We start from the raw sequence: 71015 nt of genomic DNA on the forward strand, positions 1-71015 counted from the left end.
TTGTAGCCTCCGTCCCGGTTATTTCAGAGCAAACGTTCCCTTGAATCACCACCATGCCATTCATTCTTTCCAAAGTTAATATCGAGTTCGAGTGAAACGGCTCAGCCCCCTGGGCTGCAATCTTTACCTAGTGTGCAGTTGGCAGGTCCACGAGAGGGGCCAGCTTAAGCTGGAAAATCTCCTTAAAGTCGACGAAATCACATTTTCAGCATATTCCCTACATAGGTAGCATTCCTCTTTTTCAGCACCACATTCCTTTGGCAGGTGCTGATTAACTGTTGGAAATTATGAGAAAATGAGGGTTGGAATCCTTTCTCAGGAAGGGGTGTGTGGCTGGCTGGTTGGATACCCTAAACCAGAGCACACCACACTGTAACATTTTGTTGTAGACCCCACTTCTGCCTAGGAGTGGGGAGTCCAGATTGACTTCATCTTTACTGAGAGGCATGCTTGCTTCTTTTCTCCTGACAGGTCTCTGGGGCAAACAGACACAGAAAGCTTGTTTGGAAACCACCAGCCAAACTGCATCCTTGCTTGCTTATTTTGGAATAACCTTTTACTTCTATTCTGGTAGCTCCCTTGCCCAGCCACCTAGTTGCCATTTCAGGACCAGGACAGTACTGCAAGGCAGGGAGGCCAACAGTAGGTGGCGCCAGAGCCAAAAGGATTCTAGTTTTGTCCCCATCCTCCTCTCTCCTGGGGAGGGCGACACTGAGGCTGAGGAGGAGGAAGCTGACAGCCAGGGCCACCCCATGGACTGGATGGAAATAGGAAGGAAGGCAGGTGGAAGCAGGATGAGGGCAGGCGGAGGTTTGTGGGGCACTGCCCCATTTGCCACAATGGATCAGCTTCCTCTACTTCACTCTTTTGCTTAGCATAATCCTCAGGGTCATGTGCTACATATCTTTTCACTCGCTCCATCTCAGTTTGCAAATAATTTCAGGCTTGTCAGCCAGAGATGTTGACTTCCTGGCTCGGGCTGATAAATGTTTCATAACGCAGAAGGAGGCTGACGACGAGAGCCCTGAAATGCTGCCCGCAGCAACCATGAAATATTTAAGGGGGTATTTTTTTAAAAGCCAGAGTTGCATAAGGGGCCTTTGTAGGTCTGTATTGTTCTCTCTTTAAGAAACGCTACGGACACAGTGACTGGTGGCCAGTTTGTGGTTCTCTGTTCATCAGAGATAAGAGTGAAAGCGTTAGGTAATTTAATGATCTTATTCCCCTCCCCCTTCCCGGCAACAGACAGACAGACAGACAGACAGACAGACACACACACACACACACACACAAAATCTTTAGTGCAGGGAAACTGCCAAACTTTGGGGGCTTCTTCTAGCCAATCAGGGATCACCATGCATAATGAGATATTACTATGTCATCATGCAACTGGTCAGATTTGCCCATACAAATATTTCAAAAGTCTATTGGCTATTATATATATATAAACTGTTGGAGTTTATATATATATATATATGTTTTTTTACTCCTGACAAACAAAGCCATCCTGAGTAGAAGCTTATATGGGACCATCATGGAGTCATCAAGTCAACAGATTTAGAAAAGGAAGATCCAAAGCTATCTGGCTTGGAGAAGGAGGAGGAAGGAAGGAAAGCATGAGGACACATGACATGAGAAAGAATCAGCGAGGGAAGAATAGGGTGGAATCTAGACACATGTTGAAAACGTTGTTAAAATGCTTTTAAAAAATCGTTTTGAAAAATGCATTGAATTTGCTATAGCTCATCAGTGCCATCTAGTGACACAATTGCACACTGCACTTTACAACACATTCAAAATGTTTTATTTGCAGCTGTGTAGCTGAGTACTCTGTTGCCTTTCTGACTATCACCCTCCACTGGTTCAGGTAGCTCATGTTTTTGTTGTTTTCCTCCCAACAGATGCGTCTACTGCCTTACGTAGAAATCGGAAAAGGAATCCCAAGGCAATCATGGAACACAACACAAGCCTAGTTGTGAATTCAAGGCATGCAGCTCTACAGCAGAAAGCAAGATCCTTCCTTTGACGTCACAGCAGCTGCTAATTTCGCAACGGTGGCATTAGAGAGGTCGTGCTGAAAACCTGATTTTCATATATCCAGATGCCTTTGAAAACGATCCACTCGTCCTTTCTCTCTTCCCCCTCTTCTCTTGCTATTCAGTATGTACCCTTCTCCCATCTTTCCCCTAAAACTCGATGAATATATATTTGGATTAAATCATCCAGTTGTTGTTGTTTTGCGTTCATGTCGGCATCAGGAAAATTATACAGTCCTTTGTTTTCCTTATTAGAAATGGCATGTTCTGCAGGGGTCAAAAATGCATCGCTCAGCATCCTAGAAAACCATGAGCTGGAAAAGTGAATAATTCAACCCTCGGCAATTTTTGAGCAATCTCCTTGTTGTTGTTTTTAAGGGCTGAGCAAATTGTTCACTCAGGAAACTGCTCCAGTTGAATCAAGAGGCTTCAGAGAGTGAAAAGTAGTAGTAGTAGTAGTAGTAGTAGTAGTAGTAGTAGTAGTAGTTTATTAAATTTGTATCACACACACACCACTTTCCTTGTTCATATACTGGTCACAGCTCTGGTTTCTGATCCATACACTATAATGACCTTCTTGAAACAACCCCAGCCAATCAGGGGATTGTGCCCATTGATCCAGGTTGGCTCTCGTGTGCTATTGGCTAGAAACAAATTTAAAATTAAATTTGTTGCCACGTCAGCCAAAATGGTTCTTACATAAGCTCTCTGGTGGCTTTAGGGTCTCGTCCCACTAAGGAATCACAGGTAGCTGCTGCTATGTCAGCCGTGTAATGAGTTCGTCTTGCATCATTTACTTACACACACTTAGTTTGTGGCTAAGCCCAGTGGGAGGAAGCAAATTCCATGCTGAACAGATAAGCAGCAGTAAGAAGAATTCTCCCTTACCTTTGTGCTGCTTTTCTCTAGGCCCACAAATCTTTATCTTCTTCTTCATGTAGAATCATAGAATCCTAGAGTTGGAAGAGACCACAAGGGCCATCCAGTCCAACCCCCTGCCAAGCAGGAAACACCATCAAAGCATTCCTGACAGATGGCTGTCAAGCCTCCGCTTAAATACCTCCAAATAAGGAGACTCCATCACACTCCTTGGCAGCAAATTTCACTTGAAGGAGGGCTGCCTCTCAGTTTTTTTAAATCAACTTGTTATTGAGTTTTATAAGCAGGGATAATAGGCGTAAGAAATGATACAAATAAATAGACCAAGTCTTCTCATGCCATTTGTACATCACAAAAACAGCATAATAAATTTGCAATAATATATGCAATGTATGGTTCGTTGTTAGTGGTCAATGTACACAGTCTTGGTTCATGTTTAAATAAAAACAATAACCATAGCAAAGAGAAAACGGGATAGAACAGAGTTAACAGATGACATTCAACCCGAGTGTGTTGCCCATCCCCGGTTTGTCGCCAGTACCTATTTCTGGAAAGCCAAGATCTGGCGAAATGGCAGCAGTACCAAGTTCTGCAGAGTCCCCAGCCTTGCAGAATCCCTCAGAATGTTGCCATTGATCTATGATGGCTATGTGTCAGGGACTGGACTGAGGAGGAATGGTAGGGACCGCCGCCCCCTCTTCCTGAACCTTCCTGAGGAGAGGCTTTATAGCAGTGGTTTGCAGAAGGTCATAGAGGCTGCAGAAGGAAGAAGCTGGGAAATATTGGGAGAGGAGCAGCAGGAAGAAGAAGAAGCACTGGGGGAGAGACAGCTGACAGACTCAGTGTCCTTAGAAAGTATTCCTGACCTCCCCACCCCCAGGACCAGGCGAGCACTGGGAGTAGTAGAACAATAAGCTCAGAGGCAGAAGGCACACATCAGCGTGCGCAGGGATGACGTACAGTAGGAGAGACGGAGGGGGTGGGACTTTACTCGGAGCAACGCCATTATCTGAGGCACTGCTTTCTCTGTGAATATTGAATAAAATAGCTTGCTAAGAGTTTCTTGTTTCTTCCATTACTGGCAGCCTGCCATGAGGCAGGGGGGTCAGATTCCCTGAAGCCTGACACCATGTTCCCCCTTCGCTGTCAGAGGCAGCACACCTCTGAATGCCAATAGCCAGGAATCGCAAGCGGGGAGAGTTCTGCTGCACTCGGGTCCTGCTGGTGGACTTTTTATAATGGTTATCTGGTCAGTCAATGTGAGAACAGAACACTGGATCGGGCGGTCCACTGAGCTGGTTCACCCGGGTTCTTCTTAGGCTCTTATGAATAACATTGAGGGATGGCTGTTGCTTTAATGTCCTGCCAGCGGACTTCCTGGAGCCATCTGATTGGCTACTGTGAGAATAGGATGCTGGACCAGATGAGCTGGTCCAGCATCCAACTGGGCTGATCCAACTGGGCTCTTCTTAGGATCTTATAACATGGAGTTTGGTCCTAAGATCCTCCAGCCAAACACATCTTGCTTAACTGCAGGCAGTGGGCCCCCAATATCAGATCAGAGAAGCACTTTTTATCCATTTGCTTTAAAACGTTTGCTGCATTTTACTGTGTGCTTTGAAGAAGCTCTGTAAATGCCTTCGATATATATATATAGTTAATGCCCTACATCTTGCTCAAATAGCCATTTTACTACCTGTGTTCTCTCAAATGCCCAGATATACAGCCTTGGTCCAGCCGGCATCTCTCTGCTAACATCAAACATGTGTGCCTGGCGTACTGCAGAGGTCTGGTTAGGAAAATATATAGCCAAGACTGAACGCCCATTTGACTTCATGAAGGTCACTGGACATTAATGTTGCAATCAGACACTTCTGGGATATTTATGAACCCTGCACTAACTTCTCCCTCCTTTGCTTTTTTCACGTTTTTGCACTTCGTTTTGAACCCGTAAGTTGCAGTTGATCTGAGGTTTGCACATCTCAGCAGCAGAACCCTGGATATGATACGCCGCATTGCATGCAAATGCGCCCCATTAATCTTTGGTGACGGAGCTCAAGAAAACGATAAAGCAGAAGGCGAACTCGCTTTCGGCTACAGGCAGAGCGCAGGGGGGTGTTGCGGCATTTCTTCGACGAACCCTTCCCCAGCCAGGAGTTAACTTCCAAAACAAGTCTTTGCACGTGCTCTGAGAAAGCCCCAACCTCTGGGAGTGCGGATTTGGTTTGGTCTCTGAAACTGCATAAGTCACTTTGAAAATACTTTTGGAGAAATCTACGATGAGGCCAAGTGAGGCAGAAGCAGCAGATGCCACAACACTGATTGGTCCCATCTGCTGCCTTGTAGTTTGTTAAGGGTGCTGAGAGTTATTAGCAGACTCCCCCCTATTCCCCTACAATATTCAGAGTCCATCTCTTTCCCCAAGGAACTTTGGGAACTGCATATCTACCAGTCCTAATTAATAACCTCACTGCCGTACTTTGGACCGGCTGGAGTTTCCGAACTGTTTGTAAAGCAGCCCAATGAATAACACACTGCGGTAATCCATCAGGAGGTTTTTCTAAAGCAGAGCTAACCGTAGTAAGACGTATCTTGCCATCTTGTTGAGAGATAAGCTGCAGTAGTGGTAGTACTCTTCTTCTGTTACATCAGGGTTGGGGAAGCTTTTTCATCTTCCCTTCTGGGCCATCTACTGGGGCCACCTGCCAGTGGCCAGAGGCCAAAGTGGCCAGGGCAATGATGTAAATATCACCTTTTGCACAGTAGGCTAAATTTGCACGCATGCAGACACCTCTCTATCCTCCATCCAGGTGAGCAAAATTATCAGAGTTCACCTCAGACATCTCATGGAAGGGTGTGGAGCAGGGACTGTGGTGGCCTCGCCTGGAGAAAGGGGATGTTCTGGAGAAAGTTGAAGGCCACGTAGAGAGGATTAGAGGGGCACATTGTGCAAAAAAGTCTGACATCATCCGATTCACTCCAAAACGGCACCAAACACCCAGAAAAGCCCCCATGCAATGGTTGGCGGTGAAAACATTACTTTTCCCAGAGACAAAAAAAAAAAACAGCCCTCGGCGCCCTAACCCCTGAGGCCAGGATTTCGCCAAAATTCCAACATAGTCCAATTCACTCCAAAACGGCACCAAACACCCAGAAAAGGCCCACTGCAATGTTTGGCAGTGAAAACACTACGTTTCCCAGAGACAAGCATTACTGCAGTGCCACAGACAGGAGGCTAAGTGGTGGTGAATGTCCCACTGGTGGTAGTGGTGGTGTGGTGTGGCAGAGCAGGGTGGCACTTCCTGTATTGCCTCAAAATGGGACCTACCAGCCACGACTTCAGGATTCCAGAAGGAACAGCTGTCAGTTTGGAGGGAAGGAATGCAAGGACTCACAGGCCAGGTAGGGCTTGTTAGCTTTGGGAAGAGTTGCCTGAGCTGGAGCAGGCTCGGGGCAGGTGAGGATCACATGCCTCATCAAACCCAGAAGATAACAGGAAAGCTGTCCTGGCCAGGCCTGCAATAGAGATAGTCCGTGCCTGAGGTGTGACAGGAGGGTAGGTGCCACTATACCATATGGAACTGACCACCTGATGAAATGGCATCTTCAGGAGACCCTGTCTTGGTCTGGGATCAATTGGGCATATAAGGGAAGAGTTTACCTGTCAGGTATCCAGGTCCCAAGCTGTACAGGACTTTTGTACAGTGGGAAATGATTGCAGCCAAACCAACAATTCATGTTTTGCCAGATGGGCACGTGAAGGGGCTGAAGCTCGCAGAGCTTTCATGTAAATTATTTTAGAGAGAACTATGTGAGATCACTTCCTTTGTCTGCCTTGGCAGGAAGCTGTAACGTGCATACTTCCCTCCTTCCTTCCTGGGCAGCTTCCTCTTTCTTCATCATGCTTCCAAGCTGACCGCATGTGCATGTCCGAGCACTGCAAGTCAGACACCATTTTTGAACTTGCATTTTGTCCTTTTGTGATTGAGATAGTGGTTATAACCTGCCTTCATTTTGCTACTGCAATTGCTGCTAGATTATGTAAGTAAATACTACTTTTATTTCTTCACAAAACAATGTGTTGTTGATTGTTATTTCTAAGGGGGAGAAGAGGGGTAATACCAGGGAAAATCGAGTCTGCCTTAAAGCAACCTGGATTATTGTTTCTTGAAAGTTAAATCAACCTCGCCTTAGCTTCCAAGTTTAAGCTGCAAAGGAAGGCACTCTGCTGATCTCACTAATGCGAGCAAGGAAGGATAATAACTAAACACTATACTCTTTCCTAGTGCCTAAACCCATTCCTCCATGTACACCACTTATAACACCTTGAACTTGGCTTGGTAGTTCGTTCCAATTCTTCCAGCAGCAACTCCCAGTGAGCAGTTGAGAACCTGGGACCTTCTGCATTCCAAGCACATCCTCTTGCTGCGCTTTGGACTCAGCTTTTCAGCTTGACCCTTGCTTCGCATTTCCCCCCTTTGTATTTCAAAGCTCTGCTCAAATGGCTCAATCAGAGAGGCAATTGGCAGGAAAATCCTGGTTGTCATTTCCCAATCAGTTTAATGGGGGAATTGAATTTCCATGGTAACCAACAGTCCCCTGCCTCCAGCACAGCCAAGTAACCACCACCCCTTTGATATGACATATGAGAGGCCACATCTGGATCAATTAGACTTGATCCTTGAGATTTAGATTGGATTATGCTCAGGAATAGCCAAACCTGTCAAATTTGGTTTCTCATTTTGCTTTATTTTACAAAGCCCTGAGCAACTTAAGGTCCAAGGTATCTTAGGCACCAAACCCTTATCTCAGGCTTCCTTAAACTGCGGCCCTCCAGATGTTTTTGGCCTACAACTCCCATGAACTCTAGCTAGCAGGACCAGTGGTCAGGGATGATGGGAATTGTAGTCTCAAAACATCTGGAGGGCATAGTTTGAGAAGACCTTTCATTGCCTACAGACAGCCACCCAATCTTAAATAACTCCTTACCCAAGATAATACAACCACCAGACTTAACATGGACACTGGCACCAGAGCCTGCAATAAAACCAGATCCCAACTTTGCTGCCACAGGACAACACCATTACTGGCCCCAACAATATCAAACATACCATCTCAGGACTATTTAATTGCTCATCAAATGCCAACAGTGCCCTTCAGCTCTCTATATTGGAGAAACAGGCCAAACCCTACGCCAAAGGATAAATGGATATAAACCTGACATCAGGAATCACAAGACAGAGAAATCAGTAGGAGAACACTTCAATCTCCCTGGACATTCTATACAAGATCTCAAAGTATCTGTCTTATTACAAAAAAATTTCAGAAATAGACTGGAAAGAGAAGTTGCTGAATTGCAACTTATTACCAAACTTAAAACCATGGAGAGACCTGGTCTGAATAGAGACATTGGATTCTTATCTCATTATACATGATAAAGCTATTTTTAGCCACCTCACCCCTTGCTTTTCCTGTAAGACCAATTGCAGTCGTTAACAGTCGTCAACAGGTTTACCACACCTATCAGCCAATCACCCATTCCCACCACCCTTCTGAGTAATACCCCTCCCCACCCTCTCACTATACATAAGGGTCTGGTGACTTGTGTTTCAGTGTATCTGAAGAAGTGTGCGTGCGCACAAAAGCTCATACCAGTGACAAACTTAGTTGGTCTCTAAGGTGCTACTGGAAGGAATTTTTTTATTTTGTTTCGACTATGTCGGACCAACACGACTACCTACCTGTAACTAGAACACAGGAGTGTCATTGGTCACCCCCTGAGTTGCCAAGGCCCATCTGACAGCAACAAGAAACTGTGTCATTGTGTCATTGACCGTGTCATCGACCCAGTGAAATGCCCTGCCAATAAAAAATTCCGCTTCCACCTCTACCAGTGTTTCCCAAACTTGGGTCTCCAGGGGATTTTGGACCACAGTTCCCATCATCCCTAACCACTGGTCCTACTGCTGAAACCTTTCTGTGCTGGGGAGCTTATGCATACAATTAAGAAAGCTTCTTTCCATAATAGTTGGTTGGTGGTCTCTGATTTTCAACAGGACTGTAGCTCAGTTGCAGAGCACTGGCTCTGCATGCAAAAGGTCCCAGGTTCAAGCCCCAAAATCTCCAAGTAGGGCTGGGAATGTCCCCTCATTGAAAACCCTGGAGAGCTTCTGCCTGCCAGTGTAGACAGTACTGAGCTAGACAGGGCCATAGCCTGGCTCCATAGACGACAACTTTTCAATGCCGACATTGGCAGATTGCCAGCCCAGGGAATCAGAGGGCATGGAAAAGGCCAAGTCATCAAGGCATTTTAGCTACCTGATACGGGAAATGAAATCCAATTTTATTTCACCCCTGAAAGCCTCTCCTGCGCTGCAGGAAGGTTAATGGCAATTCCCCAGCAGTTTCATTTTTCCGTTAATGATATTAAAACCTCTCATCTGGGGAAAAAATAGAAAAAAAGGGCAAATTCAATCTTCGCCGACATTATTAACAAGGCTTGTTGCTGGGAAGAGGGCTTGTTTCTTCGCTATCGCTGATGGAAAAGCCACATCATTGATAGAAAAGCAATGTTATGTGTTTGGAGATTTGGGAGGAACATTGTTCTCTGGCATCCACATTTATAAAATGATGCCAAATGATGGAATGCAATCAGTAAATTCTGATTCTGAAGGTGATTTAGAGACACCTTCCTCTTGGGGGGGGGGTGTACATCAGAGGTCAGCAAACTTTTTCAGCAGGGGGCCGGTCCACTGTCCCTCAGACCTTGTGGGGGGCCGGACTATATTTTGGGAAAAAAATGAACGAATTCCTATGCCTCACAAATAACCCAGAGATGCATTTTAAATAAAATCACACATTCTACTCATGTAGAAACACCAAGCAGGCCCCACAAATAACCCAGAGATGCATTTTAAATAAAAGCACACATTCTACTCATGTAAAAACACGCTGATTCCCGGACCGTCCATAGGCCAGATTTAGAGGCTATTGGGCCAGATCCGGCCCCCGAGCCTTAGTTTGCCTACCCATGGTGTACATCTCTCTTTCTTTCTTTCTTTCTCTCTCTCTCCCCCCCCCCAATTTATAAACTTCTTAACACCATAGATTCTTAATGGCCTATAATCAGGGTAGATTGCTAGAGGGGAGCTGACATTTCCCTCAACCCAGGTTCGTCAAAATAATATCTGTGAGCATAATGGTGCCCGTGAAGTCTTGCCCTGGTGCCCACAAAGGGGGCTCACTGCCCGCTTGGTCATGAGCTGCATTGAAAACTGCATAATGCTGAAGGAGAAAATGGGGCAAGTGATGCTCTTCCCAACTTCCTGTTTCAGCTCTATGTGCTTTTCAGGGCTCAGAATAATTCTACTGGATCTGACTTTTACCCAGATTCCTTAAAAGGCGAAATGTGTGCGTGCACACATGCGCTTTCTAGTTTATATATATCCCTCAGAAGACAGGGGTTTGATCCTGAGGAGGTGAGAAAAGTGATCAGAGGGGCGGTCACACACTCATGGCCCTTGCTCCAAAATCCAAACGCGCCAATGAGCCTCGAAAAATTGTCAACCCTTCCTCTAGCCATGTCTGCATCCTCTTGCCTCCTCGGTTGTCCTGAATTTACTGGAAGGGAAGGAGAGAGATGAGAATAAGGGAAATCTATTGGGGCATAATATTCAGATGGCAGATTGGGAAAGGTTATGCAAAACAGACCTGAAATTTACGGCATGTTGTACGCTGAAAGAAAATTATATGCAAATGATGTACAGGTGGTATTTGACTCCTATTAAGCTAGCAAAAATTCATAGAACAAGTATGAATACCTGCTGGAAACGTAAAGAAAAAGAAGGTACCTTTTATCACATATGTAGTGGTCATGTAAAGTAATAAAGGCTTTCTGGGAAATGATATATCATGAACTGAAAAATATGTTTAAAGTAACTTGTAACTTGTTTAAAGTAACTTGTAAAAATAAACACCACCCAGAAGCCTTCTTATTAGGAATTGTAAGTAAGTACCGACATACCAAAAGAACAGAAAAGACTTTTTATGTATGCAATAAGAGCAGCACAGATGCTAATAGCCCAGAGATGGAAAGAAGAAAGGGTCCCTACCAGAGAGGAATGGCAAACTAAGCTGTTAGACTACACTGAAATGGCAAAACTGACCGGAAAGCTCAGGGACCAAGAAGACAAAAAAATTAAGAAAGAATGGGGGGGAAATGTAATTTACTTAGGAGACCACTGTAAGCAACTGAAAACATTAGCAGGATTTTAACAACACTTGTAATGTAACAAACACTATGGGCAATATGAATAGATATAAAATATAGACTATGATATAATACGCAGTTGAAAATGTTGACATTAGGACCCATGGAGGGAATGAGGGGGAAGTCTCGAGATTCAGAGAAATCTCTTTATGTGGATATGTATTTGGTTTTGTTATAAATTTATATTTGTAAAATCAAATTTAAAAAACGTGTTGTTGTTTTTTTTTTAAAAAAAGAGAATAATGGAAACCTATTAGTATAAAAATGATATTTAATATATAGGTAGAGATTGCAGGAACATCGGGTATCACATGGAAATCGTACAGGTAGAGCCCAGCACAACCACATATTTATACAGCAGGAGAAGGAGCTGGAAGAGTTACAGAGAACAGACAGCAAAGTTTCACACACCATTTCAAAGAAGGGGGTTGAGATTGTCGCTCCCCCTCCACCCCACTGTAAACGGGTTAAAGAACTGCACTTTAGCCAGAGGTTGTGCACATAATATGCATTTGTGGAAAGCGAGCGGATGAATCATAGAATACTGCGTGCACATTTGCTTCTGTTAAAAGATAGCATGAAGATAGAGGAGAAGCCTCCTGCCAAGCTGGGCCTACTTGGAGCAGGGTGTGGGGAACCTTTGGCCCTATGCCTGTGGCTGAACTACAATTCCCATCATCCACCTGGCCATTGGACACGCTTGCAGGCCTAATGTCTGTGTGAATGGATCATGCATCTAGAGGACGTGGCCTCATGGGTTCTGGGACAGGAGTTCCTCTGAAGACATCAACCAGGAAAGCATTTCCTCCAAGGAAGAGTGTTTGCAAAACCATGGCAGTTCACAGTTCATTGGAACTGGCTCTCTGCACTTTTGGGGGAAAGAACGTCGGTTTCACCACATCCTCACAGCTATTGTGCATTTTGTTGCTCATGAAGGCAGCTACGTTGAGACCAAGCATGCTTGGCAGTGGTGAAGACAAAGCATGTGGGAAATATAGTGGCTTTCTTTTCCCCCCAAAATGGCAGCTGGTAATTCCTGCTTGTATATTCTGGTTCTTCCCCAAACCTGAGACTCATATGACCTGTGTGGCAGTAGACGGGTTTGTTTAAACTAGGTGTGTCCCAGTTATGTATAAGCCATGTAGATGGGAGTGATACCTTCTCCAGAGAAGTTTAACAATCAGTTCCTCTTCCCAGGGAATTCTGGGAATTGTAGTCCTGCGAGGGAAATAGGAGGGCCTCTGAACGAATTTCAGCACCCTTAATAGAAAACAGCTCCCAGAACTCCTTGAAGGAAGCTGTTAATGTTTAAAGTGGTGTCATAGTGCTTTAAATGTCTGGTGTGAGTGTGGTATAACGTAGGTACTGTACATTGATTCTAATACTCTGAGCAGGACTTAATGGGGTACAACCCGAAGAATGGGATCGCAGCCTTGGTAATGATTCGAAATATGGAGGACTACCATTAAAGGGGGGGGGGGAGAGAGCTGCCAGGGTCCTGTCAGGTTGTCAGCCGAGGGGTGGCTGCTATGGGAGCAAAAGTCTGCTCTCTTGTGGGATCTCCAAAAGGCAGGGGGTTCAGAAGATAGCTGTCCTGTTCATCATAGCCAGAGGAGCACTAGAAATAATATTGCTTAGCACTGATAGAACTTAAATCAGAAATTGTGACAACAGCCCTGCAAGGCGGAACACTCTTGCTATATACCCTCCCATGTTCCTCAGATGACAATAGGGATGTTCTGTTCTACATCAGTATCACTGCCAGTTAGTTGTATTTATTGATTAGTACTTGACCAGGAGGAAATGATCAAGCAGTGATACCGATGTAGAATAGAATGTGGGTGTTTTCATCTGAGGAACGTTGGCGGGTATGTTGTTATCCTTGCATGGGGGGCTGAAGTGAAGGGAGGGGTAGCTACCCTAAGGTGAGAGTGGGGAACCTCAGGACCAAGGTCAGAATGTGGCCCTTTGGGCTTCTCTATCTGGCCCTTGATACACACTGCCATACCCACTGCACCAATTTTGCCTTGCATCCTCCTCAAATGTTCTTGTCTGGCCTGGAATGTGTCCTTGAATTCTGATTCTTGCTTCCCTGGGTGGAGGTGTGTGAAGGCCGCTTTCCAAAGGTAAAATTCGCATTTGTTGCTGCACCCACTCTGCCCACCCCAGGAGGTTGCCCGGCAGTACAGTAGCCCTCTGGCTGAAAATGTCCCCCACACTCACGTCCTTAAGATGAACCTCAGCGTTCATGGTGAAAGCAACATGCTCCATCTCACGGAAAGTTCCAGAATCAATGGGAGGCCCAGCGCCCCCTGGTGGAAGGAGAAGAAGCCATGGAAGTTTCCTCTAGATGGGTCTAGCCGTGGCCTGCTTCTTCATTGCGCCCTTATGGGGAAAATGAGATTTGGAGGACCGGAGAGAAGGGTGTGCTGGCAAGCAGACCAAGGAGCGGGAAGCGCTTAAACCCAGGCCTTGACATGGCTGCCCCACTCCTTGGCGCAGCCGCACAGCCCCCCATCTTCGCACCACCGCCACTTCACGCCCTTGTACACGGCCCGGGCCCAAGGCTGGAAGCACAGGAAGAGGCGGAGGCGCCTGACCAGGCCGCAGTAGATGGCCATAGCCACCACGATCAGCGGAGACATGATGACGAAGCCGAGGATGATCAGGGCGGAGGAGCTGTTGTCGTCCAGGATGGTCTTGCAGTAAGAGGCTGTGGAGTGGAGCACCTGCAAGGGGGTGGAGAGAGAGCGAGTCAAAAGCTGAGGCTGACATCGTGGGAAGGGGAAAGAATCGGGACCAGGGCAGTGTTATCCATGCCGCTTATGGAATCATAGGGTCGTAGAGTTGGAAATGTTATCAGAATTCTAAGGTCTCAAATATAAATTAATTGTTCATAAATGTACAAGGCGAACAGCAATCCTGAAGCCATTTTGACTCTCCCAAATTGACCTCAAATATTCCTCTGCAAGGAGAAAGGAAATGGGAAAGCCTCCCCATTGTCTTTTTCCTTGCAAATCCTGTCTTAAGGCTATATTTGTGTATGAATAGGGTGAGCCTGCGACCTGGATTCAGGAACTAAAGTGTTAACCATCACAAAAGGATGGCCAGGCTGCTCAGGTAATGCAATCAGTGACCATTATCGGGTATCCTGGCAGACAGGATTTCTGCTGGAGACTGCCTCCTTCTGTGATGTAGGTATGATGTTTTGGGGGGTGGTCTTGGGCTACAGGGTAGGCAATTCAAAAGTCTATATAAGGGGCTTGCGCACCATTGTTTAGGGTTCTCTTCCCTCCTGTGTGTGGTGAGTGGGGACCCTGTTGCAACAGTTCTTTGAATAAAGATCAGGCTTACTAGCCGCTTTGCTTCTCAATATTCTCTGGTTGGCCTCTGTTATATTCTCCTACTGATAGGGAACCCACTTAAGGACTCTATATGGGCTTCAGAATACCCCATAAGGGAAAAGGAGCAGTTTTTTCTTATAAGAGAAGGTACCCTGAGGGTCATCTAGTCCAACCCCCTGCAATGCAGGAATACGCAGCTTTGCCTTACGGGGATTGAACCCGCAACTTTGGCGTTCACAGCACCACGTTCTAACCACCTTCACTGTACTTGCTCTTTGGCGCCTGCTAGAAACATTCCTGTTTAGACAAGCCTTCCCAGCTGCTTATCAAGTTATGCTAATTTTAATCTGTTTTAGTATTTTAACTTTTGAAGCGCGGCTGTAACTTTCATTGATTTTACTGATTTGTTTTTTGTAGAGGTTGGTTGGTTGGTTTTTTGTTTTTTGCAATCAAGCAGTGTATAAATTATACAAAATGAACAAGTAAATCATTACCACAACAAATAATGTGTGCTCCACTTCTGCAACTTGCTATTGGCCACATTCACACCATACATTTAAAGCGGGGGGTGGGTAGCACTTCCAACAGCCTTGGCTGTTCTGGGTTTGTTGCTTAAGACCTGAGAGGACCAGGGTTCAAATCCAGTGTGGCATAAAAGTTAGAGTGACAGGCTATGACCTGGGAAAGACCAGGGTTCGAATCCCCACTAAGCCATGAAATTCATCGGGTGACCTTGGGCCATCTCTTAGTCTAGCCTACCTCACAGGGTTGTTGTGAGGATGAAATGAGGAGGAGGAGGAGAACCGCATACACCACCTTGAGCTCCTTGGAAGAAAAATGTCGTCTATAAATATAATAAACAAGCAAACAAACAAACAAATCCCCCACGCAACCATGAGGAAATAGGGAAGAGGAGAATTATAAACTCCTACCTGGAGATGCCAGGGATTGAACCTGGGGCCTTCTGCATGCAAAGCAGATGCTCTTCCCCTGAGCAGATAATAGTCACTCTAATAGCCACCACTGTGCTCACCGAAAATTAATTTTCAGCTGTTAATTTTCGCCATTTGCAAAGCATTCATTTCACTCAGTTCTGCCCACTCCTTTCACTGCTTCTCTACACCCTGATGTCAAAAAGGTGGTGTTATTTGTGTCTGACGCCCTCTCTAGGTTAATTAATACTGAACAGATACTGTTAGAGCCAGAGGGGAGGAAAAGAAATGAAGTTTGATGTTGGAGGGGAAGGATGAGACTCAACCGATGAGCAAGGGTGAGGGGCAATCTGAGTGGGATGACGCTCCTTCTTCCCTCTGTGCCAACCACATCCCTCTCTTTTGCCAATGAAAAGGCAGCTTCAAGAGGTAGCATTTATACCCGGCCAAGCAGGAAATTAGAAATTAAACAAGCTTGCAACAAACTGCAGCTCCAGCTCAAAGCTGATGCTCTACACAGTACTGTGGAACCAGGGGTGCTTCTGAATATCATTTGCTGGGATCTCCAAGTGTGCTTGTGGTCTTCCCATTGAGGCATCTGGTTGGCTACAATGAACCCAGGATGCTGAACTCAATGGGCCTTTGGCAAGAATTTCTGAGGTTCCCATGATCCTAGCAAACACATGAAATTACCTTTGGCCATGTCCAATCATCAATCTGTTTAGCCGGGAACTGGCAGTGGCTCTCCAAGGATTCAAGCACAAGACATTCCCAGCTGTACTGAAGAACCAGTGTGATCTCATGGTTAGCGTGCCGGATTAAAATTTGGGAGTCGTGGGTTCATCCTACCCACTCCAACCAGGAATCTTGCTGGGTGGCAGAGAGAGAATCAGAATCAGAAACCAAAGAGGAGGGAGGCCAAGAGACAGAGATGAATCAGGCTGGTGAAGATGCCAGGGCGTTTCCCCCTCCTGCTGTGACCAGTTCCCCTCCCACCCCCACCCACCCCAGTATCCCAGGACTAGAAGAGGTTTGAAGAGGGCAGAGGAGAGACAGGAGTCTCAGATTGCTTTTGGAGGGTACCTGGGAGAGGAGGGGATTTAGGCAGCTGTCTTCAGCCTTCATAACTGCCTCCTTGAGGCAAGACCTACCAATAAGAGTTAACCTTATTTACTCCGTGTGATTTATTGCTGGCTGGCTCCATCACAATGTTCCAATGAGGGAGAACCTCTAGAATAGGTGGAAATCAGGTCCAGTTAGGAGCATGGCCCGGGCAGGGACTCTCAAGGGCCAGGCAGAGGGCCACATTTGACCTCACCCCCAGACCTGAGGTTCACCACCCCTGCCTTAATGCTCCAGGATCCTACCCCACAAGCCCGTCATCATGGAGTCGGGTTTCTCAGCATGACAAGCATTCCTCGTTCAAAAAGAAAACCAGGAGGGGGAAATAAGTGAGGTTATATGAGCCATTGTTCCCCAAGGCTTATCCATCGACTTCCATCTCATAAAGGGAAATGAAATGACAAAATGAAACTGCCTACAGATTGAGTTCCCATGTGCCCGCTCTGCCTCTTCTTTTTTTTCCCTCAACAACCCCCTGTTGTATATTCAATCTCCAGCCTGCCAGCCTGCCCTGATAAATTGCCGAGAGAAGCTAGCAGTCATCAGATTAAAGGTTTAATTATCCATTATGTCTGCCTGGCCTGGTGACAGCTCCTCAAGCTCTTGCCCAGGGAACAGGCCGCGGGAGATTCAGGTGACAGCTCTCACCTGGATGGCTTCCCAGTTCTGCTCAAGGGGACTTGGGGGTTTCCTCAAAAGGGTTTGAGAATTGGCCAGCACAATGGCATTAAAGTCTCTATGCGTCATAGTTCAGTAATAGAACACCTACATTGCATGCAGAAGGTCTTGGGTTCAATCCTGGGCATCTCCAGGTAGGGCTGGGGAATATCCCTCTCTGAAACCCTGGAGAGCTGCAGTCAGTCAGTGTAGGCCAGGCATGGCCAAACTTGACCCTCCAGATGTTTTGGGACTACAGTTCTCATCATCCCTGACCACTGGTCCTGTTAGCCAAGGATGATGGGATTTGTAGTCCCAAAACATCTGGAGGGCCAGGTTTGGCCATGCCTAGTGTAGGCAATACTGAGTCTGCAAACAGCTGCCCCCTCCTCTTCAAAAGTAGAGTGTGGGTATCTAACTGTTGGAGATGCAATAGGGATAATGCTTCTCTAAAACCTATGTTTTTTCATTGTCCTATATTGAAAGATTTTTGGCAGAAGGTAACTGAAACCATCAACAGAACTGTACGGAACAACCTTACATTTACATAGCAAAATATCCTCTTGAATTATATACCCAGCACATGGAACCTTACAAAAGGACAATACGAGTGGACTCTCCGTGCCTTGACCACAGCAAAAAGACTGACACTGATAAAGTGGAAAAATAAAAATGCGGCTCCCTTCTACGATTGGATTGAAAACTTATACAAACTCGCAAACTATGAACAACTTGCATATAAACGCAGACTTGCCATGGACAAATTCAATGATATTTGGAATCCATTCTTACAAATACTGTTAACAGGTTAAGATCTGGTACAGTAACAACCTTGTAAAATATACATCCCCTGCTGTGATTTTACCTGCTGTAAAACTATCCAAACCTCCCGTTTGGAGTTTGAGTTTCCAAGTAGTAACAGTTTGAGTTTCCAAGGGGAAAGGCAGGATACCCCGCAAGGTCAGGGCAGTGAGGAGGACACGGCAGTGAGAAGGAGTTGGGTGTATTTAACCTGGAGAAGAGATGGCTGAGAGATGATACAATCACTATCTGCAAATATCTGAAGGGCTGAAGATGGAGCAAGATTGGTCTGCTGCTCTAGAGGGCAGGACCCCAACCAACAGATTCAAATGACAAGAAAGGAGATTCTGATTAAACATTAGAAAGAACTTTCTGGTGGGAAGAGCTGTTTGATAGTGGAATGGTCTAGGTCGGAAGGTGGTGGACTCTCCTTCATTGGAGGTATTTAAACAGAGGCTGGATGGCCACCTGTCAGGGATTGTTTAGCTGTTATTCCTGTATTGCAGGGGTTGGACTAAATCAGGCTTCCCAACCTGCGGCCCTCCAGGTGTTTTGGCCTACAACTCCCATGACCCCTAGCTAACAGGACCAGTGGTCTGGGATGATGGGAATTGTAGTCCAAAACATCTGGAGGGCCAAAGGTTGGGGTTGCCTGCACTAAATGACCCTTGGGGTCCCTTCCAACCCTAAAATTCTATGATTCCACCATCCCTAGGGATAATGGAGAATCCCAACAGAAACAGAGAGCCAGTGTGGTATAATTGAGTGCTGCTGGAAGAAGACTTGGGAGACCAGGGTTTGAATCCTCACTCATCAATGCAGCTCACTTGGTGACTTTGGCTATGTGCGCCACCTTGAGCTCCCTGGAAAAAAATATGGGCTGTAAATCCAATAAGTAAATAAACATCTGATTTTCACTTATTCATTCCATGTCTGCACCAGAAATCAATCCAGCAAATACAATCAGTGACCACTGTTATTGTTCGTTCCAGTATGCAAATACGTAGTACATAATTGATTGCACTCCCCCTCGCTGCCCATTTGCACTGTGTTTCCTTTGCAACGAGATGAATGGGGTGGAATAATGTAAAGGCTACGTAATTAATCACGTGGCTTTGCTGCAGCCAACAATGAAGTGAATAGTCGACTTTTTGGCAGAAGGCGGATTGCAGTGGAATGGAAACACTGCTCCATGTCACGAATGGAAAAGGATGCCTTCCTCCAACTACCGATACCACCCCTCTATACATTGCCTTCTGCTGCTTGCTAATTGAAAGGTTTGATGCCCTGCCCATCAGAGCCTATCCGCCTTTTGTCTTGCCTGCCCTCTTGTTCCGTGGCCAGTGTGCCTACGCTTCGCCTTCAGCTGCAAATCACGCAGGGCAAAGAAACAGATGCCGGCTTTATGAGCAGCGCTTTATGACTCAGCCTGAAATTAAAACTGTCTGAGTCCAAACAAGGCTGCTTGCTGCTGCTGCTGTTTCTTTTGTCACCCAAGAGGCCGGTGAGAAATGGAAATTCTTGTCTTGTCCCAAAACAAATGAAAAAGGGCTGTAATATTTGTCCTCCTGCAGGAGAGGTTGCCGAATGGGCTCGCATTGATTTGAAAGGCGTCCGCAGCGCCAGGATATTGGATGTTGCAAGGCAGGGGGGGAAATTCCGGAAAGGGCAGCTGAAAAGGATCAAGGAGATGGCGCAACCCCCTGATGCAGAAAGGTTGCAGCGTTTGTGCCTTTTCAGCTTAGAGAGAAGGAAATGAAAATGACTTAATGGAGCAATTTCTCAAACTTTCTCCCTTTTTTGGAGTCCCTGCCCATAAGAACGCAAGCAGAGCCTGCTGGATCAGGCCAATGGCCCATGTAGTCCAGCATCCTGTTCTGACAGCAGTTCTCACAGAATCCATCAATGCAGTGTTTAAAGTTCTCTTGCTGATGCCACGACGTCTAATGAGAACTATTTTCCATTGCGTGTTTGAGAAACGGACGCCGAGGCCATTCATCCTGGCAAGAGGTTTCGTCAATAGCTATGAGCTGCCCTTGCTAGAAAAGGGAAAGGATGAAAGTCATCAGCCAAAAGGGAGCCCTTTTCAAAAAGCCAAGTGGTGATGACTGTTTTCCCCCTTGTTAGCTGAGCCAGGCTGGATCAAAGAAGAAAAAAAGCCAAACTGAAATGCGAAAGGGTAAGCTAGCATCCTTAAGGGTAGACAGCCAGGACCCGCTTCAGAAGATCTCCCCTTGAGACTCTGAATGGTGCATCAAAGCTAGTCTTGATTGATAGGTAGGAGCAGCAGGGCAAGCTCCTTGAAAGTCTGCCCCCAGCTGGTGAGAAGGGGCAGCACTTCAGAGACACTTTACTAATGAGGCAAATTCATAACCAGTGGCAGATGTGGCCCAAATGCCTATTTCGCATCGTGTTTCCTCGTGTTTCTGCTGCTTCTTTCCTCAGCTAACCTGCGTCAACAGTTTCTTGGTGGCTCTGGTCAATTCCTCTGTTACTTGATTTTATTCAGGGGTGCTGTCAGAGGGTCGTCGTGGCTACTCTAGAGTAACTCCGCTTTTGAGTCCAGTTTGTCCTTAAAGACTTTTATTGCGCAAGATATTTACAGTGTAGAGGGCATATAAAGGGCCCCATTACCTTCAGTAGCTGAGGGCCTCATCAAACCTAAATCCGGCCCTGGTGTGTGTGTGTGTGTGTGTGTGTGTGTGTGTGTACATAACTAGATTAGATAGATCAGGCACCCCCAAACTTCGGCCCTCCAGATGTTTTGGCCTACAATTCCCATGATCCCTAGCTAACAGAACCAGTGGTCGGGGAAGATGGGGGTTGTAGTCCAAAACATCTGGAGGGCCGAAGTTTGGGGGTGCCTGGCTTAAAACATCCCGAATCAGAAGCCGGCAATGGCGTACATCTGTTCCTACGTCAGCAAAGTAGTCGGGGCACCCCAAAACGCCACCCCCTTGACCTGCGTCGCGGCGCTCTCCTTAACTCTTGTGCCAGAAGGAGCGATGCCCTCTCCGTTTCCTCCCTGAGCGGTCAGTGACAGGGCTCTCCAGCATCCCTGAGCTCCTGCCTGCATCTCTCTGCCCCCCCGAGCTTTCCCATAGTTCCTCACTCTGATTTCTCTCTCCCTCCGAGTCTCTTCCTCCCCCTCTGGCTGCTTCAGACCCACTGCTGCTCTCTGTGCTTGGCGATTTGGACGTCAGGATGATGGGGGCTGGCTCCCTTTAGGGAGCGAGTCACCCTTACAGGTGCCAACTGCAATAAAATATTTGGGGGGGGGGGGCACATAATAGATCACAAGATGGGATGAGAGTGTGGCAGCACTGGGAGATTTTTCCTGACGTCTCCTGAGGAGACTCCTGTTGAGAAACATCCCAGCTGCTAAGCCCTGCACAAACTGTGAGCTTCTCTAGCCATCCGGGGTGGTGGGGGGTTGAGGCATGACTTGGTTAGAGAGGTTGCTGGGGGGGGGGCAGCAGGCAAGATATAAGACCCTAATAAGAGCTCTATCTAGTCCAGCAATGTGTTCTCACAGTAACCAAGCAGATTAATTAATTTGTTTGCTTGCTCGTTGCATTTATATCCCACCTTTTTCTCCAAGGAGTTCAATGTGGGGTACATGCTTCCCCCCTCCCCGCCCTCCTCATTTAATCCCCACGATAACCCTGCTGCGAGGTAGGTTAGGCTGAGAGGCTTGCCTCAGGTCATCCAGTGAGTGGGGATTCGAACCCTGTGCTCACAAGTCCTGCTTTCTCATTCTAACCACTATGCCACATTGGCTCTCATTGGCTCTCAGTGTAAATTTCCATTTGCATACCAGACTGGTTTCCACACTCTGCTCACAAACGCCTTCTCTGTTGTCTGTCCTGGCAAGCAAGAGGCACTGTGGGGGGTTTAAAGGCACATTCCAGTCAGGCCAAAACACTCGAGGAGGGTACGAAACAAGAGCCAGTGAGGGGTGAGGCCAGGGGACAGTTCTGAGGTCACCCCGAAGGCACAACAGGCGTGCTTTGTGTGGGGCTGTCATAGAATTATAGAATTCTGGGGTTGGAAGGGATCTTGAGCATCCTCTGGTCCAACCTCCTGCAATGCAGGAGTCTCAGCTAAAGCATCCAAGACAGATGGCCATGCAAATAGTGCAGGATGCAGAGGCCGCACTGGTCCCAGGAGCAGGCTACTGGTGGCATATTACTTCTCTGCTGGTCATCACTTTGGGCAGGTTCAAGGTTCTTGTGTTAATCACCTGGGCCCAAGGGGTGCCTCGATGGCCACCTGATTCCTTATTCTCCACCTCGGTCATTGAGATCCCCTGGCTCCCCACACTCCTGAGGTTCAGTCAGCCTTTACTGGCGTTGAAGGCAATGCCCTGTGGAACTCCCTGCCAGTTGAAGCTGGGCAAGAATGATCTTTGCCTTATCTTTTTGCTTCTCTCGGAAAACTGTGTTACTCAAGCAGGACTTTGAAATGTGATTTCCGCTTTTCCCCCAACCAGTTTTCAATTGATTTAAATATATATATATATATCTTGTAATTTTGCACATTCTATGCGGTCTTGCAGTATTTTTCATGAACAGCATGGTCTATAAATATCTAAATAATGAAATGAAATGAAAAGGGTCTGGAAAGGGGCCCAGAAGAAAAGAACAGATGAGGAGAAAAGGCGGCCTTGCAGGCATCTTGACTGATTCCTTTTCAGGGCTGCCTACTTTAGCCATTAGTCCAGCGAAAGGATCTGCTCATCAGGCAGAGCCTATTGCAGGGAGAGAGGAAAGCTTTCTCCTTCTTCGCCACCCTCTGCTTTGAAAATGGCAAAGGAAAAAAAAAGAAAGAAAAGCCCAAAAGCACATCGAGAGAACATTATTTAGTGGACAAAAGCCAAGGTTTGAATAACCCTTTTCGAGCAGGGTGGTCTGTTAGAGAGAGAATCAGGCAGGCTTTGAGAGCGGAGCTGCTAAATGGAGGGGGGGCTTTGGTTGACGTCCATCCCCCCCCCTTGCTAAAGTGGTTGGTGGCTTTTTAATAAAATAAAAAGGAGAAGGAAAACTCAGCAGCAGGCAAGCCTAAAGAAAAGAAAAGAATTATCCAGCAGTTCCCAAACATTTGTGGGCCACTGTCCCCTTGGCTCCATAAACTCATCTCCAGCCAATGCCCCCTACCCAATAAAAAGGGATTGTTCAGAATAACAGTTTAAATGACCAACTAAGGAGCTACCGGTAGGAGACAAGGGACAAGGAAGAATGAGCAAAGAGAGCCAGTGTGGTGTAGTGGTTAAGAGCGGTAGTCTTGTAATCTGGTGAACCGGGTTCGTATCTCCGTTCCTCCACATGCAGCTGCTGGGTGACCTTGGGCTAGTCACACTTCTTTGAAGTCTCTCAGCCCCACCCACCTCACAGAGTGTTTGTTGTGGGGGAGGAAGGGGAAGGAGAATGTTAGGCGCTTTGAGACGCCTTAGGGTAGTGATAAATCAGGATATCAAATCCAAACTCTTCTTCTTCTTCAAAGGGGAAAACCGTGATTTGGAGCTTGGGGGGCAAATCCAGAAATCAGGACCAAACAGTAGATCTAAAGGACGCAGCAGAGCTAGGAAGACTACTCAGTCTAAACACATGGCCTTTAATGGTCCTTTCCGAGGTGCGATCACTGTCTGAAACCCTGCAGAGTTTCTATCAGTCGGTATAGACCAGGCACGTCCAACAGGTAGATCGTGATTTACCGGTAGATCACTGGATGTCTGTGGTAGATCACTGCTAGATCACTGGCACCCAAAAAAAGCTCACCCCAAATTTTCCTCCTCCCTAAAAAAAGCTGAACAACTATGACCTGAAGCCCTAAACAAAAATGGGTCTCCCTCCCTCCTAAAAGAAGTTTGACCTAAACCCCCCAAAACAGGGCTTCCCTTCCTTAAAAAAACTCAACAGTTTTGACCTGAACCCCCCAAAAGGGGGTAGATCACTCCCACAGTCTCTTGGGAGTTGGCCACCCCTGGTATAGACAATACTGAGCTACTTGGACCCCCAGGTCTGACTACAAAGGCAGCTTCCTATTTCCCCCAAACATCATGCCACTTCTCCGGGAAGTTCCTCCAGCCCCCCTGAACATTTCTCTACACCTTTCTGGCTGCTTAACATTAGGCTTCTGGGATGTGCTGAGATGGTGGATGGGGAGATCTCCTGCATGACAGGTAATTAGGACCTATAAAATCTTGGAGAGCTTCCTTGTTCCTTGGAACACTGGCAGTAAACAACCCCAACAAGGTAGGCGGTCTTGCTCCTCTGTGGCTGAGAAAATGTCAGCGCTAACAAATATCCGGAAGGAGGAAGCTAAAAAAAATAAAATAAAATTGTGGGGGGGGGGAGTGAGGGACGGACAGACCGTACAGATTGAAACAGCATTGAGCTATTCCCTTACTCTTTTGAGTGAAGAGAGAGGGAGCTGTGTTTAGAAGAGCTAATTGTGTTTGAAGGGAGGCATGGCTTGTTGTTGTTCTTTCCAGGGCCGGCTTGTCGTAGACCCCCGGTGGCGCAGGGCACCATGGTGCCGGCCCGCCAGGAGGGCGCCGCGAGCTGCGCCCGCCCGCTGGCCGGCCGGTCCACCGGTCCGCTGCGAGCGGCGCCCACCTGCTCACCGCGCTGGGAAACGGGGCGGGAGGGCGCCGGAGAGATCGCACTGTGCCTGCCCGCCCGCCCGCCGCGCAGCAGCACCGCGCCCACCCGCCCACTGCGCCGGGAAACGGGGCGGAAGGGCACCGGAGAGATCCGGCGCACCATGGCGACAGGGGTGCTGAAGACGGCGCTGGTTCTTTCTACCCACTTTTCCTGCAGGTCAAAGAGGCGCAACAGGTTCTTGAAGCAGCTCTGAAACACCTGACCAACCTGTTCAGCCAAAGGCAAAAGTATGAAAGTTCTGCAGGGAAGGGGCAAGGGAAATTAAACTGGCCATCATCAACATACCTCTCTTTCTCTCTCAAGACATAAATAGATTAGGTAGGTAGGTAGGTAGGTAGGTAGATGGAAAGCTAGATTGATAGCAGACCCTCCAAGTGTCCCTATTTTCCAGGGATGTCCCTGATTTAGAGAAGACGTCCCGGTTTCTGATCTGATGCCAGAATGTCCCGCTTTTCCTTGTTGTTGTTTAGTCGTTTAGTTGTGTCCGGCTCTTTGTGACCCCATAGACCAGAGCACACCACCACTCCTGTCTTCCACTGCCTCCCGCAGTTTGGTCAAACTCATGTTCGTAGCTTCGAGAACACTGTCCAACCATCTCGTCCTCTGTCGTCCCCTTCTCCTTGTGTCCCCAATCTTTCCCAACACCAGGGTCTTTTCCAGAGAGTCTTTTCTTCTCATGAGGTGGCCAAAGTATTGAAGCCTCAGCTTCAGGATCTGTCCTTCCAGTGAGCACTCAGGGCTGATTTCCTTAAGAATGGGTAGGTGTGATCTTCTTGCAGTCCATGGGACTCTCAAGAGTCATCTCCAGCACCATAATTCAAAAGCTTTTCCTTAGGACGTCTCTATTTTCAATGGAGAAATGTTGGAGGGTATGGAGTTATCTGATCCCTGAGCCATCTGAAGGCAATCCTGTATGGGAATTTATGTTTCTATCTATTTTGGAAGCTGCCCAGAGTGGCTGGGGCAACCCAGTACGGTGTGTGGGGTACTCAAGGGTACTCAGTACTGGTAAGGTAAAGGGTAAAGGGACCCCTGACCATTAGGTCCAGTCGTGACCGACTCTGGGGTTGCGCGCTCATCTCGCATTATTGGCCGAGGGAGCCGGCGTATAGCTTCCAGGTCATGTGGCCAGCATGACAAAGCCGCTTCTGGCAAACCAGAGCAGCACACGGAAACGCCGTTTACCTTCCCGCTGTAGCGGTTCCTATTTATCTACTTGCATTTTGACGTGCTTTCGAACTGCTAGGTTGGCAGGAGCTGGGACCAAGCAACGGGAGCACAATTGGTTCCGGAAGTCTGTTCATAAACTGAAGCGTTCATAAACTGAAGCGAACTTTCCCATCGAAAGTAATGGAAAGTGAAAATCCGTTCCAGATGGGTCCGCGGCGTTCGTAAATCGAAAATTCATAAACCGAGGTGTTCATAAACCGAGGTTCCACTGTATCTGCACACACACACACACACACACACACACACACACACACACACACACACCAGGGCCGGATATAGGTTTGATGAGGTCCTAAGTTACTGAAGGTAATGGGGCCCTTCATATGTCCAGCTGTCCTTTGTCAACAACAAATTGTCACTGTTTTTTTGTGTTGAATATATGCTATACGGTAATTTATGGACCTAATAGGTATCTAAAGCCATTTGCCACTGTTGCTGTATGTAAGTTTTATTTTATTTGTTTTTTATCTTATATTTTGGAAATGTACATCCAGGTTTTTTTTCCTTTAATTTTTTTTTTGGGGGGTTGCCTAGTGGGGCCCTAAGTTATAGCTTGTTTAGCTTATACGTAAATCCAGCACTCTCTCTCTCACACACACACACACACACAGAGGTAGGAAACCAATATGGCTCCCAAGCTTCTCTGTTTGGCATTCAGGACTCTTCCACATCACACATCACATGGTTCAGTGGTAAAGCATCTGCTTCCCATGTGACAGGACCCAGTTCCATCCCTGGAACTCCAGACAGGCATGGGAATGTTCCCTGCTTGGAATCCTGGACACTACTGAGCTAGATACCATACCCTCCAACATTTCTCCAGTGAAAATAGGGGTGTCCTATTCTATTATTATTATTATACCCTGCCTAACTGACTGGGTTGCCGCAGCCATTCTGGGTGGCTTCCAACTTACATAAAAACCTAATGAAATTATACAGGGCTGCCTTCAGATGTCTCCTAAAGGTTGTATAGTTACTTATCTCCTTGGCTCGATGGAAATAGGAACGTCCTAAGGAAAAGTGGGACATTCCGGGATCAAATCAGAAACCGGGATGGCTTCTGTAAATCCAGGACTGTCCCTGGAAAATAGGAACACGGATGGTCTGAGATACTGCAGTATACGAAAGCTTCCTATGTTCCTATATCTTCAGGGAAAGGCCGTAGCTCAGTGGCAGAGCATCTCCTTTGCATGTAGAAGGTTGCAGGTTCAATCCCCGGCCTTTCCAGGGAGGGCTGAGAGTATCCCATATTTGAAGATGGCAATACTGAGCTAGATAGACCAACTCAGCATAAGGCAGGTTTTCATGTTCCAAAGGAACTGAATCAGGGAAATAGAGATCTCCCCACCCTTTGTAAACCCCGTGTATAATCAGAAATGGCTGGTTTGGTTATCGTAAGGAAATTTTCATTCACGCGGAAAACAAGCAACGCATGCAGCCACTTCTCCGCAGGGACTGATTGCCGCAAAACCCATCTCATTTGTTCATTTTATTAGCCAGCGACACTCTTGGATGCCCAATTGAGCAATCTGCCTCCTCCATGATGGCAAAGGCAAAGCCATCTCAAGGAAACGACCACAACCGTCTCCCAGGCGAGGGCTAGATCTGCAGCAGCAATCAATGCACAATTAATCTCCCGATCAACAAATTGCACTTTCGGCCCTGTAGGAGAGCCTGCTTTTCAAGCTATATGGGGCCACACAAACGGCTTTCCCTTAACCCTTGATCCCAGGGTTTGCTCACGAAACAAAACCGCACACTGAGGCCGTTGAAACACCTTCGTTCAGGCACTTTATTTAAGTTAGTGCCTCAAAGCTGCTTCGGTGCAGACGCTCTTAAATCAGTTCAAGAGTAACCAAAAAGATAAAAGGAGAAAGGAAGTCTTTAATCATTGAAGAGCTGCGGGCAGCTCCAGGGGCTTGAGAATTTGTGGGTGGGTGAGAGGCTGGAAAAGGATCCTGGTTTCGCCAGCACAGTCACTCTGCAAAGGGCACCTGAAGGAGGGGAAAGCTGGAACAGAGACCTCCCAGAGCCAGTGAAGGGCGTGGCTAATAATAATAATAATAATAATAATAATAATAATAATAATAAGTTTTTTGTACTCAGTCCACCTGACTGGGTGTCAGGCTTCAGGGAATCGGCTCCCCCCCCCCCTTGGCAGTAGATAAGCAGAACAAAGAGGAAGGAGTCTTCTTACCAGTTAGAAACTTTAATGATCACAGTGAGAGAACAAAGCATCTATTCCTTGGAATGAAGGTGCTCCCAATTAAGGGTTACACCCACTTCCTCCCTAGTCACCCACGTCACTACCCACTACCGTGTCTTGTAACCTGATCTCGCAACCACTGTGCTTTCTGTGCTGCCACCATATCTGCTCTTCTTGACCTTGGGCTGAGCAGATGAATACTTTCCAGAGACAGTGAATCTGTTAACCCTCTCTCTCCCAGTTCTTCTCCTCCTAGCTCTTCCCCGTCCAGTACTTCCCAGCTTCTGCCTTCTGAACTATGTCCCTCTGCAAACCACTGTTCCAAAACTATACTGTCCTCCTGCTCCTGGGAAGATTCAGGATCCCGATTAGGAGCAGGGGGAGGGGGAGGCACCCACCATTCCTCCTCAGTGCCACCCTCCTCAGCACGGTCCCTGACACTGGGTGGTGCGAGCCACTTTGGGCGGCTTCCAACAGAATATATACCAACACAACGGAGCATCACACATTAAAAGCTTCCCAATACAGGGCTGCCTTCAGGTGTCTATGGAAGGTCTTATAATATTTATCGCTTTGACATCGGAAGGGAGGGCGTTCTAGAGCTTGGGTGCCACTGCTGAGAAGGCCCTCTGCCTGGTTCCCTTAAACCTTGCTTCTTGCAGGGAGGGAACCGCCAGAAGGCCCTCGGAGCTGGACCTCAGTGTCTGGGCTGAATGATGGGGGCGGAGACACTCCTTCAGGTATAGATCAGGCCAAAGGCCCATCGAGTTCAGCACACTCTTCTTGCAGTGGCCAAGCAGATGCCTCCAGGAAGCCCACAAGCAGGCCCTGAGCACAACGGCAACTCTCCCCTCCTGCGGTTTCCAGCAACTGGAATTCCGAAGCGTTACTGCCTCCAACCATGGAGCAAGAGCATAGCCATCAACTCCCAACATCACGCTTGCTGGGTCAGACAAGAGTTGTAGTTCAACAATATCCCGAGGGCCAAAGTGTCCCTACTCCTGCTGCAGATTTAAGAAAAGCAAGCATGAAAGTCAGAGCCAGGAGATGTGGGGAGGAATACAAATTATTATGCTATACATCAAATTAAAAAAAAAGCCCACGAAAATAGCTTTGCAGTAATTACCAAACCTCTGTGACAATCTGGATAAATACAGTAACGTCTAGGCTGACAGGATCCTTCCCAGCGCTGATTACTCACCGCAGTTTTTTATTTTATTGTCACAATATTTCTCTCCATTTTCATGCCACCCTCAATTCCCTCCTCCTTTTTGCCAGCAGCTCTCCTGCTCTCCTGCTTTTGTCTGCGCTTGCCTGCACGCAGGCTGAAATCTCTTTAATTTCATTTTAATTAAGGCTGCTCCAAGCTAGATGCGGCCTCTGCAATTCGTCTATTCAATTAAACAGAGAAAGGAAGTGTGTGTGTGTGTGTGTGTGTGTGTGTGTGTGTGTGTGTGTGTGTGTAATATCCAACCACCAGCAGCAACCGCAGAAACAGAATCCACCCCATACCAGCAGATCCCAGAGCGCTGTGTGGGCTTCCTTCCCAGCCTCCGCTGGACAACCTGCAATTTATTCAAATTGACAAACTAATTTCGTTCTCATTAGGTATTCCGCACATGGGCTGTGCATGGATGCACACCTCTATGATTCTCCCGTTAAGGGGAGAGCTGAGAATATTTGGCTTCTTTTTTCCCTTCATCATTCTGCCTTGGGGCTGCTGAGGAGCTTGTGCTTGCCGACTCAAGTTTTGATAGTCCTCAGATTCCTCCCCCCCCCTTGTACAACAGTTGCGGGGGGAAGATCAGGCTTCCCTACAAATGTGGCCCTCCAGTTTTCTCTCTTTCTCTGGCCCTTGGCCCTCTCTTCTCTCTAGGCCTTCTGGCAGTTCCCTCACTGTGACCAGGCAGAGGGCCTTTTTCGTAGTGGCACCTGCCCTGTGGAACACCCTCCCACCAGATGTCAAGGAAATAAACAACTATCTGACTTTTAGAGGGCATCTGAAGGCAGCCCTGTTTAGGGAAGTTTTTTTATGTTTGATGTTTATCGTGTTTTTTATATTCTGTTGGGAGCTGCCCGGAGTGGCTGGGGAAACCCAGCCGGATGGGTGGGGTATAAAGAACCTATTATTACGGTATTATTATTATTATTATTATCATCATCATCATCATCATCATCATCTAGGAGGCTCTTCTCATGTTAAAGGATTCTGAAGAGTATTCAAGGATAAACGCCGTCCCCCAACACATGCATCCTAGACCATGACATGATAGAAGTTTATAAGATTATGCATGGCATGGAGAACATAGATTAAGGAAAGCTTTCCCCCCTAGAACTCATAGCCTCCCTAGAACTCCTAGAACGTTAGATTTCAGGGCAAACAGAAGAAAGGACTTTGTCACGTAGTGAGTAGTTGAGCTATGGAATTTGCTTCCCCCAGGAAGCAGTGAAGGGCCACCGACCTGGATGGCTTTAAAGGGGATTGGGCAACTTTAAAGCTATTATCAGTGGCTACTGGCCATTATGTAGGGACGCAGGAGGCGCTGTGGGTTAAACCACAGAGCCTAGGGCTTGCCGATCAGAAGGTCGGCGGTTCAAATCCCCATGACGGGGTGAGCTCCCATTACTAGGTTCCAGCTCCTGCCAACCTAGCAGTTCAAAAGCACATCAAAGTGCAAGTAGATAAATAGGTACTGCTACAGTAAGGGCGTTTCCGTGCGCTGCTCTGGTTCACCAGAAGCGGCTTTGTCATGCTGGCCACATGACCTGGAAGCTGTACGCCGGGTCCCTCGGCCAATAAAGCGAGATGAGCACCGCAACCCCAGAGTCGTCTATGACCCCCAGAGTCGTCTATGACTGAACCTTTACCTTTGCTGGCCATTATGGCTATTCTCTGCCTGCTCGGTTGGAGGCTTCTGAATACAAGATGCTGGAAACCTCAGGAGAGGAGAGGGCCCTTGTGTTTGGGTTCTGCTGGAGGGTTTCTCATCAGGACATCTGTTTGGCTACTGTGAGAACAGGATGCTGGATTAGATGGCCCATGGACCTGATCCAACAGGCTCTTGTGTGTCCATTAATTTGCAACTCTACTCTTTGTTTGATACAGCCCAGTGGGGATTTACTTCCAAATCAACATGCATAGGACAGCACTGAGTCGGTGTGTTTACTCATGCTTTCCTGAGCCCTGATGATTTCCGTGGCATTATTTGCCAATAAAAGGGGAATCCTGCTCAGCATAAGGACGGACCAATCTATACATTTCCGTTTCTCATTTTTCCAGCCTTAAATCAGTTGATCAGATTTTTGCATCAGTTTGCAATTAATAAAGCAAAAAGTCCCCGTGAAAGTTCACCTGCATTTAGTGGCTTTAAAACGAGAACTAAGCCATATTTTTGTGTGCATGCACACACCCTTCTTCAAAGCCAAGTTTCAGCTTCTCACACCCCATCTAAGCCAGAGCTTTGGTCCTGCCAAGTTTCTGTAACCTAATGAACTGCTAGAACAGAAGAGTGTGGAGCCACAGAATGAGAAATGTCAAAACCACATCCTGCAAAAGGTGAGTGCATGCCGGCAAATTGGCGCTGTCCATTGCTAGCTGGTGCTGAAAACTTGAAGCGGTATTGGCTTTTTTCCAGAGCTCTGACTTCGACCATGAAAGCTACTTCATACCGGTAAACCCATTGGCTTCCAATGGAGACTGGCCCCTTAGTATGGTTAACTGGTCCACCAACCTCAGTCTGTCCTCAGCCAGCCCGCATTTGCTCGCCTTCTTACTTGCATCCAGACCAAAAGGATGGTGTTTGACCTCCTGAGTTTCAATGTTGCCTTGAGCAGCAGAACTAGAATGAGTTGCCTCTGCATATTAGTGGCTCTGACTCAGCCAATCATTGACTCTGGCTCCACCCACTGTTTGGGCTCCCTGCATTCTGCCCTGCCAGCCCACAATGGGCCCCAGCCAATGCTTCCTATATTATTTATTATTATCGTTATTTATTAAATTCATATATGGCCCTTCGTCCAAAAATCACAGGGCGGTTTACAGCATAAACATACAAAATGACACATATAATGATATGTTAACACAATGAAATTCAACACACTGGAAACCAAGCCATATTAGGAAGGGTTGAAGGAGTTGGTTATGTTTAGTCTGGAGAGGAGAAGACTGAGGTGATGTGATAGTCATCTTCAAGTATCTAAAGGGCTGCAAAATGGAGTATGGAGCAAGCTTGTTTTCTACTGCTTCGGGGGTAGGACCCGAACCAATGGATTTCAAATAACAGGAAAGGAGATTCCGACTAAATATTAGGAAGAACTTTCTGATAGCAAGAGCTGTCTTCCGAGCTATCCCATCCCAGTGGAATGGGATAGCTTGGAAGGTGAGGGACTCTCCTTCTTTGAAGGGACATTTTGAAGCAGAGGTTGGATGGCCCCATTCCCTTCTAGAAGATTTCCAAGGGCCGCATGGCAGTGGTGGGCAGGGCTAGGGGCAAAAGTGGGCAGAGGCACAAATGTAACTTTTATCTTTGCCATTTCAGCACAAACCAACACACACCTCTTTAGCCTCCATCCAGGCAAGCAGGAGGCTTTATCAGAGTCCAGCCTGGCAGGGCTGCTAGGGTATGTGGCTTGGGGAGTGTTCCAGGGGCCAGCTGGAGAGGCCTGGAGGGCCACACTTGACCCCCAGGCCTGAAGTTCCTCGTTCCTGTTTTAAGAAGCACTGCCTCCGAGCATGTTTTAGGCAAGGGAGGAGGCCACTGCCATCAACACTGCCTTCTCCATGATCGATACGCCTCTATGGTGTCTCCCGTTACCCAACATGTTCTTCCTAAACTAAAGCAGCGTCATGCTAAACTGAAAGCACCGAAAAAATGTTTTACAGAAGATATTTTTTTATAAAAGACCCACCATAACCTGTCAATAGGGACCCAGGTGGCGCTGTGGGCTAAACCACTGAGCCTAGGGCTTGCTGATCAGAAGGTCGGTGGTTCGAATCCCTGTGACGGGGTGAGCTCCCATTGCTTGGTCCCAGCTCCTGCCAACCTAGCAGTTCAAAAGCACATCAACATGCAAGTAGATAAATAGGAACCGCTATAGCGGGAAGGTAAACAGTGTTTCCATGTGCTGCTCTGGTTTGCCAGAAGCAGCTTTGTCATGCTGGCCACATGACCTGGAAGCTATACGCCGGCTCCCTCGGCCAATAATGATGAGCCAATAATGATGAGCGCGCCAATAATGATGAGCGCGCAACCCCAGAGTCGGTCACGACTGGACCTAATGGTCAGGGGTCCCTTTACCTTTTTAACCTGTCAATACAAGGAAAATGAAACCATTATTATTATTATTATTATTATTATTATTATTATTATTATTAGAATTTATATACCACCCTATACCCAGGGGCCTCTGAGCAGTTCACAGAATAAATTCAAGATATAAAACCACAAAATACCTAACAAAAATAAAAACAGCAACTCAATAGCCCCCCCCCCAAAAAAAAAACATTTGAAAGGGCATGGGATGTAAATCTGATCAACCAAAGGCCTGGTTAAAAAGAAACGTTTTTGCCTGGCGTCTAAAGGTGTATAATGAAGGCGCAAGGCGAACTTCTCTGGAGAGAGCATTCCACAGACGGGGAGCCACTGCAGAGAAGGTCCGTTCTCCTGTTGCCGCCCTCCAGACCTCTCGAGGAGGAGGCACATGAAGAAGGGCCTCAGAAGATGATCTCAGGGTCTGGGTAGGTTCATACAGAAAGAGGTGGGTGGTCCTTTCCCCCACCATTATGTTATTGGACTACAGCTCCCATCAGCTCTAGCCACTATAGCCAGTGAGTAGAGAGTGATGGGATTTGTAGTCCACGAACCTCTGGTGGGGCCAAGTTGCTGTTGGAACTCCCTGCCACTTTGGGGAGTAAGGTATGTGGCCTCCCACTGGAGCCTCTTTTGAATGCAAAGACTTGTCCTGGGGACACATGAAAGAATAACACATACTGTGGGGCACCTGGGAGTGTGCAGAGGGCACACCTTTTATCATTTAGTTATCACGTCCTGCCCGCCTCATCCATCCTTTTATAAATGTATGGGTAAAGTTAATGCAGGATTATACCACCCTAGGAAAAAATGCTTTGAGAACTTTATCAGCCATTCTAAGAACAGTTGGCCAAGGGTGGGAAATCTGTGCCTCTCAGATTTCAACTCCCATCAGCCCCAAATGGCAGAGCCCGTGGTATGGGATGATGGGAGTTGTAGTCCAGCTATAAAAGTAAAGGTAAAAGACCCCTGGGCGGTTAAGTCCAGACAAAGGCGACTGTGGTGTTGCAGTGCTCATCTTGCTTTCCAGGTCATGTGGCCAGCATGACAAAACCGCTTCTGGCGCAACAGAACACCATGACGGAAACCAGAGCGCATGGAAATGCCACTTACCTTCCCGCCACAGCAGTACCTATTTATCTACTTCCACTGGCATGCTTTCGAACTGCTAGGTTGGCAGGAGCTGGGACAGAGCAACAGGAGCTCACCCCGTCGCGGGGATTCGAACCGCCGATTTCCCAATCAGCAGACCCAAAAGGCTCAGTGGTTTAGACCACAGTTCCACCCGCATTCCTAGTCCAGCTATATGGGGCAGGGGAGCACCATGTTGCCTAACTCCCTGATGCAAGGTAAAGGGATTGGGCTTCCTAACCAGAAGCATCTGCAAGTCGCAGGTCACTTACCCGGGAATGGCACTGGAACCCAAAGTAGACCACCACGATGGTGGGCAGGAGCACAATGGCAAAGATGGCGGCCATCAAGAGGAAGTTCAAGAGGAAGGCCAAAGAGTTCATTGCTGCCACCAGGCATGTCCAGGCCCAGCAGCCACAGGTGCTACGGCGCTCCATGGGCAGCAGCTGATCATCCATGTTGTAAGGCGGAAGTCCCTTGATCATCCGCGATGTGTCAGACAGGCTGTCCATGTCATAGTCATCCATCTCCTGATCAGACATTTTTGAAAGGATCAAACAGTGCCCCCAGCCACTGAAAAATCTCTCTTTTCAAAAAATCCCCTGCTCTTTTCTGCCCTGGAACACCTTCGGAACAGAGAAAGTTGTTGCTAATGTAGGCTTCTCAAAAGAATCTGTGTAGGCTTCTTGGCAGGATCTGGCTGACCTCTGCTGGATTTGATGGGCTTTGGGTTTGGTCCAGCAATGCTGCACTTCGACGCAATTGGCCAACCCCAAGCATTAAATGGAACGGGGTGGAGAAGACCTACCAAGAGTCCTGGTGGACATTTCCAATGTCTGGTTGTCCCCCAGCCTCCTTCCCACAGAAGTTGATCTTTGCCCTGGGCTTTGTCCAGATCTTCTGTTCAAGCAGAGGTGCTCTAGCTGGAAGTTTGGGAAGAGAGGGAGAAGACACACATTTGAATGTGGGTTGTTGCAGGCATGCTTTCCGCTGGGATGTCTCGGTCTACAGGAGTCCCCGCACTGTTCTGTGACAACCCATGATGCTCAAATCACCTTCGACACAGCCTCTTCAGAAGGAGAGATCTAGCAGTCACCTTTGCAAGAATAAATCTTTGGACTTCAAATCATTCCTCCTCTCTCTTTCTCTCTCTTTTCTGCAGTTCCGAAAGGCAGAATTTCTCTCTGCAAAAGTTCTTTCCTTCTTTCCAAAATCCCCCGGAAACATCAGCAGACCAGATTCTTTGGTTTGTTCAAGGATCCCAGCGATGCACAGCAGTGATCACAGAAGGGCAGATCCTGAGTTTAATGGGAGGGTGTTGCATCTCCCTGCCTTTAGTCTACATCAGATGCTTCCTCACTGCTAGCCAGCTCCGATCGCTGTGCAGTGCTTCAGGGTTTGCAGGGAGTTTCATTGACTCTCTCGCTCTCCCCGACATCTAGCCAATCATTGGCAAGCGCTGCTCCTCAACCCCCCACTCCCCTCCCCAGTCAGCACCACTTACTAAACACAGTGCCATCAAACCAGGCCATTATGAACTCAAGTACACATATTGCAGAAAGAAAATAAATAGATCAGCATTTCGTTTTCATTTCACTTTTAATTTGTACACTGCCTTTCCATGTTGCTATACGCAAGGCAGCGAACAAGCCACAAAATCTGCAAACAAAGGTCACACATCTGATAACAATCCAATCCAAAGCAAATAAGTCACATGACTTTAAAATAAACACACATCAAATAAAGTAACATTCAACAATTCATTTCGAATGTAATAGTGCACAAGAACATTAATTCTCAAAATACCAGCAAATAAGAAACAGAAATTCACTCTTGGTGATTACAACAAATCATTACTAGACTGTAATTAAAAAAAAATAACAACCAAGTCACAAGACCTAAAAGACCGCAGTGCATAAAAGATCATGTAAAAAGATTGAGCTGAGCAACCAAGTCACACAGCTTATAAAATTACAAAGTGCACTTGCATAACTGGTCAGTTATGTTTGCCTTAACATCAGCTTGCATTAACAGTAAGAATAATCCAAGAATCCAAATTTAAACTATTATTATTACTACTATTACTACTATTAGAATTTATTTGCTGCCTTTCATGTCAAGAAGAAATATCACAGCAGTTCACAAACAAACAAAAGCCAGCTAACAAGGGTAAAATCAGTTCTGAAAATACAGCTACCCGTAAATAAAACATCTAGTAAAATAACTACCGTTACTTTACAACTTCCATAATTAAAACATGTCCATTAAAAAACATGTCATTAAAACAGTGTAACAGTTAACAAACAAAGCAGGAGACAGAATAGTGGAATGGTTGAGCTGGGAGGGACCCAAATCTAGTTCAACTCCCTGCAATGCAGGAATCACAGCTAAAGATTCAAGCCAGGAGATAAGGAGATAAGCAGGTGTGTCTTTAAGGGCTGGTGGGATGCCAATACTGATGAGGCTTTTTGCATTTTAGCTGGCAGGGCATTCCACAGCAATGGTGCCACCAATGAAAGAGCCCGCCTCTCTGTTACCGGTCATCATCAGGCTGTGGCAAAACAAAGTGGGTGCCAGCTGGGTGTCCAATAGATATCCAAACGAAATTGATTGTAAGATAGAATTGAGTGTTTTTGCCTGGCTGGAACATGCCCCTGAACTCTGATAGTAATTCTGGCTTGACTGGATGGAGGAGGAGAGAGGAGTGAACACAAGGACATAGGAAGCTATCCAACTAGCTTGGCATTCTCCACACTGACTGGCAGTGGTCCTCCATGGTTTCAGGCAGGGGACATTTCCAGTCCTGTCCAGAGATTTTGGGGATTGAACCTGGGACCTTCTGCATGCAAAACAGATCCCCTGCCATGCAAGTATGACCCTTCGCAAAGGAAAGTAGGAAGGTGCCTTCTCCAGGTGTTAGTCCACCTAGCTCAGTATTGCCTGCACTGACTGGCAGCAGCTCTCCAGGGTTTCAGACCAGAGGTCTTCCCCACTCCTAACTAGAGATAGAACCTGGGACCTTCTGCATGCAAAACAGGTGCTCTGATACGGAACTATGGCCATGTGTGAGTGCATGCAGAAACTTGCCTAGTGTACAAAACAAAACTAGGATGTCAAGCTGACAATGGGGTGAAGGAAATGTGTCCAGGGAATGGGGCGCTAATGGCATAGCTGCCAAGTTATCCCTTTTTTAAAGGGATTTTCCATTATGCTGAATAGGCTTCCTCGCGAGAAAAGGGAAAACTTGGCAGCTATGGCTAATGGAGTCTTGGATCCCACCATGCCTGCAGAATCTCACTCCATTTTTCGTCTTTTTCTTGCATCTTGATGTTGTTTACCCTCCAGCGTCAAGTTATGGCGGTGGAGATTGCCAAGTTATGGGGGTGGAAATGCAGCTTGCAAACCTGCCAGGAAGAAAGTAAAAAGACACTTTTTCTGGGAGCATGGAAAGTGTTCCTGCCAGACTTGTGTGAAGAGAACAAGAAAATATATGGAGGGGCTTTCATGGTCCCTCTGAATCTTCCCAGGAGCAGTGGGACAGTATAGATTTGGAACAGTGGTTGGCAGAGGGACATAGTTCATAGCTGGGAAGAGCTGGGTGGTGAACAGCTAGGAGAAGAAGAACCGGGAGAGAGAGAGTTAACAAACTCCGGTTCTCTCGAAAGTGTCCAGCCGATCAGTCCAAGGTCACAGAGATTGGATAAGGTAGGTGCACAGAAGGCACAGTGGTTGCGAGATCAAGTTGCAAGATGAGGAAGAGATGAGGGTGACTGGGAGGGGGAAGTGGGTGGAAACCTTAATTGGGAGCACCTTTACTCCGAGAATGAACTCTTTGTTCTTTCGCTGTGATCATTAAAATCACTTTAAATGGTAAGAGACTATTTTTGCTTTGTTCTGCTTATCCACAGCCAAAGGGAGGGAGGACGCCGCTTCCCTGAAGCCTGGCACTCTGACACTTTGAGGCGCAAACTGTGCTCGCCATTAATATACCTTGACACCTTGCTTGCGGGACCAAGGGCTGAGCCAGAGTCAGGATCGAGCTTAGTAATCGAGCTCTGTATTGTCTACAGAGACTGACCGGCAACAGCTCTCGAGGGTTTCAAGCAGGGATCTTCCCGAGCCCTACTTGGAGATGCTGGAGATTGATCTTGAGACCTTCTGTATGTACAACAAATGCTCCACCACTGAACAAGGATGGAGCTCACAGGTGTACGACTCATGGTCAGTCTTTGAAGCCAAGGCTTCCAAAACCCTCAGGTAACATGCCACCCACTTTGCGTCTGACAGACGGCAGTCTGCGCTGCCGCCTAGTTTTCCAAACTGTTGGCAGCAGAAGGCGGCAAGGCATTCCTGCGGTGCAGTGGGTCCATACATCTGGTTGTGAATAAGAAAGTTGGTGGTTCAAGCCCACCCAGGGGTGGGCAGGGTTCCTGCATTGCAGGGGGTTGGACTAGATGACCCTAGGTGTCCCTTCCAACTCTATGATTCTACGATCTATGGGGTGATCAGGTTGCCAGACCTCCAAGGGGAAATTTTCAAGTGGCTTTTATCCACAACCGCCGTGTTTAATATAGTCCGGAATGACAGAATAAACCCCATATGGCACCCTTAGCATGATAAACAGGAAAAAGGCCGCACAAAATGTTCTCTGAGATACACTTGTTCTCTGTCGCCCATAGCTGAGGATTAAAGTGTGTGTGTGTGTGTGTGTGTGTGTGTGTGTGTGTGTGTGTGTGTGTGTGTCTTTCATCTCCAGGGGATGGCTGCTTTGTTCACTCTGCCATAATCCCAAATGAGGAAAGGAATCATAGGGGTAGAGATGGAATATGAGGTCCCAACCAAAGAAGAATGGCAACTTAAACTATGGAATATGCGCACCTTGTAGATGTAACGTACAGAATAAGAGAACAAGAACAACATTCATTTAAAGAAGATTGGAAAATGTTTATTGAATATATTGGGAGGGGATGTGTACACTTAAAATTGTTGGCAGCATTAAGTTAATGCGTCTCCACCCCCACCGTTCAGCCCGGACACTGAGGTCCAGCTCCAAGGGCCTTCTGGCAGTTCCCTCCCTGCGAGAAGTGAGGTTACAGGAACCAGGCAGAGGGCCTTTTTGGTAGTGGCGCCTGGCCTATGGAACGCCTGCCCATCAGATGTCAAGGAAATAAGCAACTATCTTACTTTTAAAAGACATCTGAAGGCAGCCCTGTTTAGGGAAGTTTTTTATATTTAATGCTGTATTGTGTTTTTAATATTCAGTTAGGAGCTGCCCAGAGTGGCTGGAGAAACCCAACCTGATAATTTATTATTATTATTATTATTATTATTATTATTATTATTAGTTATGATGGATGTAATAATGGAATATTGAATGATTTAGATTATATAAAATTTGCAGGGATTTATGCTGTGTAAAATGAACCATGGAAAGAGAAGAAGGGAAGTCATTGATATTTTAAAGTTGTATAAATGAATATTCTAATTGTAAAACAGAATACACACACACACACACACACACACCCTTGTCTTCTTGTGATGTCACAGCAGCTCAGCCAGTCACTGCACAAGGCTTTGCCACCACCCATATTTCTTAAAGTCATCATGCTTTCTAATTCCCTTCTTCTCCCGGACAATCCCAAACACAGGCTTGTTTGCTCTCAAGTCTTCCCTTCTCACCTCCTACACTCAAAGTATGTGATGCTGGCATTCTTTTTTTTAAAAAAAAAGTTGTCAGCAGCCAGATCTAATTTTATTTTCACTATTTTATTTTTTCACACCGACAGAGAGAGCAGCTGTGACTTGGAAGAGGATGATTTAAGTGAGAAGGTGAGCTAAAAACAGCAACCCACACCAAGCAAACCTAAAGTTGTTGAAGGGAAGTGGCAAAGATGAGCTCTTTAAGGTCACCATGTTCCCAGGAAATTATGTCATCCTGTGTTAAACACTGTTGTCCAACCTTTTCAAACCCAGTGCCCTCCGGACTATTTATTGTGTTTTATGTATTGCATTTATAACTCACCTTTTTCTTCAGTGAGCAAAAGGTGTGGTACAGGTTCCTCTTTTAATCCTCACAACAGCCCTATGAGGTAGGCCAGGCCAAGAGTCAGTGACTGCCCCAAGGTGAGCTTCATGGTTGAATAAGGTTTTTGAACCCTGGTCTCCTGGGTCCTAGTCTGACACTCTAACTGCTACACCACACCAGCTAGGAATGGATGGATATCTTACGTCCAAGTGCACCCCTCTTGTGCACAGATCTGAAATTTGTTGTTTTTTTAAGTTTCACAGGAAAAAATTGTGTAGATCTTCATATCCATTCCCCCTCATATGATTTTACGGTTTTGCGGGAGGGGCAAACTTGCCATAGTCTCTATATTCAGTAAAGAGCTAAACTTTGAGCAAGCTCATAAATTTCATGAAGTAAGAAAAATGTTTGGTTAATTAAAAGCAAGCCAAGTGCTGTTGCTGCGATTGGATAAGCCAAACTGTTGACAAAATGTGTTGATGGCCCATCTAAGAGGAATCCTTGGGCCTGGGCAGACAGAGGTTGCCAGGGTGATGGGGTGTGTGAGAGAGGGGTGCTGGGAAGAAGAAGAAGAAGAAGAAGAAGAAGAAGAAGAAGAAGAAGAAGAAGAAGAAGAAGAAGAAGAAGAAGAAGAAGAAGAAGAGGAGGAGGAGGAGGAGGAGGAGGAGGAGGAGGAGGAGGAGGAGGAGGAGGAGGAGGAGGAGGAGGAGGAGTTTGGATTTGATATCCCGCTTTATCACTACCCTAAGGAGTCTCAAAGCTGCTAACATTCTCCTTTCCCTTCCTCCCCCACAACAAACACTCTGTGAGGTGAGTGGGCCTGAGAGACTTCAGAGAAGTGTGACTAGCCCAAGATCACCCAGCAGCTGCATGTGGAGGAGCGGAGATGCGAACCCAGTTCCCCAGATTATGAGTCTACCATTCTTAAGCACTACACCACACAGGGATAGCAAAGAGAGATCTATCTTCTGGCAGGCTGGACTCCAGGGCTGCACTGCCGTGAGGAACAAGTACCTCTTGAGTTATTATATTTCTTAGCTATGGCAGCTTCCAATGCAGATCCTGCGTGAGCGCCTGGAAATCCCCTGAAATCTGGCTGCAGCTGGGCAGAGAGTGGGGGGTTGGCATGCCACCTTTGTGACAATCTCCACTTTTTGCATTTTCCCTAAGCTATTTGAACCCCAGTAGAAGGCATTCTTAGGGACCCAGGTGGCGCTGTGGTTAAACCACTGAGCCTAGGGTTTGCTGATCAGAAGGTCGGCGGTTCGAATCCCTGTGACGGGGTGAGCTCCCGTTGCTTGGTCCCAGCTCCTGCCAACCTAGCAGTTCGAAAGCACGTCAAAATGCAAGTAGATAAATAGGAACCGCTACAGCGGGAAGGTAAACGGCGTTTCCATGTGCTGCTCTGGTTTGCCAGAAGCGGCTTTGCCATGCTGGCCACATGACCTGGAAGCTATACGCCGGCTCCCTCGGCCAATAATGCGAGATGAGCGCGCAACCCCAGAGTCGGTCACGACTGGACCTAATGGTCAGGGTTCCCTTTACCTTTACCTTTACCTAGAAGGCATTCTTACGCACCAATTGCCCTCAGGTGTATTTTCTGTATGCATTTTGCACGAATATACGTGTCTTTGTATACATCCTTTGGTTTCAGAAAAGCATTGCAAAATTCAGAGGATGCTATTTGACTAACCAGAAGGTTTCCTTGAACTCTGAGGTGTGCTTCTTGCCTGCCTGGGTGGAGAATAGAGAAGGTGTGTTGCGAGTATTTGTAGAAACTAGCCTACTGTACAAAACTCAAACTCGCCTGTGTTCCTCTGCCCCCACGAAACGTTGCCCACAAAGGAGCGTAGTCTTGGGGCTAGAAAAAGTTTCCCTGCCTCTGTGCTAGACTAAAAAACCTGTTATTTCCTCCCACGCCAGCTTGATATTGATTCTCACCCAGCCTGAGCAATACCCATCTCGGACAGATCAGATCTGATTGCAGGAATTCAAGCCCAGCTTTGCACCTTCGCTTGGAGATCTGTTCTTGAAGGTGAAATATAACGTTGACATGATTCACCTCAGAGTTTCTTCTTCCTCTCCCCTGAATTATAGGTTTGTGGGGTTTTTTTCTAAAAGAGGAGGGAGAGGTGGAATAAAAAATTCATGGCGACGCATGTTGTCAAACGGCGGCTGTCAACAGCAGCTGCTGTTGCAAGAAGATTGATGCCACCACATCCCGGAGCTTGTCCTGGTCTCTTTGCGTGACTGGAATCCATAGAATGCCTAGGCCATGACAGCCTAGGCCAGAATGGGAAGTGGCTGCATAACAATGTAGGAAGAGTCAGGTGGATCAGGCCAGTGGCCCAACTGGTCCAGCATCCTGTTCTCCAAGTGGCCAACCAGATGCCTGTGGGAGACTCAGAAGCAGGAGAGTTCAAAAGCAACATTGCTGTACAGACGAAAGAAGAGTGGCGGATGAAGATGATGGACTTTGCAGAACTGGCGAAGCTGGCAGGAAAAATCTGAAACCAGCAGGATCGAGTATTCCAAAAGGACTGGAGTAAATTTATACGATATCTGAAAGATTATCGTAAGCAATTAACAACACTAGCAGGGTTATCTTGTAACGAGAGGTTTCCTACCTTTCTATGATTATTTAAATTTTGAGCTATTTTGTCGTGAGTATAATTAGAACTGGGAAACGTACAAAATGCAATGGTATAGAGTTTAATTTTGAGAGCCATGAGGCAGGACGGAGGGAAGGAAGTTGACAGGCTCTAAAGAGCCAGGGTGGTAAAGTGGATAATAATGATGTGAATGTATATTATTAAATGGAAAATAAATAAAAAATATATAAACAAAAAACATACAAAAAACAACATTACTGGGAAATGATATATAATGAAATGAAAAGGAAGTTTAAAATAACATTCATTTTTTTAAAAAAAAACAACTCAGAAGCTTTTCTCTTGGGAATTGTAGGAACAGAACTACCTAAACTGTATATAAACTTATTCATGTATGTGTGACTACAGCAGCAAGAATGTTACCTGCCCAAAAATGGAAAGAAAAAGAAGTCACAGCAAAGGAAGAATGGATACAAAAAATTATGGAATATGCAGAAATGGCGGAATTTACCGTAAGAATAAGAAATCAAGAGAACAAACTTTTTATCAAAGAATGGAAATGGTTTATTGAATATTTACAGATAAACTGTAAACAGATAAAAACATTGGCAGGATTATTGTAACAACCTGCAGTTTCATAAGGGTAGATATTTAAAGAAGATGAACGAATGAGCAAATTAAGTTAATTAGGAAATGTAGAAGATATTAAAAAATAAATCTAAGGAACCGCAGAAAGAGAGGGAAGGAAGACAAGTTTCAAAATGTCAAAATGATTGTAAAATCAGTGAAACGTATAAACCTGAAAAGTATAAATAATTTTGATTAAAGCAGCATCATAGCTAGTAGCCTTCAATAGCCCTCTCCTCCATGAATCTGGCTAATCCCTTTTTAAAGAAACCCAAGTTGGCGGCCATCAGTGCCTCGTGTGTCATGGACTGGCTGGAGGCAGAGGAGTAGTGGGAGGCACCAGCTAGGAAACCCCCAAAGGGAAGAAGGCTGAGAGCCAGGGCATTGGTGGTGGGATGACAATGAGTGGTCATGCCACTGAAGGTATCTAATCAGCTTCTAAAGTCATCCAAGATGAGTACTATGAAGAGGGACCTAAGAAGAGCTCTGCTGGACCTGGGCAGTAGCCCATATAGTCCAGCATCCTGTTCTCACAGTGGCAAACCAGCTGCCCCGATGGGAAGCCGTAAGCAGGACCCAAGCACAAGAGCAACTCTCCCTAGCGGCGTAACTAGCCGCTCGGGTCCCCGGTGCAGCTTGCACATCCTGCATCTGGGGGCGGAGTGAGCCGCCCATGGGGGCGGGGCGAGCCAAGGCAGGGTGCGCTGCGGGGAGACTCTCCGCAGTCTCCCCCCTCAGCTGTAGGGCGGCTGAGGCGGTGGACAGACAGGCGCAAGTCCCACACTGCTAATAAAAAAAAAAGCAGCACGGAGCTTGCAGGCAGTCCGCCCGCCGCCTCTCCCTTAGGAGAGATGCATGGCTCAGGCACGCTGCAGGCCCCACAGTGTGGCGCCCAGTCCCCCCCCCGGCCTCACCTAGCTACCAGTGGCGTAGGAAGGGGTGTGTGGTGGGTACGGAAGTTGTTGTTTTTTCACAAAAAAGTTCATGAACCCAGTTTTTTAAAAAAATTATTTTAAAAACACATATGTTGCCATTTTGTCACACACACACCCTCAGTGATGACACCCGGGGCGGCACCCCCCCGCCCCCACCCCTTCCTACGCCACTGACTCTCCCCACTTGTGATTCCCAGCAATTCAGAGACAAACCACCTCTGACGGTGGAAGGAGAACCTAGCCATTGTGGCTAGTAGCCACAGATAGCCTTATTCTCCATGACAGTTTACAATTCACTTATGGTTTATATGGGAACGGGGCTTTTCCTTCAAGCCATGGGGTGGAGATAGAGGGCAACCGGCTTCTCCGAGGGGCAGGGGCCCTTGCACACCCTGACGCCCTACCATACCTGCCAAGTTGCTGTCGGAGAAATAAGGGACCGGGCGGAAGTAGCAGACCGGAAGTAGTGCTGCCGCCATTTTGGAACTGGGCGGAGCATGCTCAGAAGTGACTTTTGATGCTGCTTTGCCCAGTTCCAAAATGGCCGTCGTGCCAGAAGTCACACTGCAGCCATTTTGGAACTGGGCAGAGCAGCATCAAAAGTCGCTTCTGAGCATGCTCCGCCCAGTTCCAAAATGGCCGTCGCGCCAGAATAAACCGGGGGGAAACAAAAAAATCCGTTTTTTCAGCTAGGAACAGCTGGAAAAATGGGGATTTCCCAGGGAATACGGGAGACTTGACAGCTAAGCCCGCTACACACTGGCATAGGAAGCCGCTCGGGCACCCGGAGTGGCAAACATGACGCACACCCGGGCCCGCAGGGTGTTGCTACGTACGACGCATGTGTCACTATGTAGCGACGCTGCGCATGCGCACTACATAGCGGGGTGCTGGCGGCGGCGCTCGCGCTGCCCCCCAAAAGACAGAGCTGGGAGTGGGCCGCCCCCTCTGCTCCCCCCCTTGCTACGCCCCTGCCCCTACAGCACCACCTCTGTAACAAAAAGCAGGCGTGATGAAAGCTCTTTGCCGGAATACAAATAAGAGAAAGGAGGGAAGAAAATCGAACTGCCAGCTTGTGTAATAAAGACTTTCTTTCCCTTAGGTGGCTTTCGAAAAAGGATAAGTGGTAACGAACCTTATCTAGTGTTTAGACAGAGAGCGATCCCCCAACCCTCGGCTCTGAATCAATTTTGCTCAGCCAGCCCCCACCTCCCCAGCTTGGAATGGCGGCTGACAGCTGGGGAAGGCAAACGTATAAGTCAATTACATTTTATAATGCTGTATAAATCACTCTCCTGGAATACCCATCCCTCCCCCCCAGGACACCTAGACACAAATGGTCAGGTTGCAGCCTAGTTTAGATACAGCCTAAGATTCTTAATCTCATGGTCGTGGGTTCGAGTTCAACGTTGGACAAAAATTCCTGCGTTGCAGGGAGTTGAACTAGATGACCCTTGTGTTCCCTGCCAACTCTGTGATTCTATAATACTGCTTTAAATGTAATATACAGATAGGGTCAGAGCTGATGCACCTTTTGGTTCAACCCCTTTCGGATCGACTGGGTGAATGAGTTCCTAGTAGAACCCTGTGTTATAAGAATCTTAAGGTCTCAAATATAGAATAAATATTCAGAAATGCACACATATCTAAATATAGTATACGGACCGTGTGTCTGAAATAGTATGAGAGAGCAATCCTGAAGCCATTCTGACTCTCCCAATGGCCTCAAATATTCCTCTGCAGAAAGGGAGGCAAATGGGGAAAGCCTTCCCAATGTCTTTTGCTTGCAAATTCTGTCTTAAGGGTGTATTTGTGTGTGAATAGGGTGAGCCTGTGACCTGGATTCAGGAGCTAAAACATTAACCATCACAAAAGAATGGCCAGGCTGCCCAGGCAATGCAATCAGTGACCATTGTCAGGTTTCCTGGCTAACAGGATTTCTGCTGTAGACTGCCTCCTTCTGTGATGTATGGATGATGTTGGCGGGGGGAGGGGGGTCTTGGGCTACAGGGTAGGCAATTTTAAAAGTCTACATAAGGGCTTGCGCCCCATTGTTCAGGGTTCTCCTCCCTCCTGCGTGTGGTGAGTGGGGACCCTGTTGCAACAGTTCCTTGAATAAAGATCAGGTTTACTAGCCGCTTGGCTTCTCAATATACTCTGGTTGGCCTCTGTTATTTTCTCCTACTGATAGGGAACCCACTTAAGGACTCTATACAGGCTCCAGAATACCCCATAAGGGAAAGGGAGCAGTTTTTCTTCTAACACCTGCCTAGTAATGTGGCAGCTGCACCACTAGCCCGGATCTCATGAAGGCAAAGAGATAAAATTAAGAATCCAGCTTCCCCCTCTTTCATACCTGACACCTCCCACCCGCAGCAACACTGATGCACCTCGGAGGGAAGACAGATCGTTTAATTACCTTCCCAGCTGCCTTTTAGCATTGCAAATGAGGCTGGGAGAGTTGTAAACAGCAGTGAGTTTGCCTTCCCTTGAAAACTTAACCGGATTCTTGGCTGACAAGGGCAATCATTAATGTAGATTAGCAGAATACATTCAAAGGCTGATAAGATCCATCTATCTGTGAGCATTCCCAGAAGCAAGTTTTATACGGATGGGTTGGGTCTGTTTTGAGCTTCTTTTCCATGGGTCCTTTCTAAGGTGATGGAACAGTGTCAACCTTAATGGGAGTGGGACTGGAAAAGAAAATTTGGCATGGTTCAGCATTTCGAGTGGATGTTGCACCGGTGGTGTAACTAGGGGCGAGACAGTTTCTTGCAGGTAATGTGGGTCTCTTAGACATCAAGGGGGCATTTTAACACTTCCTTCCCCCACAAGGACATGCTAAGAGGAAGGCATGCTTGGCAAATCCACACCATGATCAACTGCCGCCTAGAAACCAATGTCCCCACTGTGGAAGGACATGTGGATCCAGAATTGGCCTCCACAGTCACTTACGGACTCATTGTCATAGCTGCCAAGTTATCCCTTTTTTTAAGGGATTTTCCCTTATGCTGAATAGGCTTCCTCGCGAGAAAAGGGAAAACTTGGCAGCTATGCTCATTGTTAAAACCGTGTTTATGGAAGACAAGTTCGCCAAAGAAAAGAGAGGCCTCGAGAAGAGAGATATTCCTCTCAGGACCACTGGAGGGGAAGGAAATGGTTAAATCCCACCACCTCCCAAGGTTGAGCAAGAAACCTATTTGTGATGTTTTTTACGCTTCCTTTGTGCTTGATTCGGAAGCTGAAGCTCATGCAGAATGCTGCAGCACAGTTGCTTACAGGAGTGAGATCCTGCCAGCATAGAACACCTCGGCTGACAGACCTGCCCTGGTTCCTATTTGCTACTGGGCCAAGTTCAAGATGTTCCTATTTGTACAAAAAGCCACGGGCCAGTTTGGGACCTGTTTACCTGCGAGGTCACCTTATCCAATAGATGCCCACTCAACGGCTTCGACCCACAGAGCATTTTTGGGCTGGAGAACTGCATCGCAGAATTCGGAGAAATGGAGATTTCAGAGGATAGCTGTGTTTCAGTTGGTGTGTTGTTTTTGGGAAGGATGTACTAGGAAGCTTTGGATTTCTCCACCATCCCTATAAAACTACCGTATATGGGTCAGGATCAGGTTACTTGAGAGACCACCTTTTCCATTGCACAACCAGTGGGTCGCTCCGGCATGTTGGAGAGTTTCTCCTGCAAGTTCCAAAGATCTCTGGAGCCTGCTCTGCAGTGACTCAGAGCAGGGTCTTCAGTGCCCCCGGACTCTTAATCTCAGGGTTTTGGGTTCGAGCCCCACATTGGGCAAAAGATTCCTGCATTGCAGGGGGTTGGACTAGATGACCCTTGCAATCCCTTCCAACTCTACAATTCTTTGATTCTATGAGCTACAACAAGAGCCCACTTATCTGCACTTTCCGGGAAACAAATGAAGACATTTTATTTATTTATTTTTTCTGACAGGCCTTCCCAGCTGGATAAATGAGTCTTTACTACAAGTGTCTAATTTGTATAGTTTTTGTTCTTTTTAAAAAGTATTGCTGTTTCTGCATTCTGTTTGCAATTTTCTTATGTTTCCTTGAAACAGTGACTTAGATGGAGATTAACAAATTGCTGGTGATAATAATAATAAATAAATAAATATGAAATGTTTTGATCAAGTTTCTTTACCATAAGGCTGGGACAGCAAACTTCCACCCAAGTCCCCAGATGTCTTACAGCTCCCATCACTCTCTGACTATTGACTGAGCAGGCTGCGCATGCTGGAATTGCAGTCCAACTTCAAAGAACTCTGGGCCTTTTTATACATTGATTTTGTGACCCTGTACCATGGCTCAAAAGAGGACACAGCCCCTCTGTCTAGAAAATATCCATACTCTCTTGTTTTAGCCATTTGCCTGCTGAGCATCACAGCATGAGAAAAGCCCTTCTGGATCTGGCCAGTGGCCCATCTAGCCCAGCATCACTTCTTTCACAGTGGCCAACCAGATGCCCCCATGGGAATCTCGCAGGCAAGACCTGAAGACAAGAGTGGGTCTTCCCTCCTGTGGTCCCCAGCAACTGGCATTCAGAATCATTGGAGGCAGAAGTTAGCTATGGGAGATAGCAGCCATCGCTAGCCCTCTCCTCCATGAACCTGTCTAATCCTACTCTAAAGCCATCTCAGTTGGTGGTCGTCATCACTGAGATTCCAAACAGCAGCTCACTTACCGTATATTTCCATCTATAAGACGCCCCCATGTATAAGACGCCCCCCCTATTTTGGGGGACTCAGATTTAAGAAAATGGGGAGTCACTATCCATGTATAAAGGTAAGGTAAAGGGACCCCTGACCATTAGGTCCAGTCGTGACCGACTCTGGGGTTGCGCGCTCATCTCGCATTATTGGCCGAGGGAGCCGGCGTATAGCTTCCAGGTCATGTGGCCAGCATGACAAAGCCACTTCTGGCAAACCAGAGCAGCACAATCCATGTATAAGATGCCCCATAATTTTTGACATTATTTTTTAGGGGAAAACCTAGTCTTATACACAGAAAAATATGGTAAATTTAAAAATTATCTACCGATGTATAAGTCATATGGATCTTACTGATTGCTTTTGCTCACTTATAAAGTCAATTATGTGCAGCTTTTCAGTCATAAAATCAACCCTCAAAGTGTGTCACAATAAAAACCAGTTCTAATTCCAATAAAATCAGGAACAGGTGAAGGGAGTCACAGCATAATGAAGAGCAGAGAAAGAGCTTCGAACCAGACCAAAGCCGGGAGAAATTAAATACTCTTGACAGCTCATCTAAAGCTTAACCAGGTTACCTAAATCTTTAAAAGAAAGGGATTACGAGTTATTCTGCTGTCATTAAACCAAACATGACATGCCGTTGAGTTTCATGCCCACACATGACAACTCTGAGGCTTATTGTTGGGGGTTGTATCCAGTTAAGTTGTTGAAATGCATGAACCTTTGTTAGTCCTGTCAGTTAGCTTCAATGTGTCTACTCTGACCGGACTGCAACTCTGAGATCCTGAATTAGGTGCAAATATTTTATATATCGCTCAGTTGGTTAGACTTGCAGGCATCCCCAAACTTTGGCCCTCCCAATGTTTGGGACTACATTTCCCATCTTCCCTGACCACTGCTCCTGTTGGCTAGGGATCATGGGAGTTGTAGGCCAAAACATCTGGAGGGCCGCAGTTTGGGGGTGCCTGGGTTAGAGCATGGTGCTGGTAACACCAAGGTTGCAGGTTTGATCCCTGTAAGGGATAGCTGCCTACTCCTGCATTGCAGGGGGTCACAGCCCCTTCCGAGTCCACAATTCTATGGTTCTATATATGCAGCTGCCGACTGTGGGTAGCTCTTCATGCCACTGAATGGTGGACTCTAATGCACAAGTTTATTCCATAATAAATGTGCTGGTCTTTCTGGCGCTGCAAGACCATCTTCATCACAATAGGTTAACACCGCCAACCCGTCTAGAAATTGGGTTTTGTTCTCAAGCGACTCCTTCTCACTTGTACTCAGAGCGCCATCTTGTGGGCAGCTGGAGACATGGTCCTTGTTTTTACAACAGGGGCATGGTGATGACTCGGCTTTCACTTAAAGCTCTATGATGTCACACTATTAAATTTTCTGACGAAGTGTGCATGCACACGAAAGCTCATACCAAAATAAAAACTTAGTTGGTCTTTAAGGTGCTACTGAAGGAATTTTTTTATTTTGCTTCGACTCAGACCAACACGGCTACCTACCTGTAACCATTAAATTTTCTGTTTTACAATTTTGAATATTCATTTAAACACCCTTAAAATTTCAATGACTAGCCTTCTTCTCTTTCCACGGTTCATTTTGCATACCACAAATCCCTGCATATTTTACATAAACAAAACCATTCAGTATCCCATTATTACATCCATCAAAACTTATTTACACTGTTGAATTTATCTTAACGCTGCCAACGTTTTCAAGTGCACAAAATTTCCCCCCAGGTATTCATTAAACATTTTCCAATCTTCTCTAAACGTATGTTCTTCTTGTTCCCTTATTCTTCATGTTAGGTCTGCAATCTGCGCACTTCAAGCCGTCATGGCTTCCCACTAAAAATCTGGGAAACGGTGGTTTGTTGAAGGTGCTGAGGGTTGGTTTGTTTGTTAAACCACTAACTACGAAACAATCCTCGTAGCCCAGACTTGATCTGCCAGGCAGAGCTGTCTTGTCACTCCCAGAAAGCTCTGGATGGGTGACATGGGACCAGAGAGATGCCAACTTTAGCAGAACGAAACAAAACAACACCAAGAGATCTTGTTACAGACAGTCTAGCATGCTCCGACATGCCTCCTCGGCGAGGTTCTTCCTGTTGCGCAGCGACCTGCTATTCCTCGCAGCACCTGATCTTCTCAAAGGGGTCGTTCTTCAGGGCTCGGGTGCAGGGATGCAATAGCAGGGACATAAATCATTAACCTCTTTCCACTGGGGCCCAACAAGGTAACCTCTGGCATTCTGAGTGCCAATGCTCAGTTACTGCTGTTGTGGTTGTGGTTGTTGCCAGCTTACCAGCAATCAGGTGAAACAAGCTGCTTGTTTTGTTGATTGCCTCAATTCTCATCTGCTTGACATCCTACCCCAGTGGGATGAATATAGCAGCTTCAGGAGAGTCATTAATACCAGGGAAATGGCTTGACGCCCCCTCCTCTTCCGGTGCCCCTGCCCACACCAAAATCAAAAGGCAGAACCAGGTGCGGCGTGAAAGCTGGATTGCATCCTACACCATTAGCAAGTAAAAGCAGGACCTGATACTCGGTGATAGAGCCCACTGGCAGGATACTCCATCCTGTTCCGCCTCTCCCATTAGGGCAAACAGGACACTGCCCCACCAATCTTAGCCTGCCCATCTATGGTAGCCCCTTGCCTGCCTACCTGCCTTCTTACTCACAGCTAGACTAGGGGTGGCCCTGCAGATTGACAGTGTGTTTAAAGCATATCCAATGCACATTTAAAGCACCTCTCTCTCTCTCTCTCTCTCTCTCTCTCTCTCTCTCTCTCTCACACACACACACACACACACACACACACACACACACAAATCCTGGGAACCATAGTTTGCTTATGGTGCTGGGAAATGCAGCACTGTAAGGTGGAAACTTACAGAAGCCGCATGTAGAATGCATTGCAGTAATCTGATTTGGAAGTTTGCAGAGAACGGAGTACACTATATCGTTTTAAAATATTAATTTAATTGATAGGTATTTTATTTCATGAAGTCTATAACGTGAAGGTTTTATCCCTAATTTTGTTCTGGAGCTCTTGAATTTGTCATGCCTAATAAAGGTTATTGACTGATTGGAGAATGGAGTACAGTAGCCAAGCCATCTCTGCCCCAAACAGCGTAGGGAAGCGAGGCACCTCTAGTGACAGTACTAACTCCGGGAGCACCCCCAAGCTGCGAACCTGCACTTTCCAGGGGATGCAACACTGTCCAGGGCAGGCCATCTCCCCACCCCCTGGGCATGAGAACTCAGTATACATAACACTTGTCTTTTCAGGATCGGTTACAGTCAGGAATATAAGAAGAGCTCAGTGGATCAGGCCAGCGGCCCATCTAGTCCAGCATCCTGTTCTCGCAGTGGCCAACCAGGTGCCTGCGGGAAACCCACAAGCAGGATTCGGGCACAAGAGCCCTCCTGCAATATCCAGCAAGTGCCATTCAAAATCAATTACTGCCTTTGACCATAGCCATCATGGCTAGTAGCCATCGTTAGCCCGGCCCTCCATGAATTTGTCCAGGCCTCTTTTGAAGCCATATAGCTTGGTGGCTTCCACTGCCTCCTGTGGAAGCGAGTTCCGTGGTTTAACTGTGCGCTACATGAAGAAGTGGAAGGCGGGTGGCGCTGTGGTCTAAACCACTGAGCCTCTTGGGCTTGCCGATCAAAAGGTCGGCTGTTCGAATCCCCATGACAGGGTGAGCTCCCGTTGCTCTGTCCCAACTCCTGCCAACCTAGCAGATCGAAAGCATGCTAGTGCAAGTAGATAAATAGGTACTGCTGCGGCGGGAAGGTAAATGGAGTTTCCATGCGCTCTGGTTTTCATCACGGTGTTCTGTTGCACCAGAAGCAGTTGAGTCATGCTGACCACATGACCCAGAAAGCTGTCTGTGGACAAACGCTGGCTCCCTTGGCCTGACAGCAAGATGAGTGGCACAGCGGCCCCATAGTCGCTTTTGACTGGACTTAACCATCCAGGGGTCCTTTATCTTTACCTTTTACCTTTACATGAAGAAGTACCTTCTTTTAACTGTCCTGAACAGTCCAACATTCAGCTGCATTGGATGTTCACACAGTCTAGTGTTATGAGGAGTGTTAGCAAGGAGAAGGATATTTTTTAAAAAATAATTGGCCCCCATGTGAAAAAGGTTCCCTACCCCTGATCTACAGTTTCAGAACTTCGACTTGGAAGAGCTTACAAATGTGCCCTAGGCGAGGAGCCAAGAAGTCTGTCAGGCCAATATCCTATTAACCATTAGCGGCCAGGCACCCCTCCCTCTTCTTAGAATCCATTTAGTCATTAAATAAACAGCTCTCAGTACACTCCAGAATGCACGGATCATAAGAAAACAAGGAGGCGAAGGGATCTGGCTGGCTGGCTCTGCTCCTGAACGGGCTGGATATTAACAGGGCAAAGGCTTTCAGGGTTCAAATATGGTCTGGTAGCCGGTTTCCTTTCCATAGGAATGGTCCATTTGTGTGTTCAATCGAAGCTTTGCTTGCACAAACAAATCTGAGAGTTGCCGCTCCGGGGACCCTCCAAGGAGCAGGAGAGAAGACCTTGGGGCATGAGGACAGCCGAGTGTTGGGGAGCAGTCGTACGTGCCTCCTCGCACTCAGAACACACTGGATAAGGGAAGCACCCACATTTTGTTCAGAAGCAACCTCAGAATAAACAAAAGAGCGCCAGTCGGCCGTGGAAGAGAAATGACTGGTAAGAAAAAGATTTCTCTCTCGCTCTCTCCATTAAGTGATAATGTTCTCAAAAGGGAGGTTCAGTTCCTCCACTCCCTCTCTCACTTTCTAAATCCAGTATGATGCCCTGGGATATCAGCAGGTCCCATGCTAGGCATGGGGCGGGGCCAGAGGCAACAGTGGGTGGAGCAATGGGTGTAAATTTTGCTCGTGTACAAGAGGCGAATATCTGCACACACACACACAAACAAACACACATCACCATTCTCTGTCCTCCAGACAAGCAAGAATAACTATCAGAGCTCAAGGACACATCCTAGCTAGGAGGGTGCAAAGCAGGGGCAGGGAGGGGTGTGGCCTTGGGGAAGGGGTGTGGCTTGAGGAGAGTCCCAGGGGCCAGAAAAAGAATCCTGGAGGGCCACCCTCTTGTATTAGGGCTACCAAGGCACCCAGAGACCAGGCTACACAGGGAGAGTCAATAGGATCCTTTCTGGCCCTTCCTGGTCTCTTTGCTCCGGCAACCAATTGCCCAAGCGCAAATTGGACAGTTTGTCGGCGCTGCCTGAATACCTAGTTTCACCCCCACTGACCACTGACATTTCCACAGCCCTCCTGGAAAGAATGAGAGCATCTTTTTTTAAAAAAAAAAATTTTTATACTTTTCAGGTTTATACATTTCACTGATTCTACAATCATTTTGACATTTCAAAACTTGACTTCCTTCCCCCTCTTTCCGCGGTTCCTTAAATTCATTTTTAATGCTGTATCTTCTTAATTTTCTCATTTATTCATCCACTCTAAATATATACTCTTATACAATAATCATGCCAATGTTCTTATCTCTTTACAATTTATCTGTAAATATTCATAAACCATTTCCATTCTTTGATAAAAAGTTTGTTCTCTTGATTTCTTATTCTTCCAATAAATTTCACCATTTCTGCATATTCCATAAGTTTTTTTATTCATTCTTCCTTTGCTGGGGCTTCTGCTTCTTTCCATTTTTGGCCGAGCAACATTCTTGCCGCAGTAGTCGCATACATGAATGAGTTTATATACAGTTTAGGTAGTTCTATCCCTATAATTCCCAAAAGAAAAGCTTCTAGGTTTTTTTAAACAAACGTTATTTTAAACATCCTTTTCAATTCATTATATACCACATCCCAGTAAGCTTTAACCTTCCTACAACATATGACAAAAAGAACCTTCTTTCTCTTTACATTTCTGACACTTATTTATTTAGATTGACACATTTCTGCCAATTTACTTGGTGTTAGATCCCATCAATACATCATTTTCATATAATTTGCTCTTAAACTGTAACATGCTGTAAATTTTATATCCATATTCCACAATCATTCCTATGCTTTCATGTCTATATTATGGCCAATCTCTATTGTCAAGATTGAGAGCATCTTAACGGGTTTCTTGTCCTCCCTCCCGAGAGGCACCAGAGGCGAGGCCGAGGCAGGAAGGAAATGGATGGTGCTGAGCGAGGAGGAGGATGCTGCGGAGGGGACCCTGACTGGGGAGCACAGCCACAAATTTATCCCTGAGAATCATCTGATCCCGACTGTTGTGCAACCAAGCTGGAAGGAACTGCACCAGGCGGCCCGGAATGGGGACACGCACCTGGTCAAGCAGCTGTTGAAGCAAGGGGCGGACACAGAGAGCAGGTGAGGCGAGAGGGGAGGGCCCTCTGCTGCCCCTTCTGGTGTCCAGGAGGAAGTGCAAGCACTGGGCCTGAGGTTGCGCTGCCTACCGTATGAGTCAGCAACGCTATTAGTTAAGAACAGGAAGGTCCAGCTTCCATACCCTACAACATTTCACTGATGAAAATAGGGACGTCCTATAGTATTATATCTATATTTACAGTCATACCTCGTTGTTACGGCCGCTTCAGGTTGCATGTTTTCGAGTTGCACACCGCGCCAAACCCAGAAATCCCAGAACGGGTTATTCTGGGTTTCGGTTTTAAACAGGTTTTAAAGCTTAACATTCGTGTCAATTAATTTTTGAATGTTCTAAATACAGTCAAACCTCAGTTCCTGAACGCTTCTGTTATCATACGTTTCAGCTCCCGAACGCCCCAAACCCAGAAGTAAGTGTCCCCGCTTTTGAACGTTTTTCGGAAGCCAAACGTTCAATACGACTTCTGCTTGAGTGCAAGAAGCTCTTGCAGCCAATCGGAAGCTGCGTCTCAGTTGTCGAACATTTCAGAAGCTGAACAGGCTTCCGGAATGGATTACGTTCGACAACCAAGGTTTGACTGTAGTTGTTTCCAGTGCTATCTTTCTAGAAGAAGAGGTGCCAGAGCTCACCGTGAACTTTTCCCTTGTTTTCTTGAAATGGCAATGGTGCCCACCTGAGATGTGCCAGAACTGAGCTCTCGTGAGCTCTGGCAAGGGGGTGGGGGAAGCAGCCCTGGCTGTTTTCAACAATTTGTTTCATTCTCCTTGCAAACTGCGTCGAGGTTGCTGTTCTGTTCTGTTTCACAACCGGAATAGCCTCGGAATGGCCTCGGTCCAGTATACCTGAAGGAGCATCTCCACCCCCATCGTTCTGCCTGAGGTCCAGCGCCAAGGGCCTTCTGGCGGTTCCCTCGTTGCGAGAAGCCAAGTTGCAGGCAACCAGGCAGAGGGCCTTCTCGGTAGTGGCGCCTGCCCTGTGGAATGCCCTCCCATCAGATGTCAAAGAGAAAATAAACTACCAGATTTTTAGAAGACATCTGAAGGCCTGTTGTTTAGGGAGGTTTTTAATGTTCAATAGATTATTGTATTTGACTTTTCTGTTGAAAGCCGCCTGGCTGGGGAAACCCACCCAGATGGGTGGGGTATAAATGTTGCTGTTGTATAAATGTTGCTGTTGTTGTTTAGTCGTTTAGTCGTGTCCGACTCTTTGTGACCCCATGGACCATAGCACGCCAGGCACTCCTGTCTTGTACTGCCTCCCGCAGTTTGGTCAAACTCATGTTCATAGCTTCGAGAACACTGTCCAACCATCTCTTTCTCTGTCAATCCCCTAGTGCCCTCAATCTTTCCCAACATCAGGGTATAAATAATATATTATTATTATTATTATTATTATTATTATTATTATTACCATTATTATTAATGGGAAACCACCCTTTCAGAGATGAGAACGGCTGGACCCCCTTACACGCCGCCTCTTTGAACGGCAGCGCCGCGTTGGTGAAGTTTCTCCTCCAGCGTGGAGCGATGGCCAACGCCAGCGATGCTTCTGGCTACATGCCTCTCCACTGCGCCGCTTGGAGCGGCCACAGCCAAGTGGCGGAGCTCCTCCTGCGCCGGGGTGCAGCAGTGGAGGCGCCGACCAACGGAGGCCTCACCGTGCTCCATTTCGCAGCTGCCAACGGGCACACCCTGGTGGTTCAGCTCCTCTTGGGGCACGGAATGGACCCGGCCAGCCTTGACCGCCGCCAGTGGTCGGCGCTGCATTGGGCGACGGCCAACAACCGATTGCATATTGTGGACCTGCTGACATCGCAGGGCCTCAGCCCAGATTTAGGAAGCAGAGGGAGTGTCACACCACTGCATGTAGCAGCCGAGAGCGGAAGAACGGAAGCTCTGAAGCTCTTGCTTGCCAAAGGCGCCAGCGTGAATGCTCAGGACAGCCTAGGGAGAACGCCGCTCTCCATTGCTACTAACAACGGCCATAATGAGGTTAGATTGTTTGTTTGTTTGTTTGTTTAAACAAAATAAAAAAAATCCTTCCAGCAGCACCTTAGTCATTGGTATGAGCTTTCGTGTGCATGCACGGTGGGAGCTGGTGGTGTTCTCCAGATGTTAGCCAATTAATTCTTATTGCTTTTCAAAGATTTTAACAAATTAACAGCAAATTAATCCAAATTTAATCCAAATTTTAAAGTTGACTTCCTACGCTGCTTCCATGATGTTTCTCTTCCCTCCCTTACTTGCTGCTCAATGTTACGTACTTCTCCTAATTCCATTTCATAAAATCATAGAATCATAGAGTTGGAAGAGACCACAAGGGCCATCCAGTCCAACGCCCTGCCAAGCAGGAAATTTCAATACTTAAAATATTTTAACATTTTATTATTCATTTCCCCCCTTCTTCATTTCCCATCAGTACATACCAGTATTTCGATTTCTGCTTAGACTTATATAACTACAGTGGTACCTTGGTACTCAAATGGCTTGGCTCCTGAACAAATCGGCCCCTGAACGCCACAAACCCAGAAGTGAATGTTCCAGTTTGCGAACGCTTTTTGGAAGCTGAACGTCCGACACGCCTTCTGCGGCTTCCGATTGAGTGCAGGAAGCTCCTGCAGCCAATCGGAAGCCGCACCTTGGTTTTCAAACCATTTCGGGAGTCGAACAGACTCCCGAAACGGATTAAGTTCAAGAACCAAGGTACCACTGTATTACATATTTGCAGAATGTCAAATAGAATTACTCTTCACTTTGTCAGCCCACAAAAATAATTGGTTATAAATCAATATTCCACAAATATTGGAATATGCCCTCCAGATGTTGGTGGACTACAACTCTCATGATCCCTGGTCACATTGGCTGATGAGAGCTAGAGTTTGTCCCCTTCTAAGGCTGTAAAATCTTTGAAGGGGACATGGTGGTGAGGAAGTATGGCTATCAGAAAAGCATCCTGTACTTCAGAATTTGCCCCATGAATTCCTATGCCCCACAAATAACCCAGAGATGCATTTTAATAAAAGCACACATTCTACTCATGTAAAAACACCAGGCAGACCCCACAAATAACCCAGAGATGCATTTTAAATAAAACGGCACATTCTACTCATGTAAAAACACGCTGATTCCCGGACCATCCACGGGCCGGATTTAGAATGCTATTGGGCCGGATCCGGCCCCTGGGCCTTAGTTTGCCTACCCATGCGCTAAGGTATGCACCTAGGCTAGGGGTCCCCAAACTAAGGCCCGGGGGCCGGATGTGGCCCAATTGCCTTCTCAATCCAGCCCACAGATGGTCCAGGAATCAGCATGTTTTTACATGAGTAGAATGTGTCATTTCATTTAAAATGCATCTCTGGGTTATTTGTGGGGCCTGCCTGGTGTTTTTACATGAGTAGAATGTGTCTTTTTATTTAAAATGCATCTCTGGGTTATTTGTGGGGCACAGGAATTCGTTCATATATATTTTTCAAAATATAGTCCGGCCCCCCACAAGGTCTGAGGGACAGTGGACCGGCCCCCTGCTGAAAAAGTTTGCTGACCCCTGACCTAGGCATTGGGGGAGGTTTTTTTTAAGCCAAACATGTATTGAGTACATACTCAAACTCAATCATAAAGGACATTCTTTTTATTCTTCAAAGAAGCTAAAACTTAAATTAGCTTATTTATCATTTTTTTCAGAAAAAGAAATAACAGCTAAACTTTAATTTAAAAAAATACAAACTTTAAAAAATGAAACACAAAACACCATATTTTTTTTTGCCAGGACTTTACAAAGATACATGATCTAACCAGATAATGAGCTCACCCCAACTGACCAAAGCAGATTAAGGTTTCTTCATCTTCCTGTCCTAGAGAATGAGCAAAAGGTGACGAGCAGAGGCAGACGCAGGCAGAAGAAAAAGGGTGGAATGGCTTCTACTTGAACTGCTTCCAGAGACAGAGGTAGGCAGAAGCTAAAGGTCAATTCCAGCCTTTTTCTTCTGCGTGCGTCTCTCTGTGTCTGCGTCCCTCCTAGTCGCTCCCCCTTAGTCTCTCCCCTATCGTGCAGGCCAGTTATGGCAGCTCAGGAAACCCCCCCCAAAAAAAAACATTAGAGAACTTGCGGCTAAAGTGGTGTTCCAGGGCTTATGTGAGTGCCTCGTGTTTGCTATAGTTTCCTCTCCGTTTCGCTAGATGGTGAAGCTTCTACTCCAGAGCCAAGCAGCTGTGAACCTGACTGACCGCTACGGCTGCACTGCCCTCCACAAAGCTGCGACCGAGGGTCACCTGCCAGTCGTCTCCTCCTTGGTCAGGGAAGGTGCTGCGAGAATCGATGGGAGGGACCACCTCAACCTGACTCCACTTCACCGGGCTGCCAGCCGCGGCCACGTCGCCGTCGCCAGCTTCCTCCTGGACGAGGGGGCAGACGTCGACGCCGCTGGCTGGCTGAGCAAAACCCCCTTGCACCTGGCTGCAGAGAAAGGGCACTTCCCTTTGATGGAACTCTTGTTGGCAAAGGGGGCAAGCCTTTTCCGGAGGACTCAGTGGAAGGAGACAGCAAAGGAGCTGGTCTCAGAGAGGGCAAGTCCTGGAGGCATCACTAGCCTGGATGAGCCTGGGCCACCTCAGTCTCCCCCCTCCTGTAACTCTATAGCCTCCTGACTCAGCCCTCCGCCTGGTCTGATCACATATTAAACGCTTGTCTTTTTAGTATTGTTATTTATGGTTTGATGTACAGAGGTTCAGTTGTAACATCAGTACTGCGGTACTGGTGGGTGGGTGTATGAGAGCCAGTCGGGGACAGCAGTTAAAATGTAATGATAATAATAATTTATTATTTATACCACACCCATCTGGCTGGGTTTCCCTAGCCACTCTGGGCAGCTCCCAACAGAATATTAAAAAAACACAATAAAACATCAAACGTTAAAAACTTCCTTAAACAGGGCTGCCTTCAGATGCCCTCTAAAAGTCAGATAGTTGTTTATTTCCTTGACATCGGACGGGAGAGCGTTCCACAGGGCAGGTGCCACTACCAAGAAGGCCCTCTGCCTGGTTCCTTGTAACCTCGCAGTGAGGGAAACGCCACAAGGCCCTCGGAGTTGGAGGACCTCAGTGTCTGGGCTGAACGATGGGGGGGGGTGGAGATGCTCCTTCAGGTATTGGGAATCTGGGAGACTAGGGTTCAAATCCCCCCCAAGGGCATGAAACTCACTGGGTGACCTTGGGCCAGTCACCAGTCCATCAACCTAACCTACCTCACAGGGTTGTTGTGAGGATAACATGGGGAGGAAGAGAATTGTGTAGGCCTCCTAGAGTGTGAATGTAATAAATGAGGCTTCCTCAACCTCAGCCCTCCAGATGTTTTTGGCCTACAACTCCCATGATCCCTAGCTAGCAGGACCAGTGGTCAGGGATGATGGGAATTGTAGTCTCAAAACATCTGGAGGGCCGAGGTTGAGGAAGCCTGTAATAGATAAATAAATAAATGTGTAAGGGAGAGGCAATAGCTTTGCGTAGTCCCAGGCAACCTCTGGAGGTGAAGCCCAGCACCCCTGCCCCCAAGTCTCTCTTGCTGGCCATTGAGTCCCTCCCAAGACCACACCCTCTCTCCTCAAGCCACACCCCTCACTAACCACACCCACTCTCCTCAGGCTACCCCATCAGTGGCCCTGTGAGTGTTTTGCCAGCTAGGGCAAAAGATAGGTCTCTAGGAGAGACCCCCCCCCCCTTCCAACAGAAATCCTGGCAAGCTGCTTGCCACTCAGTGTGGCAAGATGAACGCTCTGGTCTGACTCAGTATATGGCAGTTTCCTATGGAGATATGTTAAATTCTCTAACTGGTTTTTGTGCTGATTATGATGATAGCAAAGGGATTCCCTGGTGGGGTTTGGGAAAGAGAATTGATTCCCTTTGCATTTAAAGGGGAACCTACCAAATTCACACTTTCCGGAACAATATGCAGACCAAACCGCAGGCATCCTTCAGAATTTGCACTTCTCTGAATTTTGCCATGCAGTTCTCCAACCAAGCAATGTTTACAAAAACACAGACATTACAGGAGAAAAATATATATGAATAAAATGTGTTTATATACAGATGTGAAATATATATGAATGTGTTTATATACAGATGTGTAAGGGGAAAATTTAGCAAAACTGTGTTTTTAGCGTGAAAATGCTATTGGATTTCCACGAGGATTTTTAAAATAAACAGATAAATACTGTAAATAGCAAATTGCTGCATGAATGTGGAAGACTGGGTTTAAGGTTGGGGAGATGGGAACTGGAGGATGGAAATGGACAGATTGGCCATACAGTACAGTATATGTCTGATAACTCAGTCAGTACAGTACTGTAATTTACCCCTCCGTCCATTTTTTAGTTAATTGGACAACATTGGGTTTCGGACGAAACAGTGACTCCACAGGTTAGGGCACTGAGGGCTCATTTTATGTCCTACCGTGAAACGTCGTGTCTCTAACGCTAAACGTTGCAGGGGACAATTTGCAGCTGTTTGGCACCGCTTTCAAGTGAATCGGATGACATCGAAAATTTGGCGAAAATTTGAATGTCACAGCTGCCTATGTTCTGCCTCTTCCCAAAGCATAAGCTTTTCATGGAAGGTAAGAAGATGAGTGACTACTAGCCATGATGGCTGGGAGGCAACCATAATCTGAGAAAAGATGGGTGTGTAAATGGTAAAATCCTCAACAAGACACATTTCAGACTACCGGTACATTATGCCAGACAGTCCTTTCAGTGGATCTGCTCTGACAAACAAACGCTGGCTTGCAACCCTTGCAGTGCATTCCTATGTCTACTCAGAAGTAAGCCTTGTTAATTCAGTGAGACTTGCTCTCAGGTAAGTGGCACTAGGGCTGTGCCCAAAGTTAATCTTGCCCAGAGTAGACATCATGTCAGGACCATTGATTTAAATGGGTATAGATAATAATTTTATTATTTTCTTTTTAGATACATTTTTTTTCAATAGGTCTACTGTATTCTGAGTGGGACTGGCGCTGCATAGAATCGTTGCCTCAATGACCTGGGAACAGCCCTTAGTCTTTAAGATGCCCCAACAACTTCATTTCATGCATTTAAAGCCCATCCCTGGGAACTGTAGTTTCTATGGGTGCTGGGAACTGTAGCTCTGTGAGAGGGTAAACTACAGCTCCCAGGCCTGAGTTAGGGCAACGCATAGTATTAGGAGACACTTGACTCCCTAAATACCATACATTTAGTGCATAGTATTTCAAAAGCACATCAAAATGCAAGTAGATAAATAGGAACCGCTACAGCGGGAAGGTAAACGGCGTTTCCATGTGCTGCTCTGGTTTGCCAGAAGCGGCTTTGTCATGCTGGCCACATGACCTGGAAGCTGTACGCCGGGTTCCTCGGCCAATAATGCGAGATGAGCGCGCAACCCCAGAGTCGGCCAGGACTGGACCTAATGGTCAGGGGTCCCTTTACCTTTACCTTTAACTTCCCCCACCCAAAGAATCCTAGAAACGGTGGGGTGCTGGGAACTGTAGCTCTGAGAGGGGTGAACTACAGTTCCCAGGACTAAGGTGGGAGAAAGCATGGTTTTACAACTCTTGGTAGGCTAAACACAATACATTTAGAACACATTCCTTTCTCTGCCTACAAAACCCGCAGAGAACAGTAGCTTCAGCGAGCTACAGTTCCCAGCACCGTTAACAAAACTACAGTTCCTATATTTTGGGTGCGCTCTTTGGTGCTCCAAAGGTATGGTGCGTCTTGTTTTTTGTTCTTTTGATTTCGATGGAGACCAAGCACGATAGACCCAAAGAGAAGCGGAAGGCAGGGGGCGCGCGTTTGCCTTCAGCCTCTTCGACTCTCCCTTTGCACAGCGTTATCTCCCCACCCCCCACCCCCGGTTGCAAATCGCCGCTGTTTGCAAGCCCGGAAGGGAAGCCTTGAAGTTTGCACCGCGTGGCTTCCGCCCTCGCTTTTCCTCCTTTGCAAACCCGAGGAGGAGGAGGAGGAGGTGGTGGGGAAAGCGGGCTGGGATGGTTTTCCTAACGGCCAGCCTTTGGGTCCGGACCCGCTTGACCGATCGCTTTTGGCGGAGGCAGGAGGTGCTGAAGCATGCACGGGTAAGAACTGGGGATCGGTGCCCTGCTCCCCCCCCTATAACGCCCCCCATTGCCCTCCCCACCTCATTTGCTCTTTTGCAGCCTGTTTCCTCGCTACCCACGTGAATCCATTCATTTACTACCTTCTGCGGTGGGTAGGCCCGTATTCGATTAATCCCTGCTCCGAGTAAGACCCACCGAAATTAACGAGAGTGTCGGAAAAACCCTGGAGAGTGACCTTGGGCTGGTGACTGCCTCTCAGCCTCGCCAACCTCGCAGGACTGTTTTAGGGGCTGAAATAATTATAATAGTAATAGTAATAAGCATTAACATTGGAGGCAGTCTGCTTAGTTCACTTTGCAAGAAGCACCAGATAATATAGGGCATTGTAATTTTTTTTAAATTATTCAGTGTTTTTACCCATTTCACTCATTGCATGGTGTTGTCATTCTTCTTGAGTCCTAAATATTTCTACCACCAGTCCCTTCTCTATTGAAAAGAACTGAGATGCTCAGAAAAGGGGATGTAGGAGATTAGAAACACATGCTAAAACTTCATTTTCCAAGGCGGCTTTTGGGTGGAAGTACTAGTAATTTATTTTAATCCAGTTTGTATTGACATTTAATTTGACATTGTTTTTTCTTTAAAATAATAACACGTGGGCGGTATCCAATTCTAGACCTTCTGTTCTGCCAAATGCAGCAGTTCTTTTTAAAGATATCAGGACAAAAGGAATGAGGAGGTGGAATCTAAGACATGCCATCCTATCTCCTCGTCACAATGTCTTCCGCGTTGTTTCCCATAAACCTTCCTCAAAGAAGACCCACTGTAGTTAATATTATTATGCTTTATATTTATTAGTCACTTTCCTAAAAAAAAAAAAGTCACCCAAAGCGGCATAGTAACACAATTTAAATACTAAAACCACCTAATAGGCAGACATGCTTTACCGTAGGTGCATTCCTATCAGTGGGTCTACTCTGAGTACAACTAGCATTGGCTACAACCCTATGGTTTTCTTTACCCAAAAGGAAGTTGGAAATTGCCCCCCTCCACAATATTCTGCGGGCGAATCCTAAAAGGGCAACCAGAATCGCCTCTCCTGTTAGGATACGTCCAAACATTTGGTGTCCTGGAATGGCCCAGAGCTCCTTATTTCTCCCAAAGAATCCTGGGGGTGTGATTTGTTAAGCGGGCTGGGAATTGCACCTCTGGGAATTGCAGAATATTCTGTGACAAGGAAGTGCTTTGGTGAGAGGAGATAACCTTCTTCCTGTGCTGCTTCTCTTAACGGAAGACCATTTGGGTATTATTATTTTTTTACAAGAATTTTTATTAATTTTTCACATAAACACACAAAATAACAAACATTTAACAAATACATCCACTAACCCCTACAATCACATTTAACAAAGGATAAGAAAAAGAAAAAGAAAAAATCTTTCGGATTTGTTTTTTCACTCTAGTCCTGCAGTTTCTTTTACCTACTTATTCAAAGTCAGTTCGTAGGATTTATTTTAGTCCTGCAAGTGTCCTTAAACTTCTACAATTCTTCTCGATATATTCCACAAATTTACTCCACTCTTTTTGGAACTTTGTTTCATCCTGGTAACGGATCCCATGGGTCAACTTAGCTAGTTCTGCATAGTCCATCATCTTCGTCCTCCACTCCTCGACTGTCGGTAGCTCCTGTAATTTCCATTTTTGGGCCAATAAAGTTCTTGCCGCGGTTGTAGCATACATAAAAAGTCTCTGATCTTCTTTAGCTATTTCTCTACCCATTATACCCAATAGAAAAGCTTCAGGGTTTTTTGGAAAAGTATATCTAAACATCTTTTTCAACTCATTATATATTTGTTCCCAATATTTTTTAACCTTTTCGCATGTCCACCACATATGCTAAAATTCACCATCATTCTCTTGACATTTCCAGCACTTTTTACTACCTGTTCTATACATTTTTACTAGTTTAACTGGTGTTAGATGCCATCTATACATCATTTTCATAACATTTTCTTTCAATGCGGTGCATGCAGTACATTTCAGTGTTTCATTCCATAATTTCAACCACGCTTCATTGTCAATATTATACCCAAAATCTCTTGCCCACCTTATCATAACCTCTTTTGTCAATTCATCTTTTGTAGACCATTCGAGCAACAAATTATATATTTTTGACAATAACTTTACACTGCCTCCCAACAATTCTGTTTGAAATTTGGACCTTTTTTTGGTCCAAATTTGGGTATTTTTCTTAGTGTGTGTGCGTTTGTTGCCTTTCCAGCATTTCCGTGGGCGGAAGAACCGTTGCTACAGCTTGGCCGTCCGTGCCGTCCAGAGGGCTTTCATGTACGCCACGAAGGCCAGACAGCGGAAAAAGAAGGACATGAGAATGGTAAAGATGGCGCGAGGTTTGCGCGTTCCAGTAACACAGCCAAATTTGCGCAGGCCCGATTAAGGGGTGGGTTGCTTGCTCTGTTCACTCTCTCTCTCTTTATGGGTGAGAAACTATAACGCAGTCCTTCATTGGAGGCTGGTTCATCAGAGCAGCTTGTGGCGCTGCCCCACCAGTCTCGGTTTGCCTTCCAGCAGCCCCTGGCTGCCTGCCTCCTTACTCACCACCCATCCACCTCCATTTCAGTGTTGCCTCTGTAGATTTCAGCAGGGCAGCTGGAGATGAAACCAGAAAGTTGGCTCCCCCCCCCCCAATTCTCATCTCCGGCTGTACCTGCCCTTGGCTCTGGTGCCACCTACTTTCAGCCTCCTGGCCTTCTCACCTACCAGTCCAAATCAGTAGCAGCCTTCTCAAGAGGTGTGGAGAGGGTGGCAACACAAAAACAGGCCTTCTCTGCAGTGGAACACTCTCCCCAGCGAAGTTCGCCTGGCGCCTTCATTATACGGCGCCAGGCAAAAACGTTGCTTTTTAACCAGACCTTTGGTTGATCTGATTGACATCCTATACCCTTTTAAAATGTGGCTCCTTTTTTAGGGGGGTTGTTGTTGTTTTTTGGGTTGTTGTTTTTATTTTGATTATATATTGTGGGTTTTTATGTTGATCTTTTCTGTGAACTGCCCTCTGGGTATAGGGCGGTTTAGAAATTCAATAAATAACCATTGCATTTATGGAAAGTAATGCAAAATGTATACTTTAACATAACAGGTTTCTTTTTTACTTAATTAAAGGTGTTTTTAAAAGACTGGACAGCCCTGGGTGCCAAATGTGGACATCTGTACCTCTATCTGACCCTCGGAACGCTTCCCAAGCCACACCCCCTTTCCCCAGGCCATGCCCCACACTGGTCCTACTCCCCCCTCCCTTGAGTGCTTTTGACCAACTGGGATGTGTCCTTAAACCCTGATGATGTTTTTTGCTTGCTTGGATGGAGGGGTGTATGTAGCCTGCCACATTGAGATAAAAAATGACAATCGCTGCCCCGCCCCCTTTTGTCTCTGGCCCCGCCCACCACTGGCACCTGGACCCTGGAAGGTTTTCCAGAAGGGAATGCGGCCCATCGGGCTGGAAATAACCTCCCTCCCCCACATCCGCATTAGATTAGCCCAGAGGAACATGCCTGCCTTAGCAAAACATATCTCTGAACTCTCCCGTTTCTGCTTTCAGCTTTGGCAAACCAGGATCGAAGCGGCATCACTTGAACATGGTCTGAAGTACCACGTTTTCCGTGGCAGTCTCTCCCAGGTAAATGGCTTTCCCTCACCCCTTCCTTAGCATAGGGCCTGCTTCTGGAATAGCTCTTGTGGACCACCACCACCCATTGATGAGCCCACCAGCCATGAATGACAGTTGAGCACAGGGCATACATGCATGATTTGGTAGGCACCTATTGGGCCATAACAGGCTGTGTTTAATTTGCTAGCTGCAAGTTCTGTGTGTTTCCCTCCCTCCTTTCCCTGCAACCTTTTTTTTAAAAAATGAAATCTGCTTTTGAGTTTTCCACTTTGGGGAAACATAGGAAAGCTACCTTATATTGAGTCAGACCATAAGCCCATCTAAGTCTTGTTTTACTATAAGTCAGTAATGTCTACGCGGACTGGCAGCACCTCTCCAGGGTTTCAGACAGGGAGGCCCGCCCTTCCTTACCTGGAGATGCCAGGGATTGAATCCAGGACCTTGTGCCTGCAAAGTAGATGTTATACCATGGCCTCAGGCTCTTTCTGCTGCTCACACCGGGTTCCAGCTAGGCTGAGTGTTGGATAATGGCTGGAGTGTTGGCCGAAGACCCAGGAGACTGGGGTTCAAACCTCCACTTGGCCATGATGCTCTCTGGGCGACCTTGAGCCAGTCACTGTTCACAGCCTACCTCACTGAGGTGTTGTTGAGGGTAAGAGGGAAAGAACCATGTATTGTCAACTTGAGCTCCTTGAAGGAAATATGGTATAAACCCGCATCAACAGCTTCCTGGTGTATTTTATCCACTTCCAGAAAGGTTGAGTTGCCTCTTAAGTTTCCCTCCTCTTCTTTTTTCCCCATCTTTCAGTGTCAAGTGGAACTGAACCGGAAAACACTGGCCGATCTGGCAATCTACGAGCCGAAGACATTCAAGTCCTTAGCCTCTTTAGCCAAGAGGAGAGGACAAGAAGGCCTTCTTGCCGCCCGGGGAGGTGGAAAGGAACCCGAAGGGATATTTTCACGCATTGTGAGATGTACATGAAGCAGAGGGCTGTTACTGGCTTGTGGGGTTGTGCTAGTATTAAAACAGGAATATTTATACTAAAAAAGTATTCTGTCTCAATCTGTGGTCCAAAATTAGTTCTTTCCAAACCCTCATAATCAACCCAGTTTGATTTGTGATTTGTTGAGGTGATACAGAGATTCTCTTCGTTGCATTTTAAGGTGCATGGATTATAACCCAGTCTGCAGAAGTAATTTGTGTGTTTGTGTATGAAGAACTTGTGCCTGGCAATTTATTTTTTAATTGTTGCCTTGGTTTTCAACTGAGCAAAAGGCTAGTGGAGAGTGAGGCTCTGCCCACTGACAGTTCAGTATGTAGGAAGCTGCCTTATACTGAATCAGATAATTGGTCAGTGTAGTTCAGTGTTGTCTGCACTGACTGGCAGCAGCTCTCCAGGGTTTCAGGCAGGAGGTTCTCCCCACCTTGTCTGGGGATTGAACCTGGGACCTTGTGCATGGAAGGCAGACGCTCTACCTGCTCCTTGTTCTTGGGAGCCATGTGCAAAATTCATTACCATATCTTAAGAGGTGTCTTAAGAACTTTCCAAAATACAGCACCTAAACATATTTCTAAGCATATGCAGAATGTATACAGGTGTGAATATCCAACTGTGGTGTTTTTAAACAGATCTAAGAATACTGTGAGGGACACGGGTGGTGCTGTGGGTTAAACCACAGAGCCTAGGGCTTGCCAATCAGAAGGTTGGTGGTTTGAATCCCCGCGACGGGGTGAGCTCCCGTTGCTCGGTCCCAGCTCCTGCCAACCTAGCAGTTCAAAAGCGTGTCAAAGTGCAAGTAGATAAATAAGTACTGCTACAGCAGGAAGGTAAACAACATTTCCGTGTGCTTCTCTGGTTCGCCAGAACTTGAAGCGGCTTTGTCATGCTGGCCACATGACCTGGAAGCTGTACACCGGCTCCCTCGGCCAATAACGCAAGATGAGCGCCGCAACCCCAGAGTCTGTCACAACTGGACCTAATGGTCAGGGGTCCCTTTACCTTTGAGAATACTGTGGGAGACATGATTAAGGCAGGCATGGGTCTTACTTTATGTAAGACATTCCTCTATTTGAAGGTTTGTCCAGCTGAAGAAATAAAGGGTAAAAGGGTTCAAGGAAGGCGGCCTTCAAAGTTGCCTGTCAGCAATTAATTTACACCACTGATGGCGAACCTATGACACGCGTGTCACCAGTGACACACATAGCCATTTTAGGTGACACGCGACCGCATGCCAAGGTGAAACAGGTATAGGGCAGGGCAACTTAAAGGCAGCGCAGCTTCAGCCACTGCCAGCGAGCATGCTCGGCAGCTCCATGCCGCTCCTCTCTTTCCTCCCAGCACTGAGAAGGGCAGCGCGTGCGTTGGGCGCGTCAGCAACTTTGCCTAGCCAATCCCCCTCCGCGTTTTTCAAGGCAGCGGCTGGATTGGTTGATCCGACCGCTTTGCACGGGTGCTGGGGATTGGCCGGCCAAGAGCGGGCTGCGGAAGGCGGCACCGTCAAGCGCTTCGCGGAGGGAGAGATCAGACTTCGGCGCGCATGCCCCTGCTGCTGCTGGCCGCGCTGTGGGGTGGGGAAGCGCTCCCAGCTCAGGGGGTCCTGAGGCCGTCGCCGCCATCCTCGCTGGCACCAGCACTGCTCTCTGCCTCGGCTGCGCCCGGCGGCCACAACGCCGCGCCCGCCCTGGGAAGCAGCGGTTCCCCTGACGGCGAGGCGGCGCGGAGCAGCAATGTGAGTGGGGTGGGCAGCGTGGCCACCGCTGTGCCCGCCCCACCTGAGCGCAACCAGCTCATGACCCAGCGCGCCCTCTTGGTCCTGGCCCTGGCCAGCGCCGCGCTCATCATCTCTATTATGTCATCCGGACCGTGCGACTTCGTCCCCAGAAATAGGTAGTTTTCATTTCCCCTTATTTTCAAGCCTAAGATTTTTGTCAAATAGCTTTTAAAATAATCTGTAGACTTGTGCACCCTGAAGATGCACCCTCCCCCATCTGAGCCATTTTGGACTTTCCTCACAGAAGAGCTGTTTCATTGCCTCGATCCTTTTGGTGACCCTTTTCTGAGCCATACATATTTGGGCAAGGAAATAGGAGAGGCATGTCCAATAGGCAGATCGTGATCTACTGGTAGAACACTGGATGTCTGCGGTAGATCACTGGTAGATTATGGGCTCCCCCCAAAGAAGCTGAACAGATGTGGCTCCCCTTTAAAAAAGCTCAAAAATTTACCTCCTCCTGAAAAAAACTCAACAACTTTGACCCGAAGTCCCCCAAAATGGGCCTTTTTTAAAAAAAAGTTACCTGGTTCTTCTATTCCAGGGGTGGCCAACTCCC

At 46.9% G+C, this 71015-nt stretch overlaps 3 protein-coding genes across 3 annotated transcripts; 2 read left to right on the top strand and 1 right to left on the bottom strand.

Annotated features, from left to right (window-relative positions):
* Positions 1-13643: 13643 nt before the first annotated feature.
* On the bottom strand, positions 13644-35123 carry TMEM88B (transmembrane protein 88B). Its single transcript, XM_035119765.2, has 2 exons — positions 34854-35123; positions 13644-13913 (listed from the first exon to the last, which is right to left on the bottom strand). The coding sequence occupies exons 1-2, from the start codon at positions 35121-35123 to the stop codon at positions 13644-13646; spliced, it is 540 nt and encodes a 179-aa protein (XP_034975656.1).
* An 18699-nt stretch (positions 35124-53822) lies between these two features.
* On the top strand, positions 53823-61378 carry ANKRD65 (ankyrin repeat domain 65). The gene is made up of 4 exons (XM_035119916.2): positions 53823-54244; positions 55673-55901; positions 57359-57908; positions 60093-61378. The coding sequence occupies exons 1-4, from the start codon at positions 54238-54240 to the stop codon at positions 60558-60560; spliced, it is 1254 nt and encodes a 417-aa protein (XP_034975807.2). The 5' UTR covers positions 53823-54237; the 3' UTR covers positions 60561-61378.
* Positions 61379-63851: 2473 nt separating this feature from the next.
* MRPL20 (mitochondrial ribosomal protein L20) lies at positions 63852-68733 on the top strand. Its single transcript, XM_035119437.2, has 4 exons — positions 63852-64017; positions 66281-66391; positions 67616-67693; positions 68493-68733. Exons 1-4 carry the CDS (start codon positions 63931-63933, stop codon positions 68664-68666), a joined length of 450 nt encoding a protein of 149 aa, XP_034975328.1. The 5' UTR covers positions 63852-63930; the 3' UTR covers positions 68667-68733.
* The last annotated feature ends 2282 nt before the right edge of the window (positions 68734-71015 follow it).

The sequence above is a fragment of the Zootoca vivipara genome, chromosome 6 (genome assembly GCF_963506605.1).
Source record: "Zootoca vivipara chromosome 6, rZooViv1.1, whole genome shotgun sequence".
Taxonomy (NCBI): Eukaryota; Metazoa; Chordata; class Lepidosauria; order Squamata; family Lacertidae; genus Zootoca; species Zootoca vivipara.

Coding starts and splice junctions, on each gene's coding strand:
- TMEM88B (XM_035119765.2), bottom strand. CDS start 35,123: ATGTCTGATCAGGAGATGGATGACTATGACATGGACAGCCTGTCTGAC. Junction 13,914..34,853: donor GGTTCCAGTGCCATTCCCGG/GTAAGTGACCTG, acceptor ACCCCCTTGCAG/GTGCTCCACTCCACAGCCTC.
- ANKRD65 (XM_035119916.2), top strand. Junction 55,902..57,358: donor GGGGCGGACACAGAGAGCAG/GTGAGGCGAGAG, acceptor CCACCCTTTCAG/AGATGAGAACGGCTGGACCC. Junction 57,909..60,092: donor CTAACAACGGCCATAATGAG/GTTAGATTGTTT, acceptor CCGTTTCGCTAG/ATGGTGAAGCTTCTACTCCA.
- MRPL20 (XM_035119437.2), top strand. CDS start 63,931: ATGGTTTTCCTAACGGCCAGCCTTTGGGTCCGGACCCGCTTGACCGAT. Junction 64,018..66,280: donor AGGTGCTGAAGCATGCACGG/GTAAGAACTGGG, acceptor TTGCCTTTCCAG/CATTTCCGTGGGCGGAAGAA. Junction 66,392..67,615: donor AAAAGAAGGACATGAGAATG/GTAAAGATGGCG, acceptor TTCTGCTTTCAG/CTTTGGCAAACCAGGATCGA.